The sequence below is a fragment of the Oryctolagus cuniculus genome, chromosome 4 (assembly GCF_051225735.1).
Source record: "Oryctolagus cuniculus isolate XC-2025 breed Fujian yellow rabbit chromosome 4, ASM5122573v1, whole genome shotgun sequence".
In the NCBI taxonomy this organism is placed as follows: Eukaryota; Metazoa; Chordata; class Mammalia; order Lagomorpha; family Leporidae; genus Oryctolagus; species Oryctolagus cuniculus.
Window position 1 is genome coordinate 17,527,489 of NC_142870.1, and position 72,089 is coordinate 17,599,577.

The 72,089-nt window shown below is 38.3% G+C and overlaps 1 long non-coding RNA gene across 1 annotated transcript; it reads right to left on the reverse strand.

Moving 5' to 3' along the window:
• Nucleotides 1–9,447: 9,447 nt before the first annotated feature.
• On the reverse strand, nt 9,448–41,053 carry LOC127494002 (uncharacterized). Its single transcript, XR_007924768.3, has 2 exons — nt 40,869–41,053; nt 9,448–9,680 (listed from the first exon to the last, which is right to left on the reverse strand). It is a non-coding gene; the product is annotated as an uncharacterized LOC127494002 (long non-coding RNA).
• Between the last annotated feature and the right edge of the window lie 31,036 nt (nt 41,054–72,089).

Consider the following 72,089-nt stretch of genomic DNA (forward strand, 5'->3'; position numbering starts at 1 on the left):
ATCCAGTGCCCCGACCGGGACTAGAACCCGGGGTGCCGGCGCTGCTAGGTGGAGGATTAGCCTAGTGAGCCGTGGCGCCTGCTGCTCTACTTTTGATGCAGCTCCCTGCTAATGCAAGTAGGTATGCAGCACAAAATGTTCTGAGTGCTTGGGTCCTGCAACCCATGTGGGAGACCCAGATGGAGTTCCTGATTCCTGGCTTTGGGCTGGTCCAGCCCTGGCAATTGTGGCTATTAATGTTGTGAACCAGCAGATGGAAGATTCTCTCTCTCTCTCTCTCTCTCTCTTTCTATCTCTTTTTCTGTCTCTACCTCTCTGTAACTTTGCCTTTAAAATGAATAAAATAATTTAAAAAATTAAATTAATTTCCTCATTTTACATAGAAGGAAATAGGCACAGAAAAATACGGGGAGATGAATCTGTGCCTATATTATTAGACTGACCTTACAAATGAGAGAATTCAGTCTTACCAGGTTAAATATATTGTCCAAGTTCAAATATAAGCTATTTTATGTTTTAGGAAATATGACTATAGTTTGTTTAATGAATATATCTTCTGAGAATCTTAACTGTCAAAAACTTCTTTCTCTGAGTGTAAAGTGAAGGCATAGCTGTAGTTTTGCAAGCTTGACATGTCCACAGGGGAGCTGCCAGCATGGAATTCAAGATCATTTACAAACTTACGGTAAGCTGTTGAGCTAGATCAGAAGAGGGCTAAAGAAGGCTAAACCAGGAAAACTATAGCTGGAGTGGAAATGAGCTGTTTTCAGAAGTGTTTTGGGAACAATGATCAAAAGGTAAGTTACCATCATGTATACTCAATTCCTCTTGGGGAAATCTATCATGGGCTGGTGATATCAGCTCAGTAGATACTATTTAGCATGATGTATGCAAATATAATCCACAAGTTCATGCTTAATAAGTAGCCTTAAGTCATATCTGAACCAAAAATATTAAAAATAAACATAGAGTTGTTCTTTGGCTGTATGTATTTTATGACCAAAGAATAGTGTGGCTGGATTTCTGTGTTACACAAACTGCATATAAGAAAAGTAGACTGGGGGCCAGCGCTGTGGATCACGTGGTTAATCCTCCACCTGCCGCACCAGCATCCCATATGGGTGCCTGGTTCTAGTCCTGGTTGCTCCTCTTCCAGTCCAGCTCGCCGCTGTGGCCCGGGACGCAGGGGAAGATGGCCCAAGTGCTTGAGACCCTGAACTTGCATGAGAGACCAGGAGGAGGCTCCTGGCTCTTGGCTTTGGATCAGCGTAGCTACAGCCGTAGCAGCCATTTTGGGGAGTGAACCAACAGAAGACCTTTCTCCCTGTCTAACTCTATCTGTCAAAAAAAAAAAAAAGAACAGTAAATTTGGGGGCTGGCACTATGGCATTAGTAGGTTAAGCTGCCATCTGCAGCACCAGCATCCCAAATGGGTACTGGTTCATGTTTCAGCTACTCTACTTCTGATTCAGCTCCCTGCTAATGTGCCTGGGGAAAACAGCAGAAAATGTTCCAAGTCCTTGAGTCTCTGCATCCATGTGGGAGACCAGGATGAAGCTCCTGGCTCCTGGCTTTGGCCTGGCCCAGTCCATGGAATGTGGCCTTTTGGAAAGTGAATCAGTGGATGGAAAACTTCTGTCTCTGTTTCTCCTTTTCTGTATCTTTGCCTTTTAAATGAATCAATAAAAATATTTTTTTAAGATGTATTTATTTATTTGAAAAGCAGAGTTATAGAGGGGTAGAAGCAGAGAGAAAGAGAGAGAGGTCTTGCATCTGCTGCTTCACTCCCCAGATGGCCACAACAACCAGAGCTGTGCCTATCTGAAGCCAGGAGCCAGGAGCTTCTTCCCAGTCTCCCTCGTGGGTACAGAGGCCCAAGGACTTGGGCCATCTTCCACTGCTTTCCCAGGCCATTGCAGAGAGCTGCATGGGAAGTGGAGCAGCTGGAACAGGAACCGTTACCCATATGGGATGCCAGCACTGCAGGTGGTGGCTTCACTTGCTATGACACAGCACCAGACCCCAAATGAATAAATAAATCTTTAAAAAGGAGATTAGACTTCATATCACCTGCTATAAAGTTATGCAACTATTAATACATACAACCCTTCACAAGTTTCTTAAAACATTAATGATACTCTATTAGTTCAGCCATCAGCTAGCTTTCTTTAATAAGTCAATCCCTTTTTAATTTTAATTTTTATTTACATAATGTGAACACATTTCATGTATTTCATATGCACAGATTTAAGAGCAAAATAATACTTCCCACATGATCCTCCATTTTGCCTATGCTCCCACCCTTCCTCCTCCTTCTTTCCTTATTTTTTCTTTTAATTTTTATAATGACACACTCTCATTTTATAATCACAAGTTTAAGCCTCCACTGAAAAAGAATTCAACACGTAGGAAGTAGAAAAACCATAGTTCCTCAAGAGTACAAAGGCTATAAAAATAATCAAGTCTCAAAATGTCAGTTTCACTCATATACATAACATTTTTTGTGCTTTGTATGTTAATCATCACAAATCAGGGAAAATTATGGTAGTTGTCTTATTGGTACTGGTTTATACCGCTAAGCATAATGGTTTCCAGCTGCATCCATTATATTGCAAAAGTTGGATTTCATTCTTTTTATGGCTGAGTAGTATTCCATAGTGCTATACATCACATTTTCTTTATCCAGTTGTCAGTAATGATTCCATATCTTAGCTATTATGAATTGACCTGCAATGAACATGGAGGTAAAGTAACTCTTTAATATACTGATTTCATTTGGGTAAATTTCCAGGAGGGGGATTGCTGGCTCATATGATAGATTTATTTTCAGATTTCTGAGCGATCTCCATATTGTCTTCCATAATCGTTGTAATAAGCCATTCCCTTACAACGTGATCATTATAATCATAGAACACACAAATGCACTCCCCTCTCATTCTTCTTGCCTTATATTGGATTGCAGTTGTTATGGAATTGAGAAATAATTGAAGAAGTGTCATCCTTTGATCTATTCTCTTAGTAGCATTATCTTCACTCTCCATTCACCTGTTCAAAAAAAGCTTCCTGCACATGCTAGGTCTTTAGTATACAGTTAATCCTCACTTTCTCAAACTTCCTACTTGCCAACATTTATTTGTAACTCTGCAATCAATACTTGTAGGACTTCCACAGTCTTATGGACATATACAGGGCAAAGAGAAATTGCCATCCAATGTGCAGGTTTCCAAGAGTGGGTTGAGCATGTTGATGTTCTGCATTCTCACTTGTGTTCATGTTTCAAAAAACAAATTTCCTTTACCTGGTTTATTTACTTTGAATTCTTTTACATTTCTATGCTTTTTGTTAGTAATTTCACTGTTTATAAAGGTCATTCAGGTGCAATGCACTTAGTGTTTCTGAGGACAAAAAGTCTAAATCTAAGCACAAAAGGATTTTTGCAGAAAACATGTGATTTAAATAAACTCTTTTGGGCATGAGTTGTAGTGCTACACGCAGTAAGATGAATGTTAGTGAGTCAATAAAATGGCATATTTAGAAGGAGGAAGAGGAAATTCACTGGTCTGTATGTAAGGTCACTTTGGAAAGAGCCAAAGTAGCATCTATAATGCATGATCAGTCTATGAAAAAGATGGAAAAGTGTCTAAATCCGGTTCTGGGAGATGGTGACAGATTTTTCAGAAATGTGGTGGACAGGATTATTGTGAGGCTGAAAGCCAAAGAAATCTATTGTTGCATTATGCAGGGTCAGGAAAATGTTAAACTCTTTTCAGCTGGTGGTGAGAAATTCAAGTGTTTTGAAAGGTAGTATCTTGTTAGAAATTTGAACTAGAACATGGAAGTTCTTCATATGAGGAAGCTTTGGAAGAATTTAAAAATGCCCAGCGAATGTCATGCAGAAGTAGGGTTAGGTGGAAGAGTAGGTTGCCTGCATAGATGAGACTAGTTTTAACAGGTTGGTGGCAAACAAAGCTACACGATGCAAATGGTGTTTAAGTTGCAGGGGATGTTGTAAGCAGAGGCTTTTGGGAAACTAATCTTGCACTTCTTGTGAGAGCAATAGTTCAGCGTTCACTAATTCAGTGCTGCCGGTGATTTTATAAAACATGCCTTCATAAAAGGTAAGAACCCATTATGTATGAGAAGTACTTCTTACTTTTTAAAAGATTTTCCAAGAATGATTAAACACAAATTGTAGAGAAAGACATTGAAGATTTTCTGTAATCTATCAGTTATGGGTTGAATGCTTCCTATGGAATGCAAGCTGATTTTTCATTGTCACTATGCCAGTACTATGTTCTTGAGCAGGTGTTTGGATCATGGAGATACTTCCCTCAGGGAGGGATTAATGTTATATTGACCTCAGGAATGGATTTAGGTTATATTGATAGGCAACTCCTGATAAAAGGATGAGATTGCTTATTTTTCCTCTGTCTTCTGTATGCTTGATGACCTGTCTGCCATGGTATGACACAGCAAGAAGGCCATCTTGCTCTTGAACTTGCCATCCTCCAGAAAAGTAAGAAATAAATTGGCTTTTTTTATGTTACCCAAATTGTGAAGTTTTAGAATAGCAAAAGAAAATGGACTGAGACACCGACCTTCACCCAACTGTTTAGTCTCAGATCCATTTCTCCTGACACAAGGACTCCTGAGAAAGTCACTCACGTAGATGCACGCTTATTGCCTTTGTCTGCCTTCCAAATTCCTGGACTCACAACCCTTCCCAGCACTATGAGCTCCAAGTGCTCAAGGAAGCCTTGCCTGACTTCCAAAAAAGATAGGGAGAAAAATATAATTATTATTTGTCATGACATTTTGGTCATTATGACTTTCTGTAGCAGTAATATGGAGGGTGGCTTGAAGAGGGAGTATAGTGCTTTTAGGGATGTGTTAGATCCAATGATTTGCTTTATTATTCATAATTTCTCCCCATATATCAATTTTATATCCAAACTCTTACAAAACAGGGATGATACATTGGATTCATTTCCCTCTATAAAATCTGGGAAAGCATCTTAGTCATAAAGTTCTAACATGGTTTGTAGAAATACCAGTGCTTGTAAAGTAACACAACTTTATATATTAGAAATTCAAAATGAGGTGAATATCTTTATTATGAAAAACATGTTTATATATATATATATATATATCTGTTTTGTTGGGCTGTTATATCTCTGAAAATATAATATTTATCTCATAAATAAATCAATTATGAATTGAACAGTTCCTTTATAAGCTAGAATTTAGCAATAAAAATAAAACGATATTCAACATTTAGTAAAAAAAAATTCTAAAATTTATGTCAATTTGAAGATAACCATGAACTAACAGAGTTTGAGTAAACTTTCACCTTTTTGTGTAAAAGAAGATGTGTTTTGTAACAAGTCATACAGATTTGGGAAACTATAATTTTCATCTGCTCTGGAAATAGGCCAACTCCAAGAGAAGCCAGTAGAAAAAGGCTTGGAGAGTGATCAAATTTGGATCCACAACAAAAGGAGGGACATCTAGCCTGAAGTTTAGCTTAATAAAATTTGATAGAGTTTTTCTATATGCATTTAGGAACAATTAGTTATTTATCATTTTAAAATATTTTAGTTCATTCTTAACCTTTATTTCACTGTTGAAAATTCATTGTTCCAGTTGAGTAGTTTGAATCACTTTTCTTTTACAAATGTGAATTGGTCTCTGAATGTGATTTCCTCTACACTAAGATGAGAAGCAAGATGGAAGTTGACATCAAAGATGCTTGAGTTGCAGCTGCTCCCTCACTGTGAAAATGAAGTCACTGAGAAAGGGTGGACCTTGCAGCGCATCTATAGAGAGATTGGGATGTCCACATCCTCCATCCAAGAGCTTCATTTGAAGCTTGCCTCTGCTTCCAATTCAACTTTCCACTAACGCATACTCCAGAAAGTAGTACTAGTAGTACTAGTACAGAAAGTGGTACTAGTACTTGGGTCACGGGAGACCCAGATGATGCTCCTGCCTCCTCACTTCATTGTGGTCCACTCTAGCTGTTGCAGGTATTTCGGGGTAGAACCAACAAATAGGAGATTTCTTTGTCTCTCTGTTTTTCTATCTTTCAAATGAATGACTAAATAAACTTTAAAAAAAAGTTTTAAAGAAGAGAGGCTTCTTTGACTTATATTTCTGGAGATTCAAGGGCAATGCAGCAGCACTGGCTGGATTCTGGTGAGTACTTTGTGATGGATATCATCACAATGGGAGGAGCACCTGTGGGAGGAAGAGGTTACATCACAAAACAGGAAGCCCAAGAAAGATTCAGGTGTAAAACGTCACTCTCACAAGAGCTCAAGGATTCCATGAGTATACCTAAGTCCTAAGGTAGCTCTTCCAATTACCTAAGGACCTCACCCTAGTTTTAGTTTCAATTTCCCTCTCCCTCTCTCTGTCTCCGTCTCTCTCTCTCAAGATTATGTATTACTTTTTTTTAACGTTTATTTAATGAATATAAATTTCCAAAGTACAGCTTATGGATTACAATGCCTCCCCCCCCATAACTTCCCTCCCACCCGCAACCCTCCCCCTTCCTGCTCCCTCTCCCCTTCCATTCACATCAAGATTCATTTTCAATTCTCTTTATATACAGAAGATCAGTTTAGTATATATTAAGTAAAGATTTCAACAGTTTGCACCCACACAGAAACATAAAGTGAAAAATACTGTTTGAGTACTAGTTATGGCATTAAATCACAATTTGTAACACATTATGTATTACTTTTTAATTTTTTTAATTTTTAATTATTTTTAGCAGATTCACAGATTCAATAAAGTTCATAGTTACAGATCTAAGAATATAATAGCATTCTGGTTCTTTTTATTTATTGGAGAATAAACCATTTTAAAAAGAGAAAACTTTTTAATCCCTTTGTATTTTTTTTATTTTTTCTGTCACAAATTATTAAATTACTGTTTTAAATTTAGTAATTTAATTTTTGTATTTTTTATTGTTGCTGTCACAAATTATTAAAATACTAATTGTTTTAAATTTAGTAATTTAAAACAACACAAATTTATTATCTTATGGTTTTGGAGGCTATAATCCATGAGTTCAATGCACTGTCTGGTCTCCCACATCAGTGGCAAGGACCCAAATATTTGAGCCATCTCCTGCTGCATCGCAGGTTGCCCTTTACCAGGAAGCTGGTATCAGGAGCAGAGTTAGGAATTAATACATGCACTCCAATACGGTATGCTGGAATCTTCATCAGAGTTTTGATCATTATGACATTAAGAGCAAAATGTTGCAGATAAGCAAGAACTCACAGAGGCCTAGTAGAAAGAAGAAAGTCATGTTGAAAGCAAGCAGGGACATGCTGGGGTGTGAGCCTGGAGAGCTAAAGAGTGGTCACAAAAGTAAAGTTATAAAGATGGATTTTACATATTATCATGAGATCACTTAAAAGTAGTGGAAGATTTGAAATACTAGAGTAACAGGAACACTTCAGTGTACTTACTGTATTTTTGTGAAGTGGAATGTCATACAGTGGAGTGATGGTAGATGAGTGATCACTTAGAGGCTACTGTGGTTGTCCAGGTGACGGATAATGGTAATATTAACAGTAAACATCAATGTAAGTAAAAGGCTTGAGTGCTTGTTGTTGGTTGCAGTGGCAACACCTATGTTTCAGAAGGTATAGAGAGTAAGTGATGAAGATGACACCCAGATTTCATAACTTCATCCCTGGAGTTGCAATGTTGTTGATGACTTCAGGTGTTGGCAGAGCTGTGGCAGTGTGTACAGTTAGAAGTGGGGAGCACTGTGAGATAGTTCTCAAATAATGGAGTTATGACATCTTTTTATTAATACAGGCTGTGAATTAAACAACTAGTATCTATGGACAATTGTATAATTGGTGAATGAATTCCCATTTTTGAGAAAGTAAATACTTGAAGAGCAGATTTAGATAAACTTGTTAGGGTCCTGTCTACTATGGAAAAGAGATGTATAGTGAGCAAGTATATATATGTGTATATATAGATATAGATATAGATATATGCAGATGTAGGACTCAGAAGAGGTATCTATAAGGTTGGGATATGAATTTCTAAGTACGTGGTAATTAAATCCACGGAATAGGTAAAGCATGGTGAGTTACTTTGAATGGTGCCAACTCCCTAAATATGTGTATGTTCAATGCCTAGAACTTATAAAATTTACTTTATTTGGAAAATTGGTCTTTGTGGATATACTTAAATGAAAGGAAATGAAGAGATCATCCTGACTTATTGAGATGGGCCTTAAATCCGGACAAGTGTAGGTGTTAAAAAGAGAGAGAGAGAGAGAGAGGAGAAGGCCTGTGAAGATGGAGGGATTGGAGTGATGCACCTGGAAGCTCACAGCCATCAGAATCTGGAAACAAGGCACAGAGCCCCCTCCCACCCCTACCTCCCACCTATCCTCTAGGAGAGGGGGAGTAGTGAGCAGGGCCTGCTGAGTCCTTGTTTGAAGATTTCTGGCCTCCATAACTGTGAGATAAAATATTTCTTGCTTTAAGTTACCAAGTGTCCGTCCTTCCTTCCTTCTTTCCTTAATTCCTCTCTCTCTCTCTCTCCCTCTCTCCCTCTCTCCCTCTCTCCCTCTCTCTCTTTCCTTCTTTTCAACAGATACAGGAAACTAATACAAATCCTTGGGGTGAAGTTTTAGGTTTGGGAGAAATGAAGACTGGATTTTGGAAATACTAATCATGTAAAGTCCTGCTGAAAGATAAAGAAACAGGGCTATGAAGTGTGATCTTTGGGCCAGCAACATTGAAGGCTATGACAACTCCCATAGTTCTCAAATAGGATGAGCTGATAGGGATTAAGGTGTGGCATTATTCTCCTCCCTTTAAAACTAATTAGGTTTATGACTTGCTTGGAACAAATAGGATGTGATATTAGTCATGTGGTATAAATTCTCCAAGTAGTTTGGAAAGGTTACTTTCACTTTGCTTGTTGGGACCCTTGGGCAAAAGACTTGAGCCATCATTCTGTGCCGAAGCTCAAAGAGCTCACACAGAGAGATCATATGGAGAAGGCCTGAGACCACTTAGACAGACATTTACAGGTTTACTGCTCCAAGTCCAGCTACCTTCTGATCCTCAGCCAAAACTATCCAGTAAGGCCTTTTCCCTGACCTAAAAAAATCTTGACAGATTTTAAGTTACTTAGTTATTTCATACAGGAATACTAATGTGAATGGGAAGATAACAGTTTAAAATGAAAGTTAATACATTCCCATCATATGAATCCATTCTCAATAAGAACACAAAAGGGAACTTCAGAGCCTCTTAAAATCATGTAATTTCATTGAGTCAAATTAGTACTTTCAAAACTTTTCCCATAAAAGTTTTTGTTACATTCTCTTGTGATATATATCAGAAGATGGCTTAATTTTCACATACAATTAACAGCAGGTAGAACTTAATGTGTACAACTTAATAGTTTAATTTTTAAAAGAATATTTATTTGAAATGCAGGGTTATAGAGAGCAACACAGAGAAAGAGATCAAGTTCTTCCATCCACTGGTTCAGTCTGCAAATGGCCGCAATGGCCAGGGCTGGGTCGATCTGAAATCAGGAGACAGAAGCTTCTTCCAGGTTTTCCACATGGGTGCAGGAACCCTAGCACTTGGGCCATCTTCTGCTGCCTTCCCAGGCTCATTAGCAGGGAGCTGCTTCAGAAATGGAGAAGATAGGAAGGACTCGAAGCAGCTCCTATATGAGATGCCAGTGCCGCAGGCAGTGGCTTTACACACTACACCACAGCGCCAGCCCCAATAGTTTGATTTTTATTTATCAGTACCCACATAACGTAATTCCCCAGGTTGAGTTGCCAAAGATTAAAGAATAAGTAAGCTCCAGTAGAATTCCAAACCTGATTCTGAGTGGATACTTACGTCAAATCTGCAATCTTACTAAAGACCTTGAGACTTACTGATCCACAGTTTCAAATTAAAAAAAAATGCAACTCCACTGGTAGAATGTAGGTAGGAACCTATAAGCTAACACAATCATTATATGTTGAAATATTAAATATATTAGCAGAAATTTGAATAAATATATACTCTACATCAATTCATACAAAGTCATGGGTTTGTAGTTAAAACAATTTGAACAAAGCAATGATTTTCATGTCTTTGGGGTTTTGGAAGCATGGATAAAGGATTGCAAGCTTACATCTGTCCTTCACCACCACATTACAATAGAAATTGAACCTAGCTAAAGAGAGTTGCAACCACAGGACAAATGCTTTCATTATAAATTAGTCATCATTATACTCAGAGAACTCTGAAATCCCATGATAATTCCATCATGTTTCTCTGGGCTCTCATAAAAATTTCAACCAAACTGTTTTTCTCTTCGCTTTCAGTAGATGACTTAATGTTGAACTAAAAATGAAATTAAGAGCTGTTAGGAACATTTTTCATTTTTCTGATACCAAACGTGACTCACTTGCCATAGCAAAGGGATTTCCCTCTCTGGTTTTAGGCCAGTTGCAACCTATCTATGCTGGAGATCCTGTTCTCTTTGACTTTTTCACACTCCCTGTGTACTACCTGCTAGCTCTTTCATAAAGGTTCAACTTCAAAAGGGTCATACAAAATGAAATTAAAAGATTAATTTAGGGTAAAAAATTGAAATGCATGCATAATCATTGAGTTTTTGAATACCCTTTTCCATTAATGTATTTCAAAATTTTTTGCACCAAAACCTAACTTTTAATTCCATTTTTCAAAAGCCTTTAGACATACTCTGATTTTAAACAGGATGTCTAAGTCTAGTTAGCATTGGAATACTGGAAGATACAAATATGAGATCAAGCGTTCATATTTGTGAGATCTTAAGTAGCTGGTGAAATAGAACTGCAGATACTAATTAAGAAGCTATCTGTGAGGTTATTGAGGCTTTAGCATGAGTACAGCTGGCAATTGAGACAGTATAGGATGGAAAGAGGAGTTAGATTTGGATCATGAGTTAAATGACAGGAAGTGAGATGCTTTCAAAAGGGACAGAAAATATGGTCAAAGAAGAGGAAAACCAAGAGACCACACTTCATATAAAACTTATACACAGGGGCCAGCATTTTGGAGTAGAAGAAGGCTAACTTTCCACCTGCAGTGACAGCATCCCATGTAATGTCGGTTTAAGTCCTGGCTACTCCACTTCCGATCCTACTCCCTGCTAATGTGCCTGGGAAAGCAGTGGAAGATGGCCCAAGTAAAGCCCCTGACTCCTGGCTGTGGATTGGTCCTGCTATAGCCATTGGAGCCATTTAGGGAGTGAACCAGCAGGTGGAAGATCTCTCTCTCTCTCTCTCTCTCTCTCTCTCTCTCTCTCTCCTTCTCTCTGTATCTCTGCTTTCAAATAAATAAATACATCTTAAACAAAAGTTATAGTCGAACCTTTCTGGAAATTTGTCTATGAAGGCAAAGTCAAAACTATAGATTTGTAACTGGAGAGGAATGAAGGGAATATGCAAGAATTGTTTTTCTTTTTCCATTTAGTGTAAGGGCACATCGTGTCACAATGTTAAGGATCAGTTTCTTCCAGGGGGCTTGTTGTTGTCTTAATATGGTTTTCTGCAAGGAGTCAAAAAGCATAGTAAATCTTAAATTCTTGCTAGATATGAGACTGGCAGCAGAATAGACATATTTGATGGCCTTGAATTCTCAGCATCAAGTGAATTCATCACCAGGTATTTTTGTTATAGGATCTTAACACTGTACTTGTATGATTATAGGGAAGTGAAGATTGAAGACCTTGTAAAACAAAAGAAGCAATATAGTTCTGTGACCAAAATCCTTCACTGTGTGATTGATAATCAAGATCTGAGACACCTTTGAAGTTAAAAAGAAAGTGTAGGGAAGTACGTAAGACAAGACACCAACTCACAAAATGGTTTCCAAGTGAACGGACTGTAAAGCCTTCAATATTTGCTTTTAGAGTTAAATAGTTCAGGGCATCATTCTTAAAATATTATTTGGCAAATATGGAGTTCATCATCATGCATTTTCTTGGCATTTTCACCATGAAAATTCCATTTTGAGCTAAAATATTCCACTATAATAATGAGGACTAATATTATGGCATAGCAGAAACCTTTGTAGTATGCCATGTATTCTGACTTTTTCCACAGTGCCTCTGTGGAAGACTATCTGTTTTAGAATATATATTGTTTAAACAATCTGACCTTTGACCTATGTAGTATTGTGTTATAAAGACAATTTCAGGAAAACTGTATGGAAGTCTATCCCAGATTCCTTCAGTGCATGCTCAAAATTTGCTTTAATTTCTTCCTTGAACAGATATTTGTTTATCATTTGAATTTTAAACTCACTGGAGTCAGTGATATAGGAAAATGGATTTCTTGCTCTATTACCTTTAAAAAGGGTAATTATCATGGAATATATGATCTGTTTATGGTTTCTGTGGATGTTATCTAACCTAGAAAGAGAGTGATCAGCATGAAGCAAAGCAGATGGTGAGGTGTCTGCTTTCTGTCTGAGAGTACATGTAACAGAGGTCTATAAAGTCCTGATGTGTGGGTCAGTTGTCCTGCCCACTGGTATTTGGCAAAGAGATCCTTTAAGCCTGGACTCATTGTCAGATGTTTATTAGGGAATTTTTAGAGTGCAAAACACATGACAAAAATATCATCTTTCTTCTGTGTTTCACTTGCATTCGTTTCATCGTGTATCTACACACACACACACACATGCCTAAACAAAAATACAGAGACTCTGCAATTAGATGATTACATCACATTTAAAGTTTAGTTACCATAAATATCAGGTTTTAGAGAAGTTAACACTGAGTTTTGTTTTTAATGAGTTTCACTTGGTAGTTAGAATTTTAAGTTCCTTGGGCTGGAACTGTGTTTTATAGACCTTGGCATAATATCTGTATCTCTGACCCAGTTTCAACATCGTATTATAACTATCTGTATGTGTGTCTGCCTTCTTACTATAAATCCTGGAGGCTTTAATTTCGGTCATATTCCTGTGTTCTGACACCTCATAGATGCTTTGGTACATACGATGTCTTCAACAAAAGTCCTCAATAAAAGATAGGTGTTTTATATCTTCTTCTGTTATAAATAAATACTACACAGTTAATTAAGAAGTCACCCTTTATTTACAATTTTTTCCTTTATTTACAAATTTTTCCTTACAGTATAGGGAATGAGAATGTATGTAATGAAATATGTGTGCCTTACATTTTATTTAGTGGATATTCTGCAGTGCTTTTATCATAACAAATTCTTTTTTTTTTTTTTTTTTGGACAGGCAGAGTTAGACAGTAAGAGAGAGACAGAGAGAGAGACAGAGAGAAACAGAGAGCAAGGTCTTCCTTCCCTTGGTTCACCCCCTAATTGGCTGCTACGGCCAGCATGCTGCGCTGATCTGAAGCCAGGAGCCAGGCACCTCCTACTGGTCTCCCATGCGGGTGTAGGGCCTAAGCACATGGGCCATCCTCCATTGCCTTTCCAGGCCACAGCAGACAGCTGGACTGGAAGAGGAGCAACCGGGACAGAATCCAGAATCTGGCGCCCCAACTGGGACTAGAACCTGGGGTGCCGGCACCGCAGGCGGAGGATTAGCCAAGTGAGCCACGGTGCAGGCCTATCATAACAAATTCTAAAATAAACTAAAAGTTCATATTTTTACCCTAAACATAACTATATGTTACAGTATATGTATATATACATATACAAAACATATATATACATAATATATGTTTTATAATCAATATATAATAAAATTTAAGGTTTTCTGTTTTTATTTAGTAAATTTTTATTTCTATTTTAAAATTGTATTAGAAATCCTGAGAGGCAGAGAGAGAAAGAGACAGAGAGAGATAGAGATTTTCCATCTGCTGGTTAACTCCCCCGAGAATCGCCCTAACAGTCAAGCCTGGGACCCGCCCAAACCAGGATCCAGAACTCAATGTCAGTGTCCTAAGTGGGTGGGAGAGACCCAAGCATTTGAGCCATTACTTTCTTTCTACTAGGATACTGAGAGGAAAGCTAGAATTGGAAAGGGAACAATGATTGACCCAGGACATTGCAGTATGGGCTGCAGCATCTTAACTGCTGTGCCACACACCTGCCATTACAATTTTACTTTTAACTACAGCATATTGTTAGTGTGATTTAAGTAAAACTATTAATAATTTCATATTTGAAGGTGAACTATCTTTAAAAATTGCTTTATAGGGACCAAGTATTTAGCATAGTGGTTAGAGTACCTATATCTCACATATGATGAGTGGATGAGTTTGATTCTTGTCTCTGACTCCTGATTCCAGCTTCACACCAGTGCAAACTCTGGAAGACAGCTGCAATGGCTTAAGTAATTGGGATTCTGCCACCCATATGGAAGACTTGGGTTGAGTTCTAGGCTTCTTGCTTTGGCCTGACTCCTTTCAGCTATTATGAGCATTTGGGAAGTGCACCAGAGGATGGGACCTCCGTCAGTTTCCATCTCTCACATAAATAAAAATATAATTTAAACATTTTATGTTCTAGTATGTGGTCAGTCCTAGAGTAGGTTCCATGCACTGCTGAGAAGAATGTAAATTCTTTAAGTGTAGGATTGAAAGTTCTGTAGATATCTGTTAGATCCATTTGGGCTATAGTGTTGATTAAATCTGCTGTTTCCTTGTTGATCTTCTGTCCGGTTGATCTGTCTATTTCTGAGAGTGGAGTATTGAAGTCCCCCAGGACTATTGTACTGGAGTCCAAGTCTCCCTTTAAGTCCCTTAACATATCTTTTAAATAAACCGGTGCCCTGTAATTAGGTGCATATACATTGATAATCATTATATCTTCCTGTTGAATTGATCTCTTAATCATTATATAGTGCCCCTCTTTGTCTCTGTTAATAGTTTTTGCATTAAAGTTTATTTTGTCTGATATTAATATGGCTATGCCAGCCTGTTTTGTTTTTTTTTTTTTTTTTTTTTTTTTTTGGTTTCTGTTGGCATGGAATATCTTTTTCCAACCTTTCACTTTCAGTCTGCATACATCTTTGTTGGAAAGATGTGTTTCTTTTTTTTTTTTTTAATCAAAAGCTACATTTAATTCTCAGATCCAACAGAGGCAGACACAGATGTGTTTCTTGTAAGCGGCAAATAGATGGGTTTTGTTCCTTAATCCATTCAGCCAGTCTGTGTCTTTTAACTGGAGAGTTGAGGCCATTAATGTTCAATGTGACTAATGATAAGTGGTAACTTTGCCCTGCCATTTGCCAAAGATAAGTTCTAATATATGCTTTGAATTCCCTGTAATCTTTTTCTGTGAGGTTTCCTTCCTTTACCTTCTTTCATATTGATGGCCATGTTTCTGTGTTTCTGTGTGTAACACATCTTTAAGCATCTTTTGCAGGACTGGACAAGTGGTGACAAATTCTTTCAATTTCTGTTTGCTATGAAAGGTCTTTATTTCACCTTCATTGACAAATGAGAGTTTTGCAGGATATAATATTCTGGGCTGGTAGTTTTTCTCTTTTAGTACCTGGGCTATATCTCACCATTCCCTCCTAGCCTGTAGGGGTTCTGATAAGTCAGCTGTGAATCTAATTGGAGAACCTCTGAGAGTAATCTGACATTTCTCTCTTGTACATTTTAGAATCTTTTCTTATGTTTCACTGTGGTGACTTTGATTGAATTTGTTGTGGTGAGGATCTCGTTTGGTTATGTTTATAAGGGGTTCTATGTGCTTCCTGTACACAGCAGACTCATAGAATGGCAGGTGTCCTAAACAGCACTCTGGCCTCATTATTAGCTCTTAAGGCCTTTGTATCTGGCTGAAGAGCCCATGAGATTATTTTAGACATGGAAAGCCAAGACACTCTGGCAAAATAAATAAATAAATAAATAAAAAAAACACATAAATGAAAGATCTCTGCAAGTGAGATCCCAGTGGAAAGAACGGGCCATCAAAGAAGAAGGAGGTACCTTTCTCTGAAGGGAGGAGAGAACTTCCACTTTGACTATGACCTTCTCTAAATAAGATCGGAGTTAGTGAAGTCAAAAGGTTTCCTTAGCCTTGGCAACTCATGACTAGAGCCTAGGGTGATTACTGACACCATAAACAATAGTGTCAATTGTTAAGTCAACAACAGGAGTCACTGTGCACTTACTCCTCATGTAGGATCTATGTCCTTAATGTGTTGTACAATGTGAATAAATGCTATAACTAGTACTCAAACCATATTGTACACTTTGTGTTCCAGTGTGGATGCAAATTGCTGAAATCTTTACTTAATATATACTAAATTGATCTTCTGTATATAAAGATAATTGAAAATGAATTTTGATGCGAATGGAATAGGAGAGGGAGTGGGAGATGGGGAGGCTGCAGGTGGGAGGGAAGTTATGGGGGTGGAAAAGACATTGTAATCCATAAACTGTATTTGGCAATTTATATTTATTAAATAAAAGTTAAAGAAATTTTAAATTTGCTATAAACTTAAATTTAGTAATAGAACATGTCATTTCTGTCTATTGGCTTTAACAGAAAATACGAGTGTATTTTAATTGTGGAGTTGAAACCTGATCTGATCAAGCTGATTTTGTTGTCTCAGAGTACCTTTACAGATGATGAGATGCACTCTCCAAAGAGTTTTTATTCATTGAGGAATCTTACATGTGCTTACATGCATAGGTATTTAATGAACCAACTGGTTAAGTTTTAGGTGTACAGACTCATGTCTTCATCACCCAGAGCAAGGGGTAGAACATTTAAAATGCCATAGAGGGCCCACCATGTCTCCTCCTACTCACTGTGTAGTATTCCATAGTGTATATATACATAATGTCTTTATCTAGCCTTAAGTTGATGGGCATTTGGGTTGATTCCATATCTTAGCTATTGTGTGTTGAGCTGCAGGTACAGATCACTTTCATATACTGATTTCTTCATGTTTGAGTAAATTCCCAAGAGTGGGATGGCTGGGTCACATGGTAGTTCTATATTCAGATTTCTGAGGCATCTCTGTACTGTCTTCCACAGTGGCTGCACTAGTTCACTTTCCCATCAACAATGGATTAAGATTCCTTCTTCCACACATCCTTGCCAGCATTTGTTGCTTCTTGATTTCTGTATGAGAGCCATTCTAGCTGGGTTGAGGTAAAACCTCTTTGTGGTTTTGATTTGAATTTCCCTGATGGCTAATGATGCTAATCATTTTTCCAAGTGTCTGTTGGTCATTTGAATTTTCTCTCTTAAAAATGCCTGTTAAGTCCTTTTTCTTAATTGTAGTTAAGACCAATTAAAGTTAAATGCAATGAGAAACCATTTTTCAATTTTTTTCTTAAAACTTTTCTTTCATTTATGATAATTAGATATCTTTGCCTAGCCATATAAATGAACATTTAGAAATACAGAGATATCCAACTGACCCATTACAGTTTGTATATGCATACTACATAGAGGGTTTCGAGGTTTATTCAGACAGCAACATGATTGGGTCTCAAGAGCTTCATGAGGGTAGCTAAAAACAAGTTAACAAGTCAAAGAGGGCAGGCTCAAAAGACTGCCTACAAGATGATTCCATTTGTAGGCAACTCTAGAAATAGGAAAATCAGAGCTCTAAAGTATAGTCCAGCACTTTCCAGGGATCAGAACATGGCACGGGAACTGGTTGAAAAGGACCATGCATGAACTTTCTGTGGTGATAATGATGATGTGTGTCCTGTTGTGGTATAAGTTGCATGGCTGTTTACATTAGTCAAAGCCCAGAACTAACCACCCAAAATGCATGCATTTATTATAATGCTGACAAATATGTTAGATTATAAGAAAATACATGTACCAGACTTTTCTTAAGTGATTAATATTGATTTAGCAAATATTGGTGAAAGGAAAGGCCACCACAAAACACACCAAACACTGGAATAAGGGAAAAGGTTTATTGTCAAATGGGGGAAACCTGACAGGCTGCCTCCCCATGCACAAAACAGCAGCCTGTACTGGGAGAACTGGTCTTATACAGCTTTGAAGAGGTAAGCAAGTGAGAACAGGGTGTGGGTGGAGCTGATACTTGTGACTGGGCCATTTGGTCACCTGATTTCTTGTAAGCCGGGCTAGGTTTAGGAAGATGTTTTGTTTTTTATAAAGCAAGTGTTGTGTGGGATTACACCAGCCCCAAACATCCAGGAAGGATGGGGGGATAATGATCTATTTTCTAGAGCTGCTTCCTGCTGACATGGGGCAACATATTACTCTGCACTGGCATGGGGCAATGTCTCAAGTCATGATGTCCTGGGTGGGGAGCCGAGTATATCCCTGTAGTAGCATTTATTTGAACACTTGATTGGTGAAGCGTTTGGTTCATTCCATTATCACTTCCTGTAAACCTTAAACAGCCAGTGTAGTATAAAAACCAGGATGAGAATAGTAGCCAATCGTCCTAAGAGCAGCATTAACCAAGTGATGAGGGGGCTCCGTAGGCAGGGGGAGAGGAGAAGTTTGTCTGTAGAAAATGTTGTGAGGAGGAGAGGATTATCAGTACACATGGGTCAGGAGCAGAGCCATGGATCTAAGAATAGAGGGTGTGATTACAAAGAAATGAGGCCTCAAGTGGACTAGACAGGGTCTAGAATAAAGGATGGAATCATTATTAGAGGTGCTGTCCAAACCACAAGCAAGTTTCCCCATTGAGAGGCAAGTAGAAACTGACAGAAGGAGATTGATAATGATCAGGAGGGCTTTAAGGCCTTGCCAGTTATGAGGCTCAGACTTGTCTATCTCTTCACATGGGATACATCAAAAGGGAGGTGTGAATCTCCTTTGGAAAAGCACCCTGTTGACTTCCATTCCCTAGCTGGCCTGGGAGGAGAGCTGGTCAGGCAAAGGCAAATGGCATCTCTAACAGGAAATTTAAAGTTCTGCCTACAATGTTGCTGACCCTAATCATTAGCAGTGCTTACTTCGGAAGCTGGGCAGAGTGAAGGGCTTTTCAGCTTAGAGCCATGAAGGTCTGCAGCTCCGACCTGCAGTCCTTCAACTCCAGGGTAGTTCCATTTTCAGTAACCCAACTCTTGGCAGGCAGAGTTGCCAGAGCTCTTCATAAGCTGAGTTCTGTTACAGCCCTGGCTTTCCATATAAACCAGTGCAGTGTGGACTGGCCTATTGGGTCTCCCTGATGGAAGATCACTGTGTAGAACAGCCATTAATTGTCCTGCCACCTATCTTTACATTGCTTCTGCTCCTTAGCTTTTTCTTCCTCCTGGTTTTGTTAAAGCAGATGGGAGGAAACTTAAGATGATGCAAGTCAAGGGGGAGCTTAAGTCCCATCTCTTAATCTTTCATGGTCTAAACTAGAAATCTATGATAGGATTCTACAAAAACGTTTATTCCTTTTTGATCTCTGGGCCTTTCTCATTAAGATAATCATCATGTCTTGTAACACAAGATCATTAGACTTTTTTCTAACATTTGGACATTTGTATAAGTAGCATTTTACATCGTAACTTAAAATTTAATACCACTTCACATCTTGACAGTACTTGAAATATAATCCAAATAGCCTAATTAGTTGTTGTCTCTACAAAAGGAGAGACATATATCTTTTGATATTTCCAGGGGCCTAACGAGAAATATCAAAGTCCAAAGAATTTGGAACTTTGATTTTTTTTTGGAATTCCTGTTCAGACATTTCAGAATATCTGGTATAAATAGGATCCCTTAACATCATGCCATAATATAGACCAGATTTGATCAATGTTACAAAGTGATTACTCAAATGTTGTGGAATAAGCATATATGTTAAAAAGCCATAACTCTTAATAAAACCTCAGCTGTTTTAAACACTCAGAACGTAACAGAGACATTGAGAGAACGTTATCAATTACTTTAACAGAAAACAAAATCTGTGTCTCTTTGGTAGTTCCAAAAATTGGAAATAAAACCTTAAATTTAAGAGTTAGTGCATGGAATAATATGCCATAACTTGGAACAGTTTTAACAGAATGAGAATTAGGGAACAGAAAATAGCTTACTGGAGCTGGCCAGAAAACCAAGTCACCAATTAAACAAAACTATTAAAAGAAGAGGCTACAGATTTTCAACAAATTTTTAAGATGATTTCAAAATATTGTAAAAGTCTCATTGCTTTAATAGAGGATCGGATTTTAGTTCTATGTCAATTAATAGCTCTTGCTTTTCACCTGCTGATTTCCTTGATTTACATTTTGAAATAACCCTTTAAAAATCTTTAAAAATCTCCAAGATAACATTTTCTAAATAAGATAACATATCAAATTTTAGCCTTAGTTACTTTTAAGCAGTGTTGAACTATTTTTATATGAAAGCATATTTTTTAACAAACTGAAATAGTTTTTCTAAAGAACATAAGGTGCTAAGAGTACCAGTATTTACACTTAGACACATTTATCTAATTTTCCTTTACCCAATTTACATTTAGCAATTACACCTGGATGACTGAAGATGCTGATATTATATCATACCTCCATCTGAATTAAGGTCAAAATTGTATTTATATAGAATTCTATTCCGTTAACTATAAATCAGTGACATTAAATCAGAGATACACATTGCTATCAGAAACCTGTTAAACTAAGTTGTAGAACAAGTTTTGCAAGTTACTGTTCACAATTATGTCGGGTTTAACAGGGGAAGACATCCATCAGGGCAAATGGGCCCCCCTCCAGAGATTCCTAAAGAGAATCCAATGAGTGACAGAATAAGGGGAATTATAGAAAAGGAGATAGGTTCTGGAAATAGTAATTAACCCAAAGACCCTGCTGGTTTGAAGGGCCAGTAGTCCTGATCATTATTTCACATAGGCTAAGAGAGATATATGGGTGTAGAATTTCTGAAATTTCTCTCAAGGTTTTATGGCCCCTTGATGCAGGGCAGAACAGATGCCAAAGTGGTTAGGTTAAAAGAGAGGGAGTGGCAGAATGGAGGAGGAAGGTTTAGGAAGAGAGCTCTGGCTGTTAACCCAGAGCTAATGAATGAAATATCAACCAGGCCAAATAGTGGTATAGAAAAAGATGAGGCATTTTTTTTTTTTAATTTTTGACAGGCAGAGTGGACAGTGAGAGAGAGGGAGAGAGAGAGAGAGAGAGAAAGGTCTTCCTTTGCCGTTGGTTCACCCTTCAATGGCTGCCGCGGCCGGCGCGCTGCGGCCAGCGCATCTCGCTGATCTGATGGCAGGAGTCAGGTGCCTCTCCTGGTCTCCCATGGGGTGCAGGGCCCAAGCACTTGGGCCATCCTCCACTGCACTCCCTGGCTATAGCAGAGAGCTGGCCTGGAAGAGGGGCAGCCGGGACAGAATCCGGTGCCCCAACCAGGACTAGAACCCGGTGTGCCAGCGCCGCAAGGCGGAGGATTAGCCTATTGAGCCACGGCGCCGGCCGCATTTTTCTTTAATGCTCAGGATTGAAGATGTCTCTCAAAATTCTCTCACTCCCTATGACAGCCAGACATGCACTGAAGCCCACAAGAAGGGAGGAAGGTGAGGGTGGGATTAGCATGTTTTACCCACATTCACTCAGCCTTCCAAACTTGTAGCTTGGGGTATATAAATATATATAGCACATACAGGGAGTGGTCAGTCCCCTTTACCAGCGGTGTGTAGACTGAGCCTCTGCCTTCAAATATATACTGTCGGTTTGTTCCCCTACATGAAGAAAAATAGTTGTTCTATGCCTCTTTTTTTTTTTTTTTAAAAAAAAGACTTATTTAGTTATTTGAAAGTCAGAGTTACACAGTTACACAGAGAGAGAAGGAGAGACAGAGAGAGAGAGAAAGAGAGATCTTCCATCCACTGGTTCCCTCCCCAACTGGCTGCAATGGCCAGTGCTGTGCTGATCCAAAGCCACGAGCCAGGAGCTTCCTCCGGGTCTCCCACATGGGCACAGTGGCCTTGGGACTAGGGCCATCTTTTACTGTTTTCTCAGGCTAAAGCAGGGAGCTGGATCAGAAGTGGAAGACCCAGGTTTCGAACCGGTGTCCATATGAATGTAAAGCTGACTTCAGCATGTCTACTCAGTTCCTACAAACTAGATTTCCTAGTCCCATTATCAAGTGTTTCCTAGATGTTTCATTCATTAGCTCTGGGTTAAAGTCCCACTGTGCCACAGCCCCAGCCCCTGTTCTATGCCTCTTAATCTTGAGTATTATCTAATTGGTTTAATTTCAACAATGAGCCTTCATGGAGAGAGCCTTAGCAAAGGTGTTTTAAAGCTAGAGAATGCCAGCTTTGGTTCCCACCTAGGTTGGTGACTAGGCAGGTGAAGTTACAAAAAAGCACAGTGGGGGAATAAAATTCTCCCCAGTAAACCTCCTCTGAGATATATGGACCAGACAGAAGTGACCCAAAAGAGGGAACTTAAGAAGGAAGACAGGGGATACCAGAGACATGCTGAAACTTGTCTACAGAGGTTCAGACCACAAAAAGAATATATCTAATGGGAGTCTGGATGAAAAACTGTCTGCAAAAGGGATAATTAGACTTTAACCCAGAGCTAGTGAATGAAACGTCTGGGAAATGCTTGCTAAAGGTACCGGGGAATCTAGTTTGTAGGAATTGAGGAGACCTGCTGAAGTCAGCTTGACATTTAGTTATAAGGCAGGGAAAAAACCATCAAAAGACTTGATTTTCAGAAGGCTGCTGGGGCCGGCGCTGTGGTGCAGCCAGTTAATGCTCTGGCCTGAAATGCTGGCATCCTATATGGGCGCTGGTTCAAGTCCTGGCTGATCCTCTTCCAATCCAGCTCTCTGCTATGGCCTGGGAAAGCAGTAGAAGATGGCTCAAGTCCTTGGGCCCCTGCACCCATGTGAGAGACCCCGAATAAGCTCCTGGCTCCTGGCTTTGGATAGGTGCAGTTCCAGCCTTTTGGCCATCTGGAGAGTGAACCAGCAGATAGAAGACCTCTCTCTCTGTCTCTGCCTCTCTCTGTAATTCTGTCTTTCCAGTAAATAAAATAAATCTTTAAAAAAAAAAAAAAAGAAGGTGGGATAGGTGACTTGTTTATAGTAAACTGTGAGTTCAAAAGGATGGAATTGCCACTCTCTTGCTATTCAAGATAAAATTGGATCAGGAAGGGGAGGGGCAAAGAGTGATGGCATGGAGATGGCCCAATCCCAAATGTGCCTTTGCTGCTCTAGACGAGGGTGTTGGAGAGGATCATAGATAAGGCATGGGGAGTAGACACGGACAAGGGCTGGTTCTGAGATAAGGGTGGGGGTGGAGCTGATGCTTATGATTGAGCCATTTGGTCATGTGACTTCAAGGAAGCCAGGCTGGGCTTAGGGAGATAGTATCATTTTACTAATAATTGGTATTTTTTAAAATCCAATTTAATTCAGGATAAGTGTAACATATAAAATAAATACTGCTCTCTTCCCAGGCCAGCTAGGTAATAAAAGTTAACAGGGTGCCTTCTCTAAGAAGGTTCATACCTCCCTTGTGTCTCTTCCTGTACCCCATGTGAAGAGATGGATCTCGACCTCATATAAACCTGGCCAGGCCTTAAAGCCCACCTGATCATTATCAAGCCTCTTCTGTCACTTTCTATTTGCCTCTCAATGGGAAAACTTGCTAGTATTTTAGATAGCACCTTTCTTAGGTCCTCTAATAATGACTCTGTCCTTTGTTTTATGTATTTTTTAAAGATTTATTTATTTACTTGAAAGTTGAAGTAGGCAGGCATACAGGTTAAAATCAATTAGGTTTGTGAGCTGGAAGACCACGCCATAGCCACAGCCCTGTGTGAACTCATGCCCTACCTGATACCTTTACCACGCCCCTGTGTGACCTCATGCCCCTACTTGGCCACACCTGGGTGCCCACCAGCCAATCAGGTTAATTAACCACTCCCCTTTGGAAGCGGGTTAACAGCCTGGGACACAGAGGGTGTGTCCTGCCCCTGGCTTCTGTTTCCTGGCCTCTTGTCAGGAGGGGGCTGGCTTTAGCCCTGCGCCTCCTTTGGGCCACCCACCCTAGGCTTCTTGGCCTGGATGCTGCTCCATGTGGCTGGTTCCTGGTGCTCGGTATGAACCCAGATTTACCTCTCTCTCTTAGATAAAGCTTTCACTCTCCTACTATTTCTCTCACTAAATAAAAGCCTAAAATGTACCATGCTGCCTCATTTATTTATGCTGCTATTTAGAATTCTTCTCTAGATATTAGGCAAGAACCCTCTCGGGCTTATTAATATTGGGGATTTATTAATAACCATGTGGTGATATCATATGGCACCCCAAATTCTGGTAGCACCCAGATGGGACTTCTGGGGAACTTTAAAGGGCCGCATTTTCATATATATTTTAGGGGTTCACTCCCAATATCAAAAGTCAGAGTTACACAGAGAGAGAAGGAGAGGCAGAAAGAGAGAGAGAGGTCTTCCATCTGATGGTTCACTCCCCAATTGGCTGCAACAGCCACAGCTGCACTGATTAGAAGCCAGGATCCAGGAGCCTCTTCCGGGTCTCCCATGTGGGTGGACTTGGGCCATCTACTGCTTTTCCAGGCCCATAGCAGAGAGCCGGATCGGAAGAGGAGCAGCCAGGTCTCCAACTGGTGCCCATATGGGACACTGGTGCTTCAAGCCAGGGCATTAATCCACTGCGCCCCAGCACTGGCCCCTATCCTTTGTTTTATACCTTGTGAGCTTAATCTGCTTGTTAGATTCATTTTCTACAGCCATGAAACAGCACTACCACTAGCCTCCTTGGGTGTTGCTTCCCTTGGAGATTCTCTCCATGTCACTCTGGCTTGAGGTCTCTGACTGTAACAAATTTTGCTTTTAAACCCTTAAAAATAAATAAATAAATACTGTTATAACCTGCAATTAATCTAAGAGATGAGAAGAAGTTATTTAGCCCTACATAGTTGATACCTGGAAAATGTGAATTTAAATGTAGATCAATATCATGCAAAGGGTCCAAGTCAATACTAAACCATGTTGATTATTAAGTAGTTTGTGAAACTATGTTGTTTTAAACTTTGGTAGATAAACTTTTTAAATAATTCTATTTGCAAAACTCACCTAGTAGTCAATATAATGTGCAAATATGACTTGAGTCACTTACCCTAGATGGTGAAGATTGTTGGGTTGTAGCTGGGCTAACAATGATATAGGAAATGATCTACATATCTACTAGGGTTCATAAAATTTGTTTTCAAAAGGACTGTTTTGATTTGTTCTGTGTTTTAAAAAATAAGGGTCTGTAATGTCTGTATATTCAATTTTTACTGGTTGATTAAAAAATCATCAATTTCTTCAAGTCAAAAATAGCTAAATTTTTAAAAGTTCAAACATTCATATAATTATTTCCTTATGACCTAAATGACTTCATGTCTATAAAATATACGCTTAACTTAAATAATTAGAGCAGGCAGTTGCAGTCTCATCAACACTGTTGGTGAAGAATTGGGCATGAATATATCTTTTCAAGATGATAAGTAATGTATTTGAAATCAGCCTAACTCCTTTTTGCTGTTTCTAAAAGCTTGGAAGTATATTAAAATGAAGATCTGTGGATTTTGAGGGAGGCTTCTCTATAAAATTTTTTCTGTCCCTGACTTAAATGCATAATTTTGGTTTTCCTATAATTAAATATCAACTTTTTTTCCTAATTTCAAGAGAAAGTTTGAAATTTACTGAATAGTAGGCATTTCTAGTAAATGAAAAGCACTTTTTTTAATGCCTTAGTTGAAAGGAAAGGACACCACAAAACACGCCAGACACCTGAGTAAGGGAAACTGTTCATTGTTCAGTGGGGGAAACCTGACAGGCTGCCTCCCTGTGCAGAGAGAGAGCAACAGCCAATACTGGGAGAATAGGTCTTAGATAGCTTTGCAGAGGTAAGGTAGTGGGAGCAGCAAATCCCATTAGGATGGGGGTAGAGCTTGACACTGGTGGTTGGGCCAGGTGGCTGCCTGGCTTCCAGCAATGGTGACAGGGGCTAGAGCCCAGGATGGTGTCAGGGTGTAGATTGCACCATAGATAAGATTGCACCATTTTACTAACGTTAGTGACAGAGCTGTTTAAAAATACTAGAGTCATAATGCAAGCTGTGTTTTTAATAACAGGAACAAAATTCAAGTCTTGTGTTAATATCTGGAATGTGTTTGTTAGAGTGATGTTAACATTGTAAGTTTTGGATCTTTATTGTAAATCATTTATTGAGTGTTTATGTCCCTTTCTGAGAAACTATTGTCATGGCTAATTTCACATTTCAACTTGAACTGAAGTGTGGTGTCCAGTTGTGTCAGTCTAGATGTTGCTGAGAAGATATTTTTTGATACGATTAACACTTAAGTTAGTAGACTTTGAGTGAAGCAGATATCCCTAATGTAGAGCCTCATACAAAGGTTACCAAAGAAGGAACTCTCTTAACAATTGCTGGGCAGAAATCTTCCCTGCTTTGCCAGCCTTCTCCTGTGTATTGCAGGATTCTCAGGGTTGCAGAATCAACTCTTAATAAATTTCCATCCCCTGCATGCTCTACAGATTCCATACTTGTCACTCCCTACCACCCTGTGAGCCAGTTCTGTAAAATAAACCAAACTCTGGAAGTCTTACAATCTCTCTCTGTATCTCTTTGTGTATAAATACACATGTATACATATGCTAATATTTATGATTATATAAACACAGGTGTATTCTGTTGATATGTCTCCAGTGGAGATCAATGATATACCCACCTTGACATGCCTCTCTTCACATAAATTTTAAGACTTTTCTTTGCATGCAGGTTTCCTCGGATCTAGTCTTTCATCAGGAAGCGCATGAGAAAACTATCAAAGTGTGGTGATATCACTAAATGTGAAGTAACTGAAGTTGGATGTAAATATTCTGGTTGGCATTACTAAATTAGGGGTGTGATACATACTGCGATTAGAGAAAGCTGTGATGGGAGGTGGCTCCCAGATCATCATGACAACAGCTGATTTTCTCCAAGTTCTGTGCTGGTAATGCCAAAATGTTCTGGGTGCTGTGCTGGTCACTTAAAAACTTAGGTTTTTTCATTCCAAAAACACATATGTGAGTGTCACAGGTGATCGCTGAAAAATTCAGGTAATTCACTGGCAGTGCAGTGCAGCACGCTGAACACTCAGATTTGCCTGCCCTGACAGCACATGCCCTCAAACATCACAAAGATAGTCAGTTTTAATTTAATGATAGTTGAAAAGGAACACTGTGTGGTGACGTCATTATAGTATGAAGCCACAGCAAAGTCTTAAGCTAATAAAAAAAGTTACTTAAATATAATTACATATAAGCTATTTTGCTTCTTTATCTCTGGTGAAAATATATGTAAGCTCAAGCTTCTAAAGGAAATCAAACCAATGAGATTAATGAGAAATCAGGTTGAGTGTCAATGTGCCATGGCTCAATAAGGTAATCCTCCGCCTTACGGCGCTGGCACACCAGGTTCTAGCCCCGGTTGGGGCACGGATTCTGTCCCGGTTGCCCCTCTTCCAGGCCAGCTCTCTGCTTGGGCCCTGCACCCACATGAGAGACCAGGAGAAGCACCTGGCTCCTGGCTTTGGATCAGCGTGGTGGGCCGGCTGCAGCATGCTGGTCGAGGTGGCCATTGGAGGGTGAACCAATGGCAAAGGAAGACCTTTCTCTCTGTCTCTCACTGTCCACTCTGCCTGCCAAAAAAAAAAAAAAAAAAAAAAAAAAAGAAACTGAAGACACACTGAGTTTTTATTAATTTAGTATTTTATTAAGATTTTTATGAAAAAGGTTTTAACATTATTAAAAGTTGTTATTACAAGTCTAATAATATGGTGATTGCACAAAAGCTGGTAAATAAGCATGTATTATGGTGCAGTTAGTTACGCTGTCACCTGCAACGCCATCCTCCCATGTCATAATATGGGTTTGAATACCAGCTACTCTGCTTCTGATCCAGCTCCCTGCTGATGTAACTGGAAAAGCAGCTGAGGATCAACTAAGTTCTTGGGCCCCTGCCAGCCCTAGATGGAGCTCCAGGATCCTTGCTTTGACCTGCACCAACCCGTCATTGTGCCTATCTGTCTCTGTCTCTCTCTGTATCTCTGCATTTCAAATGGATAGATAAATCTTTGAAAAAAAAAAAAGTGATACAAGTTTTGACACCTGGAAATATTTTAACCATTGAAATATTAATTGATGGTAATATCTCTGGGAAGATTGAACTATGTACATGAATAAAATATGATTAAATACTGAAAATTCTACTGACCACTGCATCAATACTTTCAATTTTTCCCCTTTAATCCAGTTTGGTGGTAGCATTTTCAATGGTGGAGCTATCATTCTGAAATACTCAAATTGTTGATTATTTAAGTCCATTTGTTTTTTTATATATGATCAATAAGCCACCATGAGTGTGAACTGCAGTTCTAGAGAGAATAAGAACAACCTCAGAATTAATAATTTCAGAAATAGCAGCTTGTTTTGTATTCCTGGTTTGAAATCTGGAACTCCACTTCTCCAAGCATCTGCTATTTGTTCACTCATTTGATATACAATCCAAATTCAAAAATTAAGAAAGAAGTAAGGTCTGTTTTAAAGCTATCTGGAAGACTTTCTGTTTCTAATTCTTATTTATTATGCAATGAAAATGTCATCAACTATAACCATCAAAAAAGACCAGTCTTATATCATGCAGAAAGACAGTTTGCATTACTAGGTGGCTTTGGTTTATTAGCTTTGTGAGTGCCTAGTGTGTAAAATCTTATAGATAAGCAGCAGAACTCCATATCATATGTAAATATGTATAAAAATTATCTGGCTTGAAAACTTGTGTTGCTTACTGATCAATGCTACTGTCGATTTCCTAGTCTGATGTTTCTTTTACACTTGAGATATAATGTCTTTCTGACATTGCTATTTATTTCCAAATACCTTAGAAATTATATGGAGTTTGTTCAAAACAATAGCCACTTAAGCATGTTCTATGCCCCTCTTTTTGTCTTACTGGTTATCAGCTTCTAGATTTTATCATTTGTTGTATTGATAAACCATTGCTTCTATCAAAGACCATTAACAAACCTTAGGTAGACTTTTGGTGGGAATGCAAACTGGTAAAATCACTATGGAAGACAGTTTGGAGAGTCCTCAGAAACATGAATATAGCACTACCACAGGACCCAGCCATCCCACTCCTTGGAATATACCCAAATGGAATTAAAGGGGAGAAAAAAAAGAGCCATTTGCACCTCAATATTTGTTGCAGCTCAATTCACAATAGCTAGGACATGGAATCAACCTAAATGTCCATCAACGGATGTCTGGATAAAGAAACTATGGGATATGTACTCTATGGAACACTATACAGCAGTAAAAAACAATGAAATCCGGGCATTTACAACAAAATGGAAGAAGCTGGAAAACATCATGCTGAGTGAAATAAGCCAGTCCAAAAGGGACAAATATCATATGTTCTCCCTGATCGATGGCAACTAAACGAGCATCTAAAATGATACCCATTGAAGTGAAATGGACACTATGAAAGACAATGATATGATCGGCCCTTATCTAGACTGTTGAGGAACAACTTACTATTTTGTTCCTTTTAGTATTTTTGTTGTTGTTGTTGTTGTTGTTCTGTTTGTTCTACATAAGACCACTGGTTGAACTCTGTAATCAATGCACAATCATTTTTAGGTGTTTAAAATTAACAGAAAAGTGATCTCTCTTAAACATAGGAGTGGGAATAAGAAAGGGAGGAGATATATAGGTCTGCACATGCTCACTCGGACTTATCTCCAATGGTGGAACTAGAAATGTGCCAGGGGATTTCAGCTCAGTCTTACCAAGGAGGCAGGTACCAATGCCAGTGCACTTGGTAAAGTGATGAGTATAAATACACAACCAATCAAAAAGATAGGGTAAGTGTCAAAGAGACTTCACAAACAAGACCAGTGTAAGCAAACAATGAAGGATAGAATTAAAAGGGAGAGTATGATTCTGCGGGGGAAGCAGGACACACAGCAGACTCATAGAATGGCAAATGCCCAAAACAGCACTCCTGCCTCAGAATCAACCCTTGGGACATTCGGATCTGACTAAAAAGTCCATGAGAGTCTCACAGGCATGGGAAGCCATGACACGGTGGCAAAAAACAATCTAAATGAAAGATCCTGGTGAACCAGACCCCAGCAGAAGGAACAGGCCATCAAGGAGGGAGGCGCCTTTCTCTGAAGGGAGGAAGGAATCTCCACTGTGATACGGCCTTGACTAAACAAGTTCACAGTTGGTGAACTCAAGGGGCTTCCATATCCTAGACAGCTCATAGCAAGAGTCTCGGGTGATTGTTGATGTCATAAATAAGAGTGCCAATTGTTAAATCAACAACGGGAGTCACTGAGTACAGGCTCCCCACGTAGGATCTCTATCCTTAATGTGTTTTACTATGAAACTTAAAAACAACACTACTAGTCGAACAATGCCCTATACCTTGTGCAGTTGTGTGAGTGCAGCCTGTTGAAATACTTGCTTAGTGTATGCTAAGTTGATCTTCTGTATATGAAGGTGATTGAAAATGAAACTCGATGAAGGGCGGGATGGGAGAGGGAGTGGGAGAGGGGAGGGCCACGGGAGGGAGGGATGTTGGGTGGGGGGAGCCACAACAATACAAAAGTTGCACTTTGTAAATTCACATTTATTAAATAAAAAAAAGAACTTAAAACAAACCTTAGGTAAGAAAAATTCATGTATACTGATGTTAACTTTATTAGGGATTTCAGTTTTTTATCTACATAATATTAATGTACTTATAAATGTACAGAGAACGGGATTAAAAGATAATATTTTGGCACAAATATGAAGTTCATGCATATGATGAGTTTTCAAAAAACTTCATGAATTGCCTATTAACAGCTATGCATGAATTTCAAAATCATTTGCTCCAAAATAAACTTATCTTTTAATTCCACTTCCCACAAGCTTTTTTTTTTTTTAAACTTTTATTTAATGCATATAATTTTCCAAAGTACGACTTATGGATTACAATGTCTTCCCCCTCATACCGTCCCTCCCACACACAACCCTCCCCTTTCCCACTCCCTCTCCCCTTCCATTCACATCAAGATTCATTTTCGATTATCTTAATATACAGAAGATCAGCTTAGTATACATTAAGTATGGATTTCAACAGTTTGCTCCCACACAGAAACATAAAGTGAAAAATAATAGATGATTTTTTTTAAATGATGATGAAATCAGAGCAGACCTATTGTCATGTTTAATCCCAGTGAGAGTCAAGTTGGGAATTGATAATTTCTTTTTTTTTTTTTTTACAGAGGATCAGTTTAGTATGCATTAAGTAAGGATTTCAACAGTTTGCACCCCCATAGAAGCACAAAGTGAAATATATTGTTTGAGTACTCGTTATAGCATTAAATCTCAATGCACAGCACATTAAGGATAGAGATCCTACATGAGGAGTAAGTGCACAGTGACTCCTGTTGTTGACTTTACCAATTGACACTCCTGTCTATGGCATCAGTAATCTCCCTATGCTCCAGTCATGAGTTTCCAAGGCTATGGAAGCCCTCTGAGTTCTCCGACTCTTATCTTGTTTAGACAAGGTCATAGTCAAAGTGGAGGTTCTCTCCTCCCTTCAGAGAAAGGTACCTCCTTCTTTGATGACCTGTTCTTTCCACTGGGATCTCACTCGTGGAGATCTTTTGCCAGAGTGTCTTGGCTTTCCATGCCTGAAATACTCTCATGAGCTCTTCAGCCAGCTCCGAATGCCTTTAGGGTTGATTCTGAGGCCAGAGTGCTATTTAGGACATCTGCCATTCTATGAGTCTGCTGAGTATCTCACTTCCCATGTTGGATCACTCTCCCCTTTATTTACTCCATCAGTTAGCGTTAGCAGGTACTAGACTTGTCTATGTGCTCCCTTTGACTCCCAGTCCCTTCACCATGACCAACTGTGAACTGAAACTGATCACCTGGAACAGTGAGATGGCATTGGTACATGCCACCTCGATGGGATTGAATTGGAATCCCCTGGTATGCTTCCAACTCCACCACTTGGGGCAAGTCAGCCTGAGCATGTCCCAAATTATACATCTCTTCCCTCTCCCATTCCCACCACCATGTTCAACAGGCTTTTTGAAGTACACTGTGTAAGACACAAATTCACCATTTTTGGACAATGAATTCATTTTCAGTAATACCTAACAATTAGAGCCAATTATTCATTCATCAGACCAAATGATGAACTCTGAAAAAATGAAAAACTTCTCTAGCAAGTGAGAACAAAACTGCAACAAAGGCCATAACATCATCCCCAGGAGAGGACTATTTTAGAATTATAAACAAAATTAATTAACCCCTGTGTCTCTCTCATCTTGCCCTTTCTCCCTTTGGGACACTAAGTTGTACTTCTTCCTGTTTTCATGTGGCCTCTTCCCACACTCCTTGCCCCTCACTCCCTCAGAAGGGTTGAGAGCTACCTGAGATATTAGGAGGTACTTAATTGGTAAGAGCACCTGGAACAATACTAACGTGTTCATGAGATGCAGTGTCTGGTGTAGTTTGCTCTTCAGTGTGGGGCATGTGTTTGTGAGGCATGTGGTTGGATCTCTTAGATTTATACCTGTTGCTCCTCTAAGCATTAATGTTAATAAAGGTGACACTGTATTTGGTCTCCATTCCCATGACTCCTACATCTGCACCACAGTGGATTCCAAATGTAGCTGGAGAAGGACACGTGCTGACTGACCTTAAAGTGCGAACACTCCCTTCTTGCATTTTCAATATGGGCTTTACATTGATGTTTTTCTTAAACCACTTCTACAGATGTGTCCATATTTGCTATAGCTTACTATCCATGCTGTCTTCCTTCCATATTTTCCCCTGGTCCTTACCTTAGAATGAAATTTCTGAAAGTTTATCCTGCATTTCCTTTTTCAATGTTTCCCTTTTCTGATAATTTCATAAAGAGCTTCAACATTACTCCAATCCTGTATTTTTTCATTAGTGCCTATCTTGTCAGGTAAGAGCAGGTTTGGCCAGGCTGGATAGCTTCCTGATGATTGAAATTAAAAGGCAATATGTCCAGTTGTATTAGGGCCTTGCTCTGAGCACCACAGTACAAGGTCAGTTTCCTAATCAGAGCATACTTTACAGAAACTCCTGATAAAGTAGAGGACTTAGACTTCACCTAAACAAAAAGGCTAATGAGTCTTTTTGATAAATATGAGGAAGACTTTCTCAAATGTAGGTGCTCCATGGTCTAAGTAAGGGCTTAGACTATTGAAAGAAAATAGAGAAAAGTGGAGTTCAAACAACCATTTATAAGGGCCTCCTTCTCAGCCAGGTTTTTGCAATTACTCTTATGAAATAATGAGGAAGGCCAGCATTCTGTTCATTATTGGCATTCTGAATGAAAGCAATTGAGCATTCTTTCCAAAATCAAAAGTTCTTATTCCTATTCTTCTTGGATTACGTTCTGAATGTCCAGTGGAATCTTTTTCTGTCTCTTTGGCACCTCATACTCAACAAAGTTTAGAAGAAAAATTTCACCTGTATTTTTATCTTTCATAAAAAATGCTGCTCTTAATTTCTTTATCTTTTGAAGGGAAGGGTTCAGAAAGCATATTATTTCAGTCACTATTCATCTTCATTCGTTTTTCCTTATGCAGTGCCATAAGCATGTGTTGCTTGCCTGCTATAGATGCAACACTTTTGATAAGGCAGACAAAAAAAGTGGGCTGGGAAAGATGTGGATAGTGATGTTTCTGTGGGTAATGAAGAATCTCCATTGACTTTTAGGAGGAAGATGATGGAACAAAAATGAAGCTAGTAGGGAGGAGTTTGAACGAGCTACTTTGGTTGAAGTGAAGGAATATGTCTTACAGCGCTGTGTGTGATATCCTCCTAATATTCGTGTTTCTGAATCCCTTTATATCATATTCAGTAAATAGGAGGTTGTAGATATAAAGAAAGAGAGTCATAATCAACCATCTCTCCAGATGAGCAAGAAAGAGTGCAGGAGGCTCACACTTGTGTGGGGTACAACTCTCCACTTCTGAAATGGAATTTCAGAACCAAACACTGTGAGTATAAGCTACATGATTTTACTTGACGTCTCTCTATATCTCTCTTAGAAACCTGCAGTCTCCATGGGTAGTAAATTGGAGATTCCTGGCTCTATTTTGATATCTTTCTAACAGAAATATGAAGGAAACCAAAAATAAAAGAATACATTGTCACATATTAGTAGCTTCATACCAAGTTCTTAATTTTTTAGTTTAACGTCATGAATATCGTAAACTACAGTGATGTCATTTTGATTAATGTCATATAAAAGTTACCTAATTGTTCCAAAAAATACGGTTTGACTATAAATGAACCTAAATTGTTAAGTAACTTCTATTCTTCTATTTTAAATATGTATTAATTTGAAAAGCAGAATTACAGAAGAAAGAAGGAAAGACACACACACACACACACACACACACACAGAGAGAGAGAGAGAGAGAGAGAGAGAGAGATATCTTCCATCTGATGGTTCACTCCCCAAAAGGCTGAAATGGCTCAGGCTGGGCCAAACCAATGCCAGGAGGCAGAACCTTCATTTGGGTCTCCAGTGTGGTGCAGGGACCCAAGAGTTGGATCATTTTCCATTGATTTTCCAAGCTCATTAGCAGGGAGCTAGATCAGAAGTGAAGAAACCAGGGCTTGAATTGGCAACCATATGGGATGCTAGCCTCACAGGCAGTGGCTTAACCTTTTAGACCACAATGCTAGCTACTCTGGTAACTTTTCATACTCATAAAAAATAAAAAAAAATCCTATCTTTTGCAACAAAATGGATGTAACTAGAGACCATTATGCTTAATGAAATAAGACAGATCCACAAAGACAAATACCATGTATTCTCTGATTTGTGGTTGCTAGCATCTAGAGTACAAAAGACATATATAATGTTTGTGAGTGAAATTGACATCTTGAGATTTGATTATTGCTTTACCACTTGTCTACACTCCTATGGAATAGTGTTCTTTCTACTTACTACTTATTAAATTCTTTATTTAGTAGAGGATTAAGCCTATGATTATAAATTGAATTGGAAGTATGTTTTTTTTTTGTAAAAATTAAAAGAAAAAAGGGAAAGAAAGAAAGGAGGAGGGAGAGAGCAAGGGAGGGTGGGAAGTATTATTATATGCTTACAATTTTATATATTAAATACCTGAAATCTATTCTCTTTATAGTAATAAATAAGTTTGTTGGTCTTTCTGATAAGTGTTATCAGCTTTTTGCCTTTTTTCCCTTTAAAAGTAATAATACTGAGCATTATATATTCTTTTCCTTTTTAAAGATTCACTTATTTATTTGAAAGGCAGAATTACAGAGAGAAAGGGAGAGAAAAAGGAGATTCTCATTCCCTGGTTCATTACCAAACAGGCTCAAGGGCTGGTTCAGTTCCAGGCCAAAACCAGGAACCTGGAACTCTATCCAGGTTTCTCATGTGTACGGCAGAGAAACAAGCACTCCTATCATCTCCCACTGCTTTCTCAGATGCATAAACAGGGAGTTAGATTGGAAGTGGAGCAGCATGGACATGAATTACTCGCCTATGGAATACCAGTGTTGCAGACAATTGGTTTAAGCTCCTGTCCCACAATGCTGATGCTGAGCATTTTATGTTCTAAAATGAAATGTACCTTTGTTAAATATTTTAACAAAGTTGGATTTTGTGAATCCAGAAAAACTTCATTGTATATTTTGATTTTAAAATGGTTGTAGCATTTTAGAAGCTCATGGAGTCAAAAGGGAAAGTTCAGTGACTGAAGACAAAATAAATATATTTTTCAGAGACCATGTTATTGTTGTAGATTAATGATTAAAATTCACTTTTAAGTTCATTTAAGCTGAGAAAACAGTGACAGAGTGTATCTTTCTGGATAATTCACTCCCATAAGGCTTCAAGTATAACAAATAATTCAACCAGCATGATTCTAATTTAACTTATTTTTGTCACACTTATTAAGATATTTCAAAAAAGAAAGTAAGCTATATACTGATTCTAAAAATTAATGAGTCCATTGACAACAATTTGTTTCAAAGCAATTCCAAGTTCACTCACCAGCCAAATGGCAGGAAGAAAGTCAACTAACTTGGTATTTGAGGATTTTGGAAAAGGTTTAGAAAATCTGATTTAATTTTATATATTTCCTTTATAATTTTCTTATCTTTAAAACACAAACATTTTTGATGAATGTCGAATTCTTGGAGAGAGAAAATTTATTTTTATTACCCATGCAAATGATATTTAATCAATTTAATCCTTTAGGGATTGCCATATTTATAAATAAATAAAAAGCATTCTTACAAATCACTCTTTTTTCCATGATGTGTGACATTTTTTTCCTGTCATTTTATTGAACTGATGATTCAAAAAGGTCTCTAAATGGAAAGGTTTAATTCTTCTTGATAAGAGTCCCTTTGGAAAGATTTCCTTGAGGTCCTGAACATTCTCAAATAAATCAGAATTAAAAAAAATCCTTCCGTATCAATCGTGAAACAATATATGTTAGCAATGACTTTTTATTTAGCATTATAAGGTTTCATTTCATACTATTTTATTCATCCCACTATATATTTTGCTGATCATTGGTATAAAATTAAATTAATCTCTGGAATTTTAAAAGTGATTTTTGAAGAGGGTAATCCATTTCTGACAAAAATTCTCTTCCAGGATGGAGTGAAAATTTTGGCTTTTCAGTAACAGCAGTTATTGGCATTAGCTGCTACATCAACCAACATCCCTTAAATTAACCAAATTGTTTATATAGATGCCAACACCAGGGAATTAAGTAATTTTACAGTTTAGAACCTATACTCAAGAGTTATATTCTTAAGGACTAATCTTGTCATCACTCACTGAGTGTATGACTTTAAACATTTATTTTTCCTGTGCATCCATTTTATCTTATGCAAAATGATTCACCTCTCAGAGTTTGATGATTAAATAAGGTAATACTCATGTCTGTCATATGGTATGCACCAGCTCTATGATAGCTATAATTATTACATCAACAGCACTTGAAATTGTTAATATTTGTCATTAGGTAGAAACTATATTTTTAGCTGTTCCAACATAACAATATATTCATGTGGGTGACAATTTACTCATTTTATTACTTAATCCATTAACAATGTAGGAAAATAGGTTTTTTTTTTTTTTAGATTTATTTTATTTATTTGAAAGACAGAATTACAGAGAGAGATAGAGACAGAGAACTCTTCCATCTGCTGGTTCACTCCCTCGATGGCTGCAACAGCCAGAGCTGGCCTATCCGAAGCCAGGAGCCAAGAGCTTCTTCCTGGTCACCCACACAGGTACAGGGGCCCAAGGACTTGGGCCATCTTCCACCGCTTTCCCACGCCACAGCAGAGAGCTGGATCAGAAGAGGAGTAGCCGTGACTAGAACCAGTGCCCATATGGGATGCCAGCGCTTCAACCCGCTGCGCCGCAGCGTCGGCCCCAGAAAATAGGTTTTTAAAATAGTTCTTTTTCAATGTTTTATTTATATAAGGTGAACAAATTTCCTGTATTTCATATCTATACAGATTTAAGAGTATAGTGATGTTTTCCACTTTACCCTCTCATCCATGCTCCCACCCTCCCTCCTCCTTCTTTACTTTTCACTTTTACAATGGCATGCTTTAAATTGATTTTATAACCATAAGCTTAACTTTTCACTACATAAAGAATCCAACAAATAGTAAGGAAAAAAAGCGCTGCTCCTCCACAGTAGAGAAAAGGGTTATAAACAATAGCTATTTCAAACTATTCGAAAGCAGATGAGCCAATGAAGAACTATTGTGCAAAAATTGAATGGAAATGAGATTCTACATATGTAACCAGCACATAGTATAAAGTCTACTTTCTTCCAGGGCATTGACCAACCTAAGCATATTTGGACTTCATATCTTGTGGCTTTGAAGAGAGATAGGTACCAAGTCAAGGGCCTGGATGCACCAAGGTGGGAAATGTATTGAGACCTTCTGATCATTAAGCTAGATCATCAAAGAGTTACTACTGCTTTAGTCCATTTTTTGTTGCACACCAGCATTCCAGAGATGGGATAATTTATAAAGAACAGAGTTTTATTTTGGCTTCTAGAGGCTGGGGAGTCCAAGAGCTTGATGATGCACCTGCTTCAATCCTGGTAAAGCTTCTTGCTCCTTCAGTGCCTGGCAAGAAGCAGAATAGCAAGTGGAGGCACATGAAGGCACAAAACACAAAGGGAAGTCTTGCTTTATATCAACCTATTTTTATGGCAACCGATCCAGAATACCAAGAGCAAGAATGAACTCAATCCAGGAGATGGAATTAATCTCTTCAAGACAGTGGCTCACTCAGCACCTGAATTCTGACAGGCCCTACCACATTTCAGCATTATTATGTTGGGGTCCAAGTCTTAGCATTAGTTTTGGTGGGGATAAACCATCTTCAAACCATAAAATACACATAGGGAAAATGTGAGTATAGGAAGTAAAGGAGGGTAGAAAGTAGTACCTGTGAATTTGTTTCCCAGCCTTGGTTGAGTATTCCTAATATTTTCAAACTATGAATCTGAATTGAAGAATTTTCAGATAAAAAGTGTACCCACAAGCCAAAGCCAAATACTTGGTTTGGAAAACTTCGTCTAGTCTTTAAAGAGTTCTACAAATTCTTTTTTAAGTGAGTGTATCTTAATATAACCAAGTTCATAATATAACACAATATTATGAGGAAGAAATAACAGAAAAAAATACAAGAAACAGAGCTACAAAGGTTTCAAATATAGTGACTTCAAAAAATAAAAGTAGGTATTTTTACTGTTTTCAGTACATAGAATAGCTTTACAATCTATAGGAAATGTAAAATGCATAATAGTATATTTAGAAAAAAATGAATTTCTGTAAATGAAAAATCAATTAACCAAAAGTTACATCTCATTGGTTGGATTAAACATCTGAATAGCAGAACTGAAGAGGTAAATAGTAATCCCATACCTAATCAGAATAAGTAATTCAAAATGGTGCTCATGAAGCAAAAAAATATGGGATATTTAAGAGGAGTTAAGAAGTATGTAGATTATTAACAAATTCTGACATGTGTTTAAATGGTATTTAAGAAGAGTGGAGAGATAATGGAATAGTGTAAAAATATGAAGAGTTGAGAATTTTTTCAAAACTGATGAAATATGCTATCCATAGATTCAAAAGCCAAATAAACTCTAAGCAGGAGTGTACTCCCAGAAGGCTTCCACCTTGGAATTCCATACTTTGCAAAACAAACTTCAAGAATAAGGACAAAATAAAAATAAGCTTACAGAGAAAGACAGGCAGACAGAGAGGAGAAAGAACAATAAATACTGAGAATTTATTAAGAGCAGACCCTCCTGGGTAGGAAGAAGGACAGTGAATTCAGATGAAGGATAAGAGAAGCAATAAAAATGAAATTCAAAAAAGTTGTCAATATATACTAATGTCAATCAGGATTTCTCATGATCAACATTATTGACACTACGAGCCAAGCGTTCTTATTGTGGTGGCTGTCTTGTTTATTCTAAGGTGTTTAGCAATATTCTTGTCCTACCTACCAGACGCTTGTATAAACTTTCTTCCCCAAACTCCATATATCACAACCAATAATGACACTAGACATTGCCAAATGTCCCCTGGGGAGCATTATTGAAAACCACTGATCTAAATTTGAAAAATATTGGAGCAAATAAATATTCATTTATAAAACAACAATAAATAGTATCTTGTGATCAAAAGATTGAATTAAAATTCACAAAGCCAGGATATAGATCAGGAGCAAGAAAGGGATCTGGTATAATGGGGGGCGGGAGAAATAATAAAATCAAGTAAATGAAGGAAAAAGGAAAAAAATAACAAACAGGTAGGAGGCAGCAAAAACGATTTAGGATGAATGATGCAAAAAGAATAGATTTGTGCAATAGATAGGAAAATAAAATTCCTACTACATTTTGTTAATTAGAAATATCTCTAGCAACAAAGGACAATTTTTAGCTGAAGAAAGAAAAGATGCATTTTGGAAGAAACGTTGTGTAACTATTATTATCAGACAAAATAGCTTTTAAATAGAATAGAGTAGTCAACATTTCTCTAGATTGTTTCAGATCTGTGATGCGATGGAAAAAAAAAATCCTCTGTTGCCCTTTCGTGGTGCGTTCATGTTTTTCTTCTGTGCATGCAAAGCCAGAAAAGGAGCACTGTACAGGGAATCACAGGATTTTACTACAGCCAGGAGCAAAACTGATAAAAGTGATGACCAAAACACTTCCAGCAAGTTCTACACTTAGACGTAGGGGCTTTCATCTTAGTGGCAGGAATAAAAACATTTTAGACAGAACATTGAACTCTTTTAATGAGAAAGCAAGTCTCCCAGTTTGTACTGAGAACATTTCTTAATTAAATAATTCATAAATCTGTGCTAAGCAATTTTGAGATTAAAATTAGGATTTTTCTATCTCTCCTTAGCTTTTCATTTCTCTCTCACACACAATAATAAACAATAGCCAGCATATGGAGACATTTTGTACTCCCTCAGAAAGAAATCTGAACCTGTTTAAAAACTTGTTTAGCATAACCCCACAGAATCATCTGTTTAATTTTATTTATTTTGGCCAAGATGCTGTCCCAGATGTTCATTGTTACAGAATGGAAACACGTGAGTGGTGCGGTAGACAGCTCAGAGTGGAGCGGAGGAACAATGCATGAAACAAAGAGTCCCAGTAAGTTTTATAAGCTAGTTTATATGTGACCCGGTCAGGGGTGAGTGAGTGTGTATTAGCAACTTGTTAGAGTCTGGTTTCCTTTTAGAACCCTGAGGTAAATTCACTTACCCCTAAGAGAAGCTGTTGAGATAATTGAGCAGTCCTTAATGGAATTGCACCTAAGTGAAAGCGCCTTCAAAGAGATGTTTTGGAGGATCTGGGGAAGATAAAATGTGCAGGCTGGGCTTTTATCGCTTTCTCAAGCCCGGGTGCTTTCACTGCAACCTGGGGAATTTGGACGTGGAGGTTGTAGTTTCTCTTCACACAGGAATTCTTCACGACCTTGTCAACTGAGAGCAGTGCGATAAACAGCCCAGAGCTGCCAGGAATGAGAGTGTTTTTAAAATTTTATAAATAGACTCTCAGGTTAATTATTAGTTTCTCAGTCCTGTCTACTAAGTGAACAAAGAAAGTGCAAACCCAAAAAGCTTATTCAATCATAGTCCCAAAGTTTCTGGAGTTTGGATTCACTTCCACCCTCATATTCTTGTCAACAGGGCTTCTTGGTTCTCACTCTGTGTCACAGAAAATGTGTGTTTCTTCTTATATCTTTGACATTCTAATGTACGCACTGTATGTAAGCGAGGTAACCCAATTTAATGAATGCATCAAAGTTGCTTTCTTATGTGAAGTATTGCTTGAATGAGAACAGACTTATAATCATATTGTATAGACACACATTATTTATGAAATACGTTTAGGTTCGCTAATAAGGAGTTTCAGTTGTATGTTCTATTTTCTTATTCTACTTCCCCAAGCCCATGTCTTTAGCAGTCAAGGTAGTTGTCTCTAGACATGAGCTTCCTAGACCTTCATTCTCTTCAAACCTCAGCTCATCAAATCGCAATTCAACATTTTTCAAGGAAAAAAAGAACTATTTCATTTTAAGAACAGCTTATTTCATATACAGATAAAATAGTCCAAAGTGATAATACTAAGACAGTAATGTCTTTGTTTTAGAGGTTTGCTCCTCCATAGCAAGACCGATGAAAGCATTTGTTAGAACTTTTCATTTAATAAAATTCACAGTAACTGGATCAGGCAGCCACTGATACTGCGGGCTACATGCCAGGACATATTACGTTGTTATGAAGAACCAGCCATTACAATGGTTTTCATTTCAATAAATTCTGCTGCTAGGTCTAAAAACATGTTCAGGCTCACAACACTATTCACCTTCCTTCCAGGATAAATATACTCTGCACATAGTTACCACACACATTTTATCATTTCCATTGTCATTTCCCTTATATATTGTGGGGCTAAAACTGTGTTGTCCTCTCATAAAAGATGGTGAGGTTTTTGCTTATTTACTCTGTTGTCTTTCCATAGATTTTCATTAATATTGAGTTAATTCTGTTCCTACCCATTATATGAGAAGCCATACTATGTCTAACATGAAACACCTTTTTTATGAATAAATAAAAATATATTATTATATAAGAGCTATAGCACCTCACTCCTGTCTGAATTATCAAAATCCAAAACACAGAGTAACAAAGGCTGGCATGGATGTAGAGACTAGAGAACATTTATATAATTTTGGTATAAATGTAAATTAGTTCAGCCACTGGGGAAAATAGTGTGGAGATTTCTTTAAAAACTAGAAATAGGCTTGCCATATTATACAGCGATCCCACTATGGGTATATACACAAAAGACTTGAACACAATGTGTCAAAAAGATACTGGGACCACCATGTTTATAGCATCACTGTTCATAATAGCCAAAACTTAGAATCAACCAGGTTGCCCATTATCAGATGAATGGGTAAATAAAATGTGGTATATATACACAACAGAATATTATTCAGCTATAAAAAAGAATGATCTTCTGCCATTTGCAGCAAAATGAACTCAACTGCAGGACAGCATGTTGAAGGAAACAAGCCAGACCAAGAGAGACAAATACACATGGTCTCCCTTATATGTGGGAGCTAAATTTAAAAAAAAAAAACAAAAAGAAAAACAAAAACAGAACAAAGAAAAAAAGAAATATTTGTGTATGTATCAGTATCATTGCAAATACAGTTTTGTAAAACTGTTTTAAATGAAAGAAACACTTCAAATGTTAAATGTGTTCAATATTATGCAGGAATAAACACTGCCCCCATTGGAACTCAACCTATTTATATCTTGTTCTTTAATTTTGTCATTGAATGAAAAATATTGATGTGTAGTTAAAAACAGAAATGTGGTTGAGTCATTAGGAATATAAACAATAGTATTCCAAAATGTTTGGTGAAAGGTATCTTAGGGACCAATGTGTTATAGATGAGATATGAGAGATCTCAAAAGAGTAAGTGACTCTCCAATATTTGAAATCCTTGTATTTAAGTAGCAAAACAAGAAAATACAGAAAGGTACAGTACGTAGCGGTTGTATGTGACTCACAATTTTTTTCTTGATATTTACGCTAATTTGTCAAATACATATGGGCTGTATTTTTGGTGATGGACGAAAAGACTGTTTCCAGAGTTTGACAGTCTATTGGGGGAAGTTACCTATGTTCCTTGGGGTTGACTGCTCATATATAATAGGTAGATACATATTCTGAAAACAGAAATTCCTGACTTTTTCAACAGCTGCTGAATTTGAACATTCACAAGTAGGTCTGGAACATAGTATGTTATTGGTCAAGTATGGAACAAATATATAATACTCTATGTTAATATTTTCTGCTATCAGATTCATTGTATTGGACACATCGTTGAGATTGAGTTTATTCTGGGGAATGCTGAAGATGCCATGCAGTCAGAAAGGGTGCTCCAACCATGAGTTCAGCTTCACTGAAGGTTGGATTTGGCATTTATTTGACTTGTGTACACTTTTAAAACACTTCCACTTGCATTTTGTTTAACTATGTGCTTTGGGTATAATAAAGCTAAATATGTAGATTCTAACTTTTTATTGGTGTTTAAAATCAAACTAGTAAAATTATTTCATTTTTTTCACAGTTTAAGACAAAGGATACTCTTGAAAATTAGTCATGCAATACACCAGTGGCTGATCTGCACAGCTTGCTGAAGATAGGAGGCATGAGGCTGAAAATCTGCCCTGGAACATGTCAGGGTGTCTGCAGAACAGTACTCTGCTAAGTGAAAACATTCCAGAGAGTGATTTTTCCATGCCTAGTCCATAATAATGTGGGACAAGCATGGCATGCAAAGGGGATAACTTAAATTTTCTCTTTTATTTTCCCTTCTGTCTTCTCCTCTGGGGAAATGGAAAGCTTGGGCCCAGATGGACAAAGTCATCATAGTAAGAAATATGCATATGACGTACAGAATTTTTTAAAAACATTTGCATTATATTTAAGGAATTGGTGCAGTGGCTTTGGACTAATGTGTGCTAGAGAAGTTTAAAGGAAAATTTAACATAGAAAAATATCCTCCTCACTTCCTCCTTTCCACATGGATAAGATGGGAAGGCTTTAATTGCATGAAAACTTAAGAGATATATTAGAAATGATTGTAGATAGGAAGATAAAAACAGTTCTGTTAGTCACTCTTAAGTGTGGTAAAACTCTACTGGTGGTATCTGAATCACTATTTTCTGTCTGTAAATTTTCTTTCAAAAGCATGTCACAAAGAAGGCCAGAAGCACTTCTTGTCAGTGAATTGGGTTGCAGCTACAAACGAATGTTCTGAAGTTCTAAAAGCTAACACTATGTACTGAGCATAATGAATTAATCTTATGACAAATTTCTTTAATTGAGTCTCACCTCTGTTTCTCTTCTTTCTCACACATGGAGTTTACACATGTTTTTCTTCCTTTCTCTCACTCTGTGAGATTAAAAAAAAATGTGTTTTATGCCTCTCTAAGACATTTGGGATCTATTTGCCATTTCTAATACACACTGAGATGACTTGACAGCAAAAAAGACACACCATTATGGAATCCTCTAACTATTTTCCTAAAACATGCCATTGTATTAATATTGTAAAAAAGAGCAAATTTTAAATGTGTTTACAGTGAGTGTGAAGAGTGGAACCAGTCATAATACTCCACCTACTAGACTTGCCTCATCGGAATGCAGAGCTAGTAAATGTTTCATGGTTCTGTCAGTGTCAATGAAGTTTATGGTCATGGCCTGAATACCAACCTAAATAGGGTTACCAGGTTTGGCAAATAAAAAATACAGGACACCTAGTTAAATTTAAATTTCTTTTGGTAAAAGAGAGTTTTACCACGTATTGCATTGTACCTTGAGTACTACATGAAACAAACTAAAGAAATTATTTATTGTTTGTCTGGCATCCAAGCTTAATTAAGTTTCCTGTAATTTGCCTGACAACCATAGATCTAAAACATTCACTAAGGGCTGTTCTCAGTAATATTAATCAGATTATCTCTCTGTAAGAAGAAAACACCACACACCAGATGTATGAATTAAACCCGTATTATTAATTTAAACAAAGTTATATTTTCCAGGGAGAGACTTGCTTAGTTCAGCAGGTGCAGTTTGCTAGAGGGAAAATCTGAAGGCAACATACCTCAGTGAATATATTTTTGTATGTTGATAACAATGCATTTCATTCAACAAATATTTATTGAGTGGTGACTATCCTTTGACAAACACTGTAAAAACAGCCTTGGTGTTTCCATGAAACAGAGGAAAAACAAATTTAGAAATGGTATGCATGTTTCTCATACACTGACAATTTATTGGTGTTCACATATATCTGTTCATAAGTCAACAGATTGCCTCCTTTTTTATTCAATACTAATTTTGAGTTACATGAATCACTCTGATAATCACATCAACACAAGAGTAGGTGATGTGAAAATGTAGGTGTGTGATGTAGCTTCACATCAACACAAGAGTAGGTGATGTGAAAATGCTTTTATATCTCACCTTGGTTCTTTTTTAAAAAAGTTTTAATTAGCTTTTAACAGATTCAGTGTGGTTTGTCTTCTCTCCCTCCCATTCTCCTTCCTTCTTTCTATTTTTTTGAGATAACATTTTAAATTTACATTAGAGTAAAAAGGATTAATACTTCACCAAATAAGAAGTTTAACAAGTAAAAAGCAAAATGATCTTAGTGTAGTGGGAATATAGACAGCAATTATAAACAATATTTGCATGGAAAAATGACCATTTCGCCCATATATAGTAAATTTTAAGTAATCACAGATCATTAAAACTATGTGAATATAACATTCCTAACCACTGGTTTGACAAAAGTATAAAACAGAGGTTTTCAAAACTATATTTGCAGCAATACTGATACAGGCTTTCCTTGTTATTTGCTTTAAATTTTAATTTCCACATATAAGGGAGATATGTGTTATTTGTCTTTCTGGGGCCAGCTCATTTCACTCAATAAGATGTCCTCCAGTTGTGTCCATTCTGCTGCAAATAGTATAATTTCAGTCTTTTTTATAGCTGATTAATATTCCATTGTGCATATGTATATATATATATATATATCATTATAGTTCTTATCATTCTTTATATTTTGAGAAATTTGTTATTTAGTGTTTCAAATTTTTACTAGCACTTAATATCTGTACACTTTTATGGGGTATAGTACAGTATTTCAACACATATACACAGTGTAAACCAATCAAATTGGGTAATTGGTCTTTCATATTTCTTGTCTTTTCTTTCTCTTTGGAGCTTACCAACTCATGTCTCCCATACGTAACTATAGACTACAGTCACCACACTGGAAAACTAAAATTAGTCACATCTATCTGTGTTGTGGTAACCATTATCCAGCCTCTTTCTACCCTGCCTCCCTCAACTCTTTCCAACTTCTAGTAATCATACTCTGTTTCCAGATTGACTATTTCTGTCTTTGCTTCCTCACATGAGAGAAACATAAGCCAGACACAGAAAGACAAATATCATATGTTCTCTCTCACATAACTCACTTTTTAATTATCACCTATCTTAGATGATTTTAGTCTAATTTTTGCATATGTGTGGTCTTGCTTCACAAATTTCAATTGTCTTATTATTTTGCTTTCTTAAAATCACTCATAGTATCTGCTTTACTGAACAAAGAATACATTTTAGTATGCTTGGAATTTTGCTCATAAACACTCTACATAACTGACTATTAATATCTATGTTGAATTATTCCTAAAAGTATGAAGAGCAACCATGGTAATCAAGAGAGATCTTCTTTGTGTTTATAGCCTTAACTTTTTTAATTCAACGGAAACTATACATATTTCTGCTAATTGACTTCATAAAGCAATCTGCAACATGGTTCCTGGATGAAAAATTACTCTATATCCATCAAACAAGAATCATCATTGGTAAATAGTATGTTGATTATTTTTTGTTTTAATGACATCAGTGATGGCTTAAATACCCAATGAAAATTAAACGTTAAAAGTTATCTAACAACCATGGTGAGACATGGCAACTGGGTAAGAAATGCAGAAAGTATTTTTGTTTGGATCCCTCATAACATCTTATGCTAGTGACTTTTCTATGAAATTACCACGTTCACATCTAATTTTTTTCTTTGACTTTTTTCACCATAACTTCACTTACTTATTTTGCAATGTTTCTAATAACACACTGAATTTTCTTTTAAAAGTTGTTCATTTTTTATACTTTCTTGAAGCCAAATTTCATTGAATACATTGCCCTTTTACTGAAATTGTTCTTTAACGAGTAGATCATCAATAATGTTAGTTGCTTTACATGTCATAAATCATTACTTAATTTTAATTAATTAATTTAAATTTAATTTAAATTATTTTTTCATGAGAGGGACCAAAGAGTCCTGTGTGTTAATTAAGATTGAGCAAAATATGGAGTAATTTAAAACTTGAGGGAACATTTTTGGGGAAGCTTTTGACCCCAAACACAAAGCAAAAGGAGATAAATCCTTTGCTGTGATTTTAAGTAGTGTGGAGCCTAAACAACATGATAAATGTGCTGACATTTACAGAGGCCCCAATTAGAGCCAAGATATCTTAATGCACTCTTTGGCATCTTGGAGCACACATTCTCTATATGAAAGACCTTTAGATTTATGGTGTGAATGCAGCCTACCATATGGGCCACAGCTCTTTTCTGTTTAGCACTTTCTTCCAGCATCTGTATGGATGTGCTCTTTTGTTTTGATCAATCCTCTCTTAATTATTTGTAGATTGCACATTTTTTTCTGAAAAGTCTTTCATCTATTTTCTTCTCATTCAAATCTTTCAGAATCCATTTGAAACATAACAGGAAAAATATTTCTACATATTCCACTATTCATAATATGAGTTCTTACATGAAACTAACCTACTCCCTTGTTTTTCCCATTAGCATTAAATATGTCTACTCACTGTTAAGTTTATTTCCAGGGAATGTGAATCAAGGATGTGGGGAAAATGGTAAATTATTTCTTATTAATGTTGTTCTGGATAACATTGACTATGGAGTAATTTTAATAGAAAATACTGCTTGAAGGATAAAAGAATAGAATTGTGTAATAAATACCATTTAAGAGCCATGAGGATATACAATTAATGCTTCAGTTAAGACAGATTTCCCAAATCAAAATGATTAAAAATATTTACAGACTCCTTTTAAATTGGGTCAGTTTATGATTTAATTTGGCAATCATAGTACATGTTAGTTGTTTAGATGATAAAAGTGTCATTAATGGAATAAAACAAATTAATTTGATGATGAATATTTCTAAATTATTTTGAAAAGATTGTTTTTACAATAATTAAAGCCATATTGAATTAACTTTAATTTTTCTTAAAACTATTTCTAATATATTGAATTTATGTAGCTAGATATCTCTTTTAAATCCAGATGGTATGGATTCATTTAAACAACACTGATATGTTACTTTGTCAAATCCTCTGTGATGTATGGATTCATAGGACTTCCTTTCACAATAGATTGTGATTCCTTTAAGTTATAATTATGATGATAAGTACATTGACATTATTTTTCAGTATTTATCAGGCTGTAAAACTTGTGAAATCTTTGGAAATGAACAAAACACGAAATCAAATTACTAAAGTGACATATAATTATTATTTTATATATAATTATCTTTGCTAATCTTGACTTTTATTTTCTTAAATTGAATTGAAGTTTAATCATTTCATATTAGGGGCCAGCACTGTGGCACAGCAGGTTAAGCCTTGGCTTATAGTACTATCATCCCATATGGACATCAGTTCAAGTCTTGACTGTTTCTCTTCCGATCCAGCTTCCTGCTAATTTGAGCCTGAGAAAGCATCGGAGGATGGGCCAAGTCCCTGGACCCCTGCAACCTCCTGGGAGATCCAGGCTTCAGCCTGGCTCTGCCCTGTCCATTGTGGCCATTTGCAGAACGCACCTGTGGATGGAAGATCTCTCTCTCCTTCTCTCTCTATAACTCTACCTTTGAAATGCATAAATACATTTTTAAAAAATGAAAAAAAATATAATAATGTCATATCCATTTTACTATAATTGTTTATTGTATTGTGTGATTACAATTTTTTTGTGATAACTAAAATTAGTGCTTTGAAATTGTGGGGAGCAATCCGGACTAGACTGAGTTACTGGAATTAAGACTTATTCTGTGCATCTGCTCTCCCACAATATGGCGCTGGGAGAGAAGTAAACAGCTTCCACACAGCTGCCTCCAGTTCAGCTAATAAACTGTAGGACTTGCTCCTGATTGGAGAGCAGCATGCTCGGCGTGTGGGCAGCCGAGTTAGGATTGGCGGAGGAGGACTATAAAGGAGGAGAGAGACGGCATGCACCAGGAACATCTATGGGGAACATCTAAGGGAACCCGTGCAGCCCCCGAGAGAACCGGCCGGCGGTGTGCCGCTCCCCTGCGGAAGTGGGGAATGCGGCCAGGGGGAACTGCCCTTCCACGGAGGTGGAAGGGATAGTAGCCAACCCAGGAAGAACCAGCAGCAAACCCGGGGAGGGCCGAGCAGACCAAAGAACAGCCCAGGGTCCTGTGTCGTTCCTCCACGAAGAGGGGGAGCGACATAATGGTGCCGTGACTCGGATATGAAGCCTAGGCAGGGTTTAGTGTCGTTCCTCCACGAAGACGGGGAGCGACATAATGGTGCCGTGACTCGGATTAGGAAACCTAGCTCGGATAGGAAACCTGACTCGGATAGGAAACCTAGGACGGATATGAAACTTAGGAGGAAAGAAACGGGAAGAACTGGGAAAATACCGGAGAGAGAGACTAGCAAACAGCCTAGGGAAAAGCCGGACGAAAAGGGTGCCGGAAGAAGCTATTGAAAGCCTAGGCATAGACTCAGATACGGACTACGGGGGGAAGCTGGGAGAAATCTCTAAGGTCGAAAGCGAAAGTGAAAGCGAGAACAAACAGACTCGGACGCGGACTGTGGGGAGAGGCCAGGAGAAATGAGGGAGGAGTATTGTTGGAGGAAAGCTTGGGGAAACATACCGGGTAGAGAAAAATGTTAGGGAAATTGAAGCCGTGGGGGGCAGGCCAAGGCGGAAACGGAAGCCACTTTGGGGTTCTCAAGTTAGCCCGGGAATAGGGGGCGAAAAGTTGAAACCAGAAGCTGAAACGGAAGCCAGATCGTGGGGCGGAGATGTATGCTGGGTTGAATTCGCCAGGCTAGCCCGGGGAACTTAGATTGAATGCTAGTGGCGGACACGTAAGCTACGCTGTGTTACTCGCGGAAGCCGCCGCGTGCAGAGAGCACGGGGCGTGAATAGATAGGGAACGGGGCTGGCGCGAGGCCGTGGTGCAGATGCGAAGGGCATGGAGACCGCGGAGCGCGCGAAGCCAAGCCGCGCAAAGCCGGGAAGCTGCGCAGATGAAAGAGGCGCGGGCTGAAGCGGCTCAGCCAGGAAGCAGCCGAGAAGTAGCCTCGGGGCGGGCAGCGGGAAGCTGCGGGGATAAGAGAAACAGAAGTTTAGAAGTAAAAGAGAAATAGGAATGCTGGAAGATAGAAGTAAAATGGGAGAAATAGGAATGCCCGGAGATAGAGAAATAGAGAAATAGAAAGGCCTCCCTACAACACTGCAATGTGAGAGCTTGGATTCGGTCTGCCTGATTAAGTGAGGCGATGAGCACGATGAGCACCTGGGCGGCTAGCAGCTTATGCGCCGCAGGTCACCGAAGACAGGCACGAATTAACATCAGTAAGGCCTCCCCACAAAAAGGCAATGAGAAGGCTTGGATTCGGTTTGCCTGATAGAGCTTGTAAGCCCCTGCAGGCAGAGCAGAGCATGCGCTGCGGGGCACCGAACACAGGCACGCATCAGCGCCTAAAAACCTCCTCATAACATGGCGAAGAGAGGACCCGGATTCGGTTTGCCTGATTGTAAGAACCTGTGGCAACTCTAGCAAGTAGAGCAGAGTGTGTGCTGCAGGACACCGAAGACAGGCGCGTATCAACGCCAAAAATAAAAAGAAAGGGGGATCTGTGGGGAGCAATCCGGACTAGACTGAGTTACTGGAATTAAGACTTATTCTGTGCATCTGCTCTCCCACAATATGGCGCTGGGAGAGAAGTAAACAGCTTCCACACAGCTGCCTCCAGTTCAGCTAATAAACTGTAGGACTTGCTCCTGATTGGAGAGCAGCGTGCTCGGCGTGTGGGCAGCCGAGTTAGGATTGGCGGAGGAGGACTATAAAGGAGGAGAGAGACGGCATGCACCAGGAACATCTATGGGGAACATCTAAGGGAACCCGTGCAGCCCCCGAGAGAACCGGCCGGCGGTGTGCCGCTCCCCTGCGGAAGTGGGGAATGCGGCCAGGGGGAACTGCCCTTCCACGGAGGTGGAAGGGATAGTAGCCAACCCAGGAAGAACCAGCAGCAAACCCGGGGAGGGCCGAGCAGACCAAAGAACAGCCCAGGGTCCTGTGTCGTTCCTCCACGAAGAGGGGGAGCGACATAATGGTGCCGTGACTCGGATATGAAGCCTAGGCAGGGTTTAGTGTCGTTCCTCCACGAAGACGGGGAGCGACAGAAATGAGTATCTTTTAGGCAAAAACAGGCATGAAGGAATTGACGGCATATACACTATGAAATTATTTTATAAATAAAATATACAGTACCAAGTGTTTTAATGCAATACTTGCTATTTTAGGCCACATATTTAACATACTTAAAATATATTATATTCTTTATGATAAGTATTCATGTACACAGAAGAAACTATTTGATTTTTTTGAAGTACGATAAGAATTTATGAATATTACTAAACAATTTAGATACCAGAACTCTTCAATGTTTTATTATTTCTCTAAATTTTACTCATTAACCCTCTTAAAATTCATTGCAATTGTTTGGGAAATTCATTTTTATCTAATTTTCTCAAATTATTCAATATTTTCCCATTGAAATACTAACTTTTAAAAAGATTTATTTATTTATGTGAAAGTCACAGCAACAGAGTGACAGAGAAACTAGGAAAGACGGAAAGAGAGAAAACTTCCCTCCTCTGGTTCACTCCCCAAATACCTATGATGCTTGAGGCTCTACCAGGTGGAAACCATGAGCTCAGAATTTCAGCAGGATATCCTACATGGCTGACAGAGACCCAAGAATTTGGTCCATGATAGGCTCCCTTACAAAACCGAATGGAAATGGACTTGCCAGGAATCAAAGCAATTTGATATGGGACGCATGTATCCTAAATAGACAACCTTCTGTACCACAAAGCCTGACCTGAAATGCCAGCTTTTTAACTTATATGTACTCGTTTGTGTAAGTTACTGGTGAAGATTGTAATCATATATGAATAGAATAAAAAGTTTAGGGAAAACATAACTGACTTGGGATTTGCAACTCAAATGAAGAGGGTAGCAGTGTGCAAGCAAGGTGGCACAGAAAGATAAAACAAATAGGTTAAGTAGTAAGAGTCCACTGACAGCTTTGATTGCACTGAAAATCTTTGAAAGAAAAAATTAAATATCATTTTCTAATAATAAATTCTTGATATTTTGAATATTTCTCTGCAGATGTATGAGAATATTCACAAATTTGAGTAAGGATAGAATTACAGTATGTTTGTTTTAATGTATAAATATTTGACAGCCATCTTTTTTCATATTACACTTTTTACTCATGAACTTTTCATGTACCCTTCTTATATAGCTATATTTTGCGGGTATTCTTCAAGGCAGGAGGCTAGGAACCTTATCTTACTTAAATCTTAAAACAGTTGGACCTGATGAGGCAAGCACCATTTGTGGCCCTTCCACAGCCCCTCTTGATACCACACAGCCAGGGACCCTGTGTGGGTTACTGTGGCCCCAGGAGGGCGCTTGGCTTGAGCAACATCAGTTGTGAGGCAGCAAAGTGGAAGCAAGAGAGTTTTATCAAAGGCAGCAGCAAATAGCTGGCTACTCCACAGAGCATCCCCAGGTGCTTTTCTGCTCCCATGTGGAGCCTAGCAAGTGCATGCTAGTATCTGGGCAGAATATTCAGCTTATTTTGGGGAAAGGGGCAGTGATATGCAGCAATTAGGGATCCACCTCTTCCCTCTCCTTGTAGGTTTTCATGGAATTGTCAACCACCAAGATGCAAGGGGGAGTGATTTTTGCTATGCTAATGTATCATCAGGCTAAAGGTTGGGTAACAGTCAGTCTAGAAGCCATGTTGGATCTGGCTGGTCTGAGCCAGTTTCTGGGTCGGTTTCCTGTTGCTGTGCAGTTGAAGCAAGACCTTGTTCTTTCTTAGCCTACTTTCTCACCTGGTGGGTGAGAGTGGTGACTGTCACATTCTGTTCTGCTTGGGCCTTACTCTTGATTTCCACTGCGTGAACAGGTCATGGGCTCCCCACCTCGGAGCACCAGAGGCCAGGAATGAATTGCTGCAGAAGGGACACCTCTTCCCCCAAGCACACCTGCTAAGGGGAGTCTGAGTAGGCATAACCAGCTCCCCTTCCACTCAGCTGGAATAGATCTGAGGCACAGATTCTGCAGTCACTCCACCAGGTTCCCAGTAGGATTCAGCTCCAACTGCCCAAAGTGGCAACCAGCTTGATAACACCCACTACTGGCCATCTTCCCTTCCCTATCCCCTAGTAAATTGTCTATACCAGAAAAAAAGAAAGAGAGAGCTGTATACTGTGGAGGAATGCCTGCTTTAGATCTAATCAAATCATAGTAAAAGTCGTAGGTAATAATATAGCATATATTATATAATATATAATATAGGACCTATCTAGAAGATACACAATCTATGTAGAGGAAGTGTTTTCAGACAATAGTATCTCCCTTTTTTTAATTGAATATGAAAGGCAGGATAAGGGAGAGACAGAGAGAGTCCTTCCATCTGTGGTTCACTCTCCAAATGGCAACAACTGTCAGCAGGAGCTGGGTTGGTCCAAAGCCAGGACCCAGGAGCTTCTTCCAGTTTTCCCACGTGGATGCAGTGGCTCAAGCACTTGGGCCATCCTCTGCTGTTTTCCCAGGCACATTAGCAGGGAACCGGATGGGAAGTGGAGCAGCCGGGACTTGAACCGGTGACCTATATAGGATGCTGGTGACACAGGCAGTGGTTTTTACCTGCTAAACCACAGCTCTGGCCCCCATAAGATCCCGTAACAACCTTCATATCTCCAAAAAATGTAATTAGATTTAGTAGATCAAAGATAAAACTTTTTCATTTATTTTGTACTCATATATTGACAGCATCATAAAATTTGTTAGTATTATAGGGAAAGATTAATAATGATTTCAACTTAAGCTAGTTTATCAAATAGTGAATATGACTTATAGAAAGTTGGAAATGCATAGAAATGTATAATGATCATAACAAAAAGGGTTACCTATAGTCCCACCATCCAGTTACAATAATAATTGCTTGGTTTTAGTGAATAATTAGTTAATAATTTAGCTAATATTAATCATTTGGGTTTTAATCTTTTTTCTCTGTGTGTCTATATGTATGTCTCTGTACATATGTATATTTGTGCATATTTTCTTTTCAGTAAAACATGATTGTCTTATGTAGTTGCATTTGTTACATCATAATTACATCTCTTGTTGAGGTATAATAATGTACCTCAGTATTTCAAGATGTTTAGGAGCACAGGCTGTTGATTCTGATTGTCCGGGAAGGAGTCTAGGTTCATTGATTGCTAGCTGTGTGGACCTTGCAAGTTCAAGTGTCTCTCAAACCTCCGATTCTTATTTGCTAATATGAGAAAGCAGAATAATAGTAACATGCAGCTTACAGGTTAAATGGGATGATCCATGTGAAATGTTTGTTTCATGAAATATTTATTTTTGCTTTTGAATGAGATTTTTGTGAGCCATCATTGATACATGCTTTAATTATACGTGCATCCTGTTGTTTCTCAGAGAATTCTTTGCTTAGTTATAGGGCAGTATATTTGAGGAGACATCAAAAATTTCATGGAAAATACATATTATGAAAAAATATGCATGGATTCCAATCTTTGCATCAAATTATGCATATTTATTTGCTATTTTTAATATATTTTTGAGATAGCATATTTTTAGTATACATTACAATCAAAGGCTTAATGGCTCCGCTAAATAAAGAGTTCAACAAATAAAAAGGAACTATAGAAAAGCAGGAAAATAGGCAAGCCCTATAAATTATAATCAAATGAAAACATGTTCAACTTCACTCATATTTTTTAATAAAAGCAATCATTAATACTACAGTAGCATGCAATTCCTATAATTTTGAGAAAATTATGATTTAATTCCATTTTCCATGAGCTTTTATAGAATTTTTTTTTTTTTTTTGACAGGCAGAGTGGACAGTGAGAGAGAGAGAGACAGACAGAGAGAAAGGTCTTCCTTTTCGCCATTGGTTCACCCTCCAATGGCCACCGCGGCCGGCGCGCTGCGGCCGGTGCATCGCGCTGATCCGATGGCAGGAGCCAGGTACTTATCCTGATCTCCCATGGGGTGCAGGGCCCAAGGACTTGGGCCATCCTCCACTGCACTCCCTGGCCACAGCAGAGAGCTGGCCTGGAAGAGGAGCAATCGGGACAGAATCCGGTGCCCCGACCGGGACTAGAACCCGGTGTGCCGGCGCTGCAAGGCAGAAGATTAGCCTATTGAGCCACGGCGCCGGCCGCTTTTATAGAATTTTTAAATGTTGCTATACTAAATTTAAAAAGGCAGCAATGATTAATTTTTAGTGTAGCCATTTACTCAAGACAATAAAATCTTGAAGGGAGAAACTGAACAGCAAACAACAACAAATTAACAACTCACTGAAATAGAATGGATTAGGAAAACATTTTAACTAAGAATATCTTTATTATATCTTTAACATAAAATGCATATTAAAATATAAAAATATAAGATAAAGATACAAAATATCTTTAAAATATCTTACATTTAAGTGGAATCACTTTCTTTTATGTTATGTTTGCTATTTCTAAAGGAAAATCTGTTACCTTTTGTGACAAAATAGATTAAATCATCATTATTTATAATCTGAATTTCCAGAATGTGGTCAAGAGTTGCAACTAGTTTCTTAACCTGCTTGATAGAAAATGTAACAGTTAATGAAGCATAGAACATTGTGTAAAATTGTGTTCCTAGTCTAACACAGCAGTTAATGTTTTACTGACTTAAATGTTTTCCTTTTCATGCTTACTGAGTCCCTTAAATCCCATGATTCAAAGAAATTAATTAACTGAAAGAGTTACTATTTGCAAGCATGTCACTTCTGGGAATTAATGTGTCTACAATAAAATCTATGTCACTTTTTACACCAATTAATATTACTGGACAAGGTTGAGTCATACAATTTCCATTAATTTTTAAATGTCTCAATAACGTATTATAAAGAACCAGGAACTTCAAATCTTCTCAAAGGTCACATGGTGAAATTCCCATAGTGGGTTACAGGCTGAGTTTGTCTCACAACAAAGGGCCGTTTTCAATTTCTTCTCCCTCTGTTAGAACTCAGTTGGGCCTGTAATTTACAATGACATGTTTCTCTTTCCATTTTCATATCCTTTTGAATTTCTTCAATCTTATGCTCCCATTGCCTCTCTCAGGTATACTTTGTTCACAAGTGTCATATGGAATTAAAAAGATCTGGAGGCACCATTATAAAGCTTTGGAAACTTCAATAATGTCACTTTATCTGTGTTAAAGGGTCAAAATAGTATTAACTTCTCTAAAAAATAACTTGTAGGTGTCTTTATGAGGTATCTGGAAGGAGGATGTAGGATTACCATATTCAAAAGTTCAATGACACCAGTGTGCCTCTGTCTTTGAATCCTAATCTACTAAATTGTACTCTTCTTGAAGACTGAGGTATTTTATTTTTCTTTGCATTTTGAATATGCTATCTGGCTTATAATATTAACATGGTAAATATTTGTTGAATAGGTAAATAAGAAAACTAGCTTTCTACTCCAACGTTTTCCTTTCATAAGGAAACTAAATTTTCCTGACAAATGAATATCCAAAATATTTTTAAATTTAGTGGCAGAAATCTCATCATTATTCAGTTTGGCCATTTTACTGTTGGGCATTATATCTTACTTCTTTTATTATTATCTGAAAGGTCTTTGGTCAAGGAATTTAAATGCTTTGAGAATTAATTTCATTACTTGTCCATATATTGTCCTATGACCATAATGCTTACATAAAAACTTATAAGAATTAAATATGTCAACATTTAGGAAAATTTCTTATCTAATTTTTGGCTCACAGTTTTTTCTCAGTGTATTTAACCAAAAAATTATCTTTTCTCTCATTCAATCAGTTGCTCAAGCCAATAGTTCTTTATTTCTTGGACTCTGTCATCCATGCATAGCTTTTTTTCTACTTGATTTTTAAATTTTATTCTATTGCTGTTGAAATAATAGATATGTCATTTAACATCATTAAACTGAGAGTTGAATTAATTGCACAATATAATAAAGACACTTATTTCGTTCTTGAAGAATTGTTAGTACCAAATCGCCTTCTGTTTACACTGCTCCGTGCTTTCAATTACTCTTCTGTTGGGTCATTCTTTCAGATCCATGAGTTCTTTCTTGCTTTGTTTTTGTTTCTCTATATTACAGTTTTTAAATTAATTAATTAATTTGAAAGGAAGAGAGGTGAGAGAGAAAAAGGGAGAGAGAATTTAATTTCCCATCTGACAGTTCATTCACCAAATGCGTCCAACAACTGGGACTAGGCCTGGATGGAGTCAAGCTAGGAAGTCTATCCAGTACTACATGGGTGACAGGGACCCAAATACTTGAGTTATCATCTGCTACCTCCTGCTTTAGCAGGAAGCTGGAACTGAGAACAGAGTTGAGATTTGAATTCAGGCACTCAGATATGAGATATGAGTATTACAAATAGCATCTTAATTACTAGTCCAAATGTCCAGCCATGGATTATTTTTCTTCTAAGGAATCTCATGGACACTAGCACCCACATCTTAAATTTTTTGTTTTAAAATTTTTTTCATATTAAATTAAAAATTTTCTTGAGCATAGAATTTTATTCTATTTTAAATTTTTGTGTAAGGGAAATCAGTTTCATGTATTTCATATATACAGTTTTAAGAGCATAGTGAGGGGCTGGTGCCATGGCGCACTAGATAAATCCTCTTCCTGCTGGCGCTGCCGTAGCTCAATAGGCTAATCCTCCGCCTGCAGCGCCGGCACCCTGGGTTCTAGTACCAGTCAGGGCGCCGGATTCTGTCCCGGTTGCTCCTCTTCCTGTCCAGCTCTCTGGTATGGCCCGGGAGTTCAGTGGAGGATGGCCCAAGTGCCAAGTGCTTGGGCCCTGCACCCCCATGGGAGACCAGGAGAAGCACCTGGCTCCTGGCTTCAGATCAGTGCAGTGCGCCGGCCGTGGCGGCCATTTGGGGGGTTAACCAACGGAAAAGGAAGACCTTTCTCTCTCACTGTCCACTCTGCCTGTGGGAAAAAAAAAAAAAAAAAGATAAATCCTCTTCCTGTGGCCGGCATCCCATATGGGCACCGGTTCTAGTCCCAGTTGCTTCTCTTCCAGTCCATCTCTCTGCTGTGGCCCCTGGCTTCGTATCAGCACAGCTCCAGCCGTTGTGGCCATTTGGAGAGTGAACCAATGGAAGGAAGACCTTTCTCTCTCTCTCTCTCTCTCACTGTCTGTAAACTCTACCTGTCAAATAAATAAATAATCTAAGAGCATAATGACACTTCCCATCCTACCCTCCATCAATCCCTCTCTCTCACCCTCCTCCTCCATCTCCCTTTCTTATTTTTCTTTTAATTTTTACAGGGACATACTTTCAACTTATTTTATATTCACAAGCTTAACCCTCCACTAAACAAAGAATTCAACGAGTTATAAGTAGAAAAAACACTGTTCCTCAAGAGTATAAAATGTCAATTTTGCTCAAATATATTACTTTTTTTGCACTCTGCATATTTGTTACCACAAAAAGGGGAAAATATATATTTGTCTTTTGGAGCAATGTCTTATTTCACTAGGCATAATGGTTCTGAATTGCAATCCATTTTGTTGAGAAAGACAGGATTTCACTCTTTATGGCTGAGAAGTAGTCTATCACGTGTGTGTGTGTGTGTGTGTGTATGTTTTTGTGTTTGTGTATGTGTATGTAATATATTTTCTGAGATATTTAGTCTCTTTTCTCTCACACAATGGAACTAATAAACTGTCCAGTGCCAATATAATTCTCTTTCTTCTGTAGATTATTTTTTTGTTTCTTGACAAATCATTATGATTCGGTTGTTGGAATTCTGAAGTTTCATTACTTTCTGATTGCTCTCGTCCTTTTACTTACAATCCATAGAATCCTTTGAGTCTTTCCCTTTCTTAGAGATTTGTTTCCTATTATTTCGATTACCATTTTTGCTCATCAAGTATCTCTTTTCCTTCTTGTTCTCCAATTTGTTACACTTTTTATAAATGGCAGATAAAATTTTAAGTAGTTTTTATTTCTTATTGTTCTCAATTATATTCCAAAATACTTCATTACCTTTATCATTCAGATTGCTAATCCATAACTACTCATTTTATGAAGTATTTCTGTTGATTATTTTTACTAATTTGGTCATCATACTTTTAATTTATAATAACTCTTTCTTGTTTTTATTTTGGAAATCTGATTTTATTTTAGACATGCAGTATCCTCTGAATCTCTCTAAGATAATTAATTTTACCCTTTAGAATAATTATTTCTACATTTTACATTATCTCTATTTTCTGTGAGTATTTTATTTTTGCTGTTGCGATTTAATAACTGCTGACTGGTTTTTAGTGTGTCGTGCGTATTTACCAATTAGCTGTGGTGGTGATTAATCTGTTGTCCAGCAGGATGTGTTTTACTGCTTTTTAGATTTGTTGTCCTGAGATCACCTCCTGCATAGACAGAGGCCTGATTGTGTGTGAGCCAGGCCAGTTTACTAGGAAACCTTCTCTTTACACTAGCAGCATGCAGACCAATCAGACTAGCAATGACCAGTCGGTGGAAGACAGTACTTTGGGAAAGGAGTATTTTGATTAATTTTGCTTGAGGTAGAATTGATTGTTCTCTATCTTAGATGCCCAGCTCGCCCAGGAGATCTAGAGCTGTCCCCAACTCCTTTCTGCCTCTGTTCCCCTTCACTGCAACTGCAGCTGCAATGTGGGACCACCCAGGAGACTCTTCTGTTCAGGGTAAATATGAAGTCTTCAGCTGGGAAACACAATGGACAGCTGCCCTGTGCGTGCTGAGGAGGTGGGAGCTGGGGGCAGAGTGGTTGAATGACTTGGCAGCTTTGTAAGTATTCTGGAGCTTAAATTATGTCAAGGCCACCCCAAAGCATCTCCTACACTCTGTAACCACTTCAGATTTAAAGCCATTGACTTTTCTTTTTCATCACCAACAGTGGCAGTCTCCTGTAAACAACAGTGTAAGGTTACAATCTCCTGTAACCTTGACTCATATGTATATTAAAATGTGCTTTCTTTGATCTAAGTTTTGCTTCTATATAACCATGTATCCTAATAATCTTAAAATTTTTTAACACTTTTTGTCTACTGTTGGCAGCCATGTCTCAGTTTTAGTACTCCCATGACTATTTGCTTATATTGTATAGTATAGCTTTACTTGTACTTCAATAATATATCGAGAAAACATAGTTGAATATGATGTATTATAAAAGAAAATGAAGTATTTGATTAATATGACTTAGCAATGAACATAATTTTTGGATGTGGACAACTGTGTCTCAAATGTTTTTGTGGCAGGAGGAGATATAATAAGGGATGGTTGACTAAATGGTAGTTTCTTTCAAGGCTTTGTACTGAGCTTAAGGAAACTGAATTAAGGTGGATTAATACCTGGGGCTGGTAAGGATTGGGAACTAATGTTCTCCAAGGCCTTAAGAGGCATTGCACAGCAAAGCAAATGATCAGCAGTATTAGGGGCCGGCATCGTGGCTCACTTGGTTAATCCTCTGCCTGAAGTGCCGGCATCCCATCTGGGAGCCAGGTTCTAGTCCCGGTTGCTCCTCTACCAGTCCAGCTCTCTGCTATGGCCTGGGAGGGCAGTGGAGGATGTCCCAAGTGCTTGGACCCTGCACCCACATGGGAGACCAGGAAGAAGCACCTGGCTCCTGGCTTCGGATCGGCGCAGCTCACCAGCTGTTGCAGCTATTTGGGGGTTGAACCAACGGTAGGAAGACCTTTCTCTCTGTCTCTCTCTCTCTCACTGTCTATAACTCTAACTGTCAAATAAATTAATTAAAAAATCGATCAGTAGAATTAATAGATATCCAACAGAATAGGAAAAAATATTTGTAAACCACCTATCTGACAAAGGACTAATCCCCAAATATATCAGCAACTTAAAAAACTCAACAATAAAAATAAATCTACTTCAGGAATGGGAAAAGAATTTCAATAGACAGTTCTCAAACGAAGAAATACAAATGGCCAACCAGTATGCAAAAAAATTTTCAAAATCAATAGCCATTAAGGACATGCAAATCAAAACCACAATGATATATCACCTTACTCCTGGCGAAATGGCCAAAATCCAAAACACAGAGAGTAACTAACAAATGCTAGCAAGGATGTAGACAAAGGGGAACACTTATACACTGTTGGTGGGAATAAAAAGTAGTGTTGGTACTGTGGAAAACAGTTTAGAGATTTCCTAAAAAATATAGAAGTGGATTTGCTATATGATCCAGCAATCCCATTACTGTGTATATACCAAAAATACTTGAACACAATGCATCAGAGATACCAGCACCACCATGTTCTTTGCAACACTGTTCACAATAACCAAAATTTGGAATCAACCAAGGTGTCCATCTTCAGATGAATGGATAAATAAAATGTGGTACATATGCACAATAGAATATTATTATAGTATGTATATATATATATAATATATAATATTATTATAAACTATGAAATTCACCATTTGTAGAGAAATGGACACAAGTGGAAGACATCATGTTGCGTGAAATAAGCTAGACCCAGACAGACAAATACCACATGTTCTTCCTTATATGTGGGATCTAAAATTCCAAAAGCAAACAAAAAATAAATAAAAAAGGAAGAAATGTCTGTGTGTATCAGTATTGCTGCACATATAGTTTTGTAAACCTTTGTTTTATACTTTTGTCAAACCAATGGTTAAGAATGTTTCTTTTTTTAAAGATTTTATTTATTTATTTGAAAGTCAGAGTTACAGAGAGGCAGAGGCAGAGAGAGAGAGAGAGGTCTTCCATATGTTGGTTCGCTCCTCAGATGGCCACAACAGCCGAAGCTGTACCAATCAGAAACCAGGACCCAGGAGCTTTTTCTGAGTCTCCCACTCCAGTGCAGGGGCCCAAGGACTTGGGGCATCTTCTACAGCTTTCTCAGGCCATAGCAGAGAGCCAGATAGGAAGTGGAGCAGCCGGTACTAGAATTGGCACCCATATGGGATGCCGGCACTGCAGGTGGCGGCTTTTTCCTGCTATGCCACAGCACTGGCCCCAAGAATGTTGTACTGCTACGGTTTTAATGACGTGTGATTACTTTTAAAACTACTGTATATGGGTGAAATGGTCCATTCTAATACTGTTTATGGCCATTGTCTATATGCCCACTAAACTAGGGTCTTTTTGATTTTTATTGTTAAACTTTTAGTTGGTGAAATATTAAGCCTTTCTACTGTAACATAAATATAAAATATGCTATCTTAAAAACTACAAAGAAAAATCAGAAAGAACGAAGGAAAGATTGGGAAGGATAGAGTAGGAGGGAGCGGGAGAAGGAGGAAGGGAATATTAAAAACCAAACATTTTTTTAAAAAAAATTTAGAAGTAGCATTAAGTGACAAGAGAATAATAGTAACTGGAAACCCTTAGAATAACTGATAAGAATGTTGTCTTTTAGGACTTGTGGTATAAGGATATCCTTTGGCAGAAGGATAGAGTTAATCCACAAGACACAGGGAAATAAATATTTCTTTTTTTTTACAGTAATGCCTTTTTTTTTTTTTTTGACAGGTAGAGTTATAGACAGTGAAAGAGAGAGACAGAGAGAAAGGTCTTCCTACCATTGGTTCAAATGGCCACCATGGCCAGCACTTCACTGATGCAAAGCCAGGAGCCAGGTGCTTCTTCCTGGTCTCCCATGTGGGTGCAGGGTCCAAGCACTTGGACCATCCTCCACTGCCCTCCCAGGCCACAGCAGAGAGTTGGACTGGAAGAGGAGCAACCGAACTAGGACCTGGCTTCCATATGGGATGCCGGCGCCACAGTGGGAGGATTAACCATGTAAGCCAAGGCGCTGGCCCCAGAAATAAATATTTCATCTAAATCTACCTTACTCTGTTCTGTTACTGAGTCCTTTTAACTGAACCTCACTGCTGACTAAAGGAGAGAGCTCCTTGATGTTTTCTATAGATAAGCCTCCAGGAACACAGATCAGTGTAGATAAAGACAGGCAGTTGATCTGTAGGTCAGTTGGGAAATGCCCAGCAGAGAGTAATTCTGTGTGTTCACTCCGGCATTTTGTCAAGATGAGATGTTATGTACCCAACAAGGACCCATCCCCACAAAGTCTTATAAATTATATCGATGGTAATTTAAGGATTTTCTCAAGGAACTTCAAGGCAGCACCAGGGTTCTCCTATTAAGCAGGAAAATAAAGAAGAGAAAATGGAAAAGAAATAATTAACATAATGCTTTTCTGCTTTAGTCTTCTTTCTGATACCAGTCATGAGGCCTAATCTGATAGTGAGAGCCTCCTTTCTCCACTCCCCATCTGTCTTACCTTGACTCTAGCAGCATCTCAGGAGAATAACACTCCTTACCTGTTGAGGTGGTCCTGCATGACCTGGGTCCATGGTGGTCCTGTCTGTATTGTGTTGCTGTAGTTCCCACTGACCAGGTTATTAAGCAAGGGAGTCCCAGGATGTACAGCGGTAAAGACCTTGAGTTTCATATGTAGACTTCCTTGTCCCAAACGAGTAGCAGCCCAATTTCACGGTTAATTTATTTCAGTCATTTTAGTAAATAAGTGCTCTCTCTCTCTTTTCCTTGGGTTCAATCATATGAGAATCTCAAAATGGCTGGAAGACCATTAAACAGGCCATGACTGTTCCATGATGGAAGTATTTATTCTTAGGTAATCTGACTCCAAAATCATTCCAGTGGATAATATCATAAAAGCAAAAGGGTTTACTGCATGTCTTAATCTGTTTCCTTGCCCAATATATTCTGGTTATGGTAGTAATACCTCCATATTGAGAGCCAGTTTAAGGCATATAACCTTTCACATTGGATAGGACTCTAATTTTGCAAATGTTCTCCATTTGGTGAATGAATTGAGTCCTTATTATTTTCCCTTTCATGAGTTGAGTACTTAGTTGGCCATGATGTTACAGCAAGTCACCCGCTCTTGGGTTATGGACACATGGTAAAATCACTAAAATTTATGTCTATGATTGTTGCTTTCACTTCAAAATGAGTTTTCATTTTGGAGATGTTGTTTGGGAGCCTATGATAATGTATGAAATGAATAATGGAGGCTCTCTGAGGGACAGAACAGAGTCAAGTGGAGAGTGGATCTGGGAGACCAAATGAAAACTACACCAGCACACAAGGAAGTAAAACCTATTGCAAAGAGGAAGTAAAGGAAGGAGGAAGAAGAGAAAGAGATTTAGAGGAGAAAGAAACACACTGGCTTAAATAATGATTAGAGAAAATAACTTCCTAGGGGAAAAATAGGTAAGTTGACAATAAGACAAATTCTTTTGACTTTGTTCTCTTACAATTATCACAAAAGACAATATGGGCCCCATTTAACCATCAAATCTTAATGGGGAAATAATTCTGAACCCCTAGGACATCATAATAGTAACTCACATCTAACACAAGAGCAATACAGTGGTTTTGTTTTCTTAAAAATATTTCTATTATAATTTGATCAAATAAATTCATCCATGATTTCCTCAAGTGGTGAAAGAATCATCCTTCCATGAACTGGATACTTAAGGTGCCACATACTCATTGTTCAAAGCAATGGGTACATAAAAATGATGAGTCCATGACCTTAAAAAGCCAACAGTCTTGTAACAAGGAAGATATGCAAATCAGCAGACATAATACAATGTGATTAAAGAGAGAAAACAATGACTGGAAGTGCCCGGATAGGAAGGGAGAAGAGTTTCAATTAGTCCACTAAAAGTTTCATAAAATAGATAAGTTCTGAAGAATTAAAGAAAAAAACAATGTTATTCAAACAAAAAGTAGAGGCAAAAAAAAAAAAATCCCTGGCAGATATAAAGCAAGTTGAATCTTAAGGAGGTATGTGAGGTGTGAGAGAGGAGAGGATAAGGCTGGTGGGGTTGGTGGTAAAAAGGGACAAGGGACAAGAGACTTCTGTCAGTACTTTCTAACACTCCATTCTCTATTATGCTCCATTGGCTGGTTTCTGACTATTCTTAAAATTCGTATATAAGGGAATTAAAAAGCCACAAATAGATGATCCTTCATGTTATATATTCTTTTTTGTTTGTTTGTTTTGGGTTTTTTTTTTTTTTTTTGACAGGCAGAGTGGACAGTGAGAGAGAGAGAAACAGAGAGAAAGGTCTTCCTTTACCGTTGTTCACCCTCCAATGGCCGCTGCGGCCAGTGCACCACGCTGATCTGAAGGCAGGAGACAGGTGCTTCTCCTGGTCTCCCATGGGTGCAGGGCGCCGAGGCTCAATAGGCTAATCCTCTGCCTGTGGCGCTGGAACCCTGGGTTATAGTCCCAGTTGGGGTGCCGGATTCTGTCACGGTTGCCCCTCTTCCAGGCCAGATCTCTGCTGTGGTCCGGGAGTGCAGTGGAGGATGCCCCAAGTCCTTGGGCCCTGCACCCGCATGGGAGACCAGGAGAAGCACCTGTCTCCTGGCTTTGGATCAGCGCGGAGTGCTGGCTGCAGCGTGCCGACTGCAGCAGCCATTGGAGGGTGAACCAAAGGTAAAGGAAGACCTTCTCTCTGTCTCTCTCTCTCTCTCACTGTCCACTCTGCCTGTCAAAAATAAAATAAAAAAAAAAAAACACATTATTCTAGAGTTTGAAACAATATAGAGATTTCTTGATGAAAATTCTTTAACATATATGAGTACGGCCATGAAATATTTTTTATTATTTCTAGTACCAGAAGTGTTTAATGTAATATTTATTAGAATAATTTTTCATTTTTTTGTTGTTCCAGTTTATCCTCTTTTTTTAACTTTTATTTAATGAATATAAATTTCCAAAGTACGGCTTATGGATTACAATGGCTTCCCCCCCATACCGTCCCTCCCATCCGCAACCCTCCCCTTTCCCACTCCCTCTCCCCTTCCATTCACATGAGGATTCATTTTCTTTTCTCTTTATATACAGAAGATCAGTTTAGCATACATTAAGTAAAGATTTCAACAGTTTGCTCCCACACAGAAACATAAAGTGAAAAATACTGTTTGAGTAGTAGTTATAGCATTAAATCTCAATGTACAGCACATTAAGGACAGAGATCCTACATGAGGAGTAAGTGCACAGTGACTCCTGTTGTTGACTTAACAAATTGACACTCTTGTTTATGGCCTCAGTAATCACCCTAGGCTCTTGTCATGAGCTGCCAAGGCTATGGAAGCCCCCTGAGTTCACCGACTCTGATCATATTTAGACAAGGCCATGGTCAAAGTGGAAGTTCTCTCCTCCCTTCAGAGAAAGGTACCTCCTTTGATGACCTGTGATTTCCACTGGGATCTCACTCGCGGAGATCTTTCATTTAGGCTTTTTTTTTCCCCCCAGAGTGTCTTGGCTTTCCATGCCTGAAATACTCTCATGGGCTTTTCAGCCAGATCCGCATGCCTTAAGGGCTGATTATGAGGCCAGAGTGCTGTTTAGGACATCCACCATTCTATGGGTCTGCTGTGTATCTCACTTCCCATGTTGGATCGTTCTCTCCCTTTTTTATTCTATCAGCTAGTATTTGCAGACACTAGTCTTGTTTATGTGATCCCTTTGGTTCTTAGTCCTATCATTATGATTAATTGTGAACAGAAATTGATCACTGGGACTAGTGAGATGGCATTGGTACATGCCACCTTGATGGGATTGAATTGGAATCCCCTGGTATGTTTCTAACTCTACCGTTTGAGGTAAGTCAACTTGAGCATGTCCCGAATTGCACATCTCTTCCCTCTCTTATTCCCACTCTTATATTTAACAGCAATCACTTTTCAGTTAAGTTTCAGCACTTAAGAATTGTATTGATTACAGCATTCAACCAAAAGTATTAAGTAGAACAAACAAACAAAAAATACTAAGAGGGATAACATATTAAGTTGCTCATCAACAGGGCAAGGGCTGATCAAGTCACCGTTTCTCATAGTGTTCATTTCACTTTAACAGGTTTCCTTTTTGGTGCTCAGTTAGTTGTCACCTATCAAGGAGAACAAGTGCTATTTCACTTAACTTTTATAAAGGTAGTGAAGAACTTTTTTTGTAAGTAGAATATAATTGACATAACAGGAGCAATTCAGAACTGGTTAGTTTAGAGTTAAGATGCTTGCTTCCCACACTGGAGAACCTAGGTTCAGTGGAATTTCCTTGCCTTTGCCTCTGACCCTGGTTTCCTGTCAATGCAGATCCTAAGGCACACAGTAACACCTCCAGTTACTGGGACCTAAACTGGGTTCCTAGGCCCTGGCTCTAGCCCCGGACATTATGGGCACTTGGGGAGTGAATGAGCAGGTGGGACTGTGCTCTCTTGTGCACGTGCTCTCTCTCTCTCTCTCTCTCTCTCTCTCTCTGTGTCTCTCTCTGTTTCTCTCTCTCTCTCTCACAAAAAAACCGAACATAAGAAAAAGAAAAGCAAGTAATTACCGTGATTCCTCAGTATCCAAAATTTGTTCCAGGAACCTGACAGATACTAAATTCTGTGTATATTCAAATTCCTTCTATAAAATGCTGTAGCCTTTACATATAACCCACACACATACTCTTGAATAACCTTTAGCTTACTTATAACTAAATATTATATAAGCAGTTGTTATGTTGTATTGTTCATGGAATAATGACAAGAAACATATCTGTATATATTCCCAGATAAAATGTTTGTTTTGCAATGTTTTGAACGTGTTGATACAAAATCATGGCCATGTAGTTCCAAAAGCAGTTAAAATGAAAATGATATTTGAAGTTCTTAGAATTTGGAAAAGTTTGGGGTTCTGCGCCATGGCTCACTTGATTAATCCCCCACCTGCGGCACCAGCATCCCACATGGGCGCTGTTTCTAGTCCTGGTTGCTCTTCTTCCAGTCCAGCTCTCTGCTGCGGCCCGGGAGGACAGTGGCAGATGGTCCAAGTGCTTGGGCCCCTGCACCCACATGAGAGACCAGGAAGAAGACCCTGGCTCCTGGATTCAGATTGGCTCAGCGCTGGCAGTAGAGGCCATTTGGGGAATGAACCAATGGAAGGAAGGCCTTTCTCTCTGTCTCTCTCTCTCACTGTCCATAAGTCTACCAATAATATATATATATATATACACACACATATATATATATATATAATTAAAAAAAGAATTTGGAAAAGCTTACCTGTTACAATTTTTAGCTTTAACTAACTTACTTTTAATATTTATTTATTTATTTGAAAGGCAAAGTTACAGAGATAGAGAGACAGAGACAGAGACAGAGGAAGGGACAGAGAGGAAGGGACATCCATTGGCTCACTCCCCAAATGACCGCAATGGCCAGAAATGGGCCAATCAAAAGTCAGAAGCCAGGAACTTCTTCTAGGTCTCCCATGCAGGTTCAGAGGCTCAGGTTCTTGGATCATATTCTACTGTTTTCACAGGCACATTCTTAGGGAGCTGGATTGGAAGTAGAGCAGAGAGGACTCTAACAGGAGCCCATATGGGATGCCAGCACTGCAGAAGGTGGCTTTACCTGCTATGTTACAGCACTGGCTCCTAATTATGCCTTGTTAAGCAAAGCAATGTTTTCTCACTTCTGTATAGAAAGTAATATTACATGCAAAGATGAGCACATAGCAATTTACATGAAAAACTTACATTCTGAAGTTTTAAAGAATTCCACATGATTGTTGCAAAATGTCCACTTACTTCCAGCTACTCTCTATCTCAGATATTTAGGGTTATTACCAAGAAAGAAGCACATGTCATTTTTGGAGGCACATATGAAGATTGGTATCCAGAGTTTTTCATGTTTTCATTGCACAAACGAGTGAGTGGAGTCCCAAGAGTCTGAAGCTAGGACATTTGGCCATGCTTTCATTCTCAGAGAGAGAACAAGAACAAACAGTTCAAGTACATACTTGACATATTCCTAAATTTCCTCGGCAAATTTGCAGAAGTGTTTTTAGTAATGAAATATTTAGCTTTTACTTTTTCTAACACTACTGGTGGCCAAATATGCCTTTATAAGAGTTGTTATTTCCGATTTAATTTCTCATGTGTGAAAGTATATTTTGCATGAATAGATACAGGACAGGTTTTAATCTATAAAGGAATAAAGTAACTAACAATGTCTCTTTGTCTGCACACTGAATTTTTTTCTGCTTGGCAGTTTTAGTGCTTGAATTAATGGAACCTAGAACTTTTTACTGTATGGAGTATGTTCATATTTACATTGATATTTAACACACATTCACAGATGTGCATAAGTAATGCAGTAACCTCTTTTCCAAATGAGTAAAAACAAAACAGAGGAACAAACATTCACTATAAAATCATGGATTTCAGGGGTAATTCTCAAGAAACTATCATGTTTTCCAAACAAATGATCTTCACCATCTTTAGAATTTGGATAGATATTTTATAAGCCATTATAAGGAGTTTATGTTCTCTCCTTCCTCCTAATATCTGTTGACTATTTTCTTTAATGATGTTGATGAGAAAACTAGCATGACAAGTGTTCCTTTTTTTTTTTTTTTTTTTTGAAACTCTTCTCAGCAATTCATTCCCAATCTATGTCATGCCTGACACCCAGTACAGAATCCTTTCTGGAATAAATTGATTTATTTATTTTAAGCATAAAGAACAGGAGAAGGTGTTTGGCCTAGTAATTGGAACACACCTTGGAACATCTGCATCCCATATCAGAGTGTCTTGATTTGAGTCCTGGCTCTACTCCCTGCTGGGTTCCTGTTAGTGCAAATCTTGGAAGATGGCAGTGATGGCTCAAGTAGTTGGGTTCCTGCCACCCTTGTGAGAGACATTTGAGTTTCTCACTCCTTTCTTTGGTCTGATTCAATCCTGGATATTGGGAACTTTTGGAGAGTGAACCAGCATATGGGAGCCATCTGCCTAGCTGTCTATCTTGCTCTTTCTGTCTCTCTCTCTCTGTCCCTCTCTCTGTGTATTGCCTGTACGTAGTTTTGGTTTTTTTTTTTTTTTTTAGCAAGACTTGCTTTATGACCTAGCATATGGTCTGTTTCAGAGAAAGTTCCATCTACTGATGAAAAGAGTGTGTATTCTTCAGCTATGGGAAGAAATGTTCTGTAGATATCGATTAGATCCATTTGGTCAATAGTATAGATTATTTCTATTGTTTCTTTGCTGATTTTTTATCTGCTTGATCTGCCCATTGTTGAAAGTGGGGTGCTAAAGTCTCCCATTATTATTGAATGGAAGCATAGATCTCTGTTTAGATCCAGTAACATTTGTTTTAGATAGACAAATGCCCTAGAACTGGGTGCATGTACATTTACTATAGTCACATCTTCCTGCTGAATTGAACCTTAATTGGTACATAATGATCTTCTTTATCTCCTTTAGCACTTTTTGTCCTAAAGTATATTTTCTCTGATATAAGGTTAGCTACCCCTGCTCATTATTTATTTACATTTGCATGGAAGATATTTTTCCATCCTTTCAGTTTGTGTGTATCTTTGTTGGTATGGTATGTTTCTTGTAGACAGCATAAATATGAAAATTGTCTTATTAATAGATTTAGCCAGTCTGCATCTTTTTCAACATTTTTTTTTATTTGACAGATAGAGTTAGACAGTGAGAGAGAGAGAAAGAGAGAAAGGTCTTCCTTTGTCCATTGGTTCACCCCCCAAATGGTTGCCATGGATGGCGCGCTGCACTGATCCAAGGCCAGGAGCCAGGTGCTTCCTCCTGGTCTCCCACGTGGGTGCAGGCACGCAAGCACTTGGGCCATCCTCTACTGTATTCCCAGGTCACAGCAGAGAGCTGCACTGGAAGAGGAGCATCCGGGACTAGAACTTAGCCCCCATATTGGATGCTGGCGCTGCAGGTGGAGGATCAGCCACTTGAGCCATGGCACTGGCCCAGTCTGCATCTTTTAACTGAATAATTTAAGCCATTTACATTCAGTGTTATTGATAAGTAATGGTTTGGTAGAGCCATTTTTTCCATAAATATTCCTATAGGTCATTTTTGATCTCCTTTATTCTTTCACTAGGAGCTTTTCTGCCTTCACATTCTTTTGTGATGCTGATTATATTTCTCTGTTTCTGTGTATATTGCATCCTTAAGTATCATTTAAAAGGCTAGCTGGGTGGTGACAAATTCTTTTAGATTTGTCTTGGAAGGCCTTTATTTCACCTTCCTTTATAAATGAGAGTTTCACAGGATACAGTATTCTGAGATGACAATTTCTTTGTTTTTTCTTTTAGGACTTGGGATATATCTCTCCAGTATAGACCACATACTATACCATAAAACAAGCTTCAAAAAATAATAAAAAAAAAACTAAATCATACCATATCTTTTCTGAACACAGTGGAATGAAACTGAAAATTTGCAACATAAGAAACTGTAGAAAACCTACAAACATACAAGACTGAACAACAAGCTCCTTAATGAACAGTGCATCACAGGAAATCAAAACAAAAATAAAAAAATTCCTTGAAGTAAATGAAAATGAC